At 42.2% G+C, this 72,089-nt stretch overlaps 1 protein-coding gene across 6 annotated transcripts; it reads right to left on the bottom strand.

Moving 5' to 3' along the window:
- Positions 1-12,307: 12,307 nt before the first annotated feature.
- On the bottom strand, positions 12,308-46,226 carry SLC38A4 (solute carrier family 38 member 4). 6 transcript variants are annotated; one of them, XM_083574553.1, is made up of 17 exons: positions 33,289-33,421; positions 32,556-32,763; positions 28,134-28,376; positions 27,469-27,559; positions 27,262-27,377; positions 25,319-25,392; positions 24,550-24,642; positions 22,666-22,747; positions 22,487-22,569; positions 22,306-22,364; positions 20,483-20,761; positions 19,502-19,581; positions 18,896-18,996; positions 18,318-18,442; positions 15,354-15,498; positions 14,286-14,383; positions 12,308-14,179 (listed from the first exon to the last, which is right to left on the bottom strand). In XM_083574553.1, exons 3-17 carry the CDS (start codon positions 28,250-28,252, stop codon positions 14,078-14,080), a joined length of 1,647 nt encoding a protein of 548 aa, XP_083430679.1. In that variant the 5' UTR covers positions 28,253-28,376; positions 32,556-32,763; positions 33,289-33,421; the 3' UTR covers positions 12,308-14,077. The 6 variants fall into 6 exon arrangements, with proteins under 6 accessions (XP_083430679.1, XP_083430678.1, XP_083430677.1 ...); XM_083574552.1 differs by lacking the exons at positions 32,556-32,763; positions 33,289-33,421 and adding an exon at positions 45,493-46,226; XM_083574551.1 differs by lacking the exons at positions 32,556-32,763; positions 33,289-33,421 and adding an exon at positions 36,876-36,948.
- Positions 46,227-72,089: the final 25,863 nt, after the last annotated feature.

Here is a 72,089-nt window from a genome sequence, read left to right on the forward strand (position 1 = left end):
CCAAGGCAGTTTTGCCCCCCCCCCAAGTATTTTTTCAGGGGGATGAGTTCCCTCAATATTCATGGGGCATTTGGCTCCACTCCCTGCCTCCTTGTGGTGTCGTGTGACATTGCACCCATGATGTCATGACATTGCGTGGTGTTGCATGCATGACATCATGGTGTCACATGGTGTCACGCATGGGCCCCCTCAATCCTCTTAAGATGACACCTCTGCTTGGGCGACACATCAGAACAGATGTGGGAGATGGGGGCTGTAAGGGGGAGGACAGGAAGGGGAAATCCAGTCGTGCCCATTGGCATGATTCTGGACGACGACGACAACAACAACAACATTATTTGTACCCCACCTATCTGGTGGGGTAAGGTGGCTTACAGCATATATTAAAGCATAATGAAACATTAAACATGACACCCTGTAAAGCACAATCTTTGATATTTTGTGAACCAGTGGCATATCAATATTCTTATTTGATATTCTTTCCATCATCTAGCCCTACAACACTTTTTATCTTTGGTAATAAGCATTGTGGAATGTAAAATTTATATGAATGAATACCATTGGTGGTAAGATTGTTTTCCCATGACCCAAAAGTTGCCACTGGTTACTCCACTCACCAGTTCATGTCTCTGCTTTAGATTTGTAGTGACTTCCTTAACACAAACAGGAAAACAGCCACTAACAAAGGAAAAGGTATTGCTGATACTACTTTCTTGCTATTTCAGCAGTGCTTCTTTGACATAATATGCTGAGCAAGGGAGGTTTGTGCAGAAAACCTTCTTTGGGGGTTTATTTGAAGAATTGCATGCCCTGCTGAAAAGTACATACACTTTTCAGCAAAGAGCATATGGCACAGTGGTGACCAAGCTGGTTCTCTCCAAATGTTGAACTACAACTCCTAGCATCCCTTACTATTGCTCATGCTGGCTGGGGCTGCTGGGAGCTGGAGTCTATCAACATCTGGAGAGCAGTATGTTGGCTCCCCTTGATACATGATTTTTAAAGCTTTATACAGCGCTTTAGACAAGTTTGTTCTGGATCCTGGTAGGAAGCAGTTAGATTCTCTAAAACCACTGTATCCTCTTCCTCTCTTACCCACTTTCCATTATATGACATATTCCATTGTATGGATTAGTTCCCCATTGGTTCAGGATGGGTCCACATAAAGATAGTGCTGAAGAGAAAATCCTTTTTGGAAAATTCATATAGAGGACACGAAGTCTGATAGGGGAGTTTCACAAGCTGTCTGCCATGTCACCACATAATGGAACTTACATGGGAACATCTGGGAAAGCTTCCCCTGATGATTCTTAACACATGGGCAGGCAGATACGAGAAATACTCATTCAAGGATTTAGGTCCCAAGTTGTGTAAGGCTTTATAAGTCATCACTGGGGCTGGCTGGGACTGACAGGAGTTTAAGTTCAAAGCATAGGGAGGGTACCAAGTCAGCAAAGGCTGATCTGGGAGATAGTAAGGCAGGAGGAAATTAAGGTAGCAGGGGGTGTAGGGAAAGAACATTTCATTACTTTGGAAAAGCTTGGCACCAGGAATGGGGTATCTCCTAAAACGTTCCAACTTTATGTTTTCATGCCTCCATCTGCCTCTCGCTTGATGTGATTTTAAACATTCATGAGATGAATCATCAAATGAAATAGCCACTGGTTGGACCAAAAGGAAAGGATGCCTTCATATATCTGGAGTCTAAACGTTAATTCGAAAGATGTTTAAACAAAGTTCTGTTGTTTTAAACTGGGCTGGCATAGAGCAAGCAGGCAGATTACTACAGGCCACAGTAAAGAAGTCCAGGAAGCTCTGGGGAAAATGATATTAAAGCTTCTCAACTCTCCCCACCCCCGCATCACCACATGCCCACGAAATCTGAATGGCATTTCTCTATCTCTCTTCTTTTCTCCCTCCCCCCTTTTGACGGCATGTGTCTTTTGTGGTAATGACGGGCAGAACTTGTGTCTTGTGATAGCGCCGTTTCAAAAAAGTCTTCAGTAACAACACCCCTTTAGGAAACAACGCAGTCACATGCTGAGAGGTGAAGTCTCAAGGTTATGAAACCGGATAAGAGTGAGACTTTACAGTACTTTCACATCCATGAAACAAGCGCCAGATCAGTGGATTTGCAAGATGACAGAGTCTGCCCGTGCTGTTTGGATTTATGCCAGGGTTACCATCAAAAGAGGCCCAGTGACAGGCGTAAGTAGGTGGGATATCTTGGTATGCGAATGCATCTCTAGATTTATAAACTAGGCAGGGCTAGACTGATAACTCTCTTTGATGTTGAGTAAAATGAACATTTATCTTTTATGAAAACCTTCAGCCTCGGTCTAATGAAACGGAAACATTCTTTTGCCGGCTCTTCTAAGGGAAGCATTCCTTCTAATAGCAAACTGTTTAACTGCCTTTCCGGTTGGAAAGGAGGCCACTAAAAACATGGCAGCAATCTCGACACACTTGAGGGACTCCTTAGTATGTAAGTTTGTTAAATATATCAATCCAAAACAACTTGACAGGGCCCAGTAAGCTTCCTGGCTAGCAGGATGTAGGTGATAATTCAGCTATGGGGATGCATAGAGGATGGCTAGATAGAAGGGGAAACAAGAGTCTAAGGTAGGGTTAACCAACATGGCACCTTCCAAATGTTGTGGACAAATCCCATTGTCTCTAAATGTGCTGGTTGGAGTTGATGGAAGCTGAAGCCCAGCAACATCTGGAGAACAATGCGTTGTCTATTCCTGGTCTAAGGAAACCATGAGTTTTCTATTTGTGTGTTCAGGAATTTTCCAGAGCATGTGAATGCTGAAAGTGTGGTACACATAAGTAGCACCCCAATGCATTTGCACTATTGTGCCCACACCTTTGGTCCGTGGCCTTCCATGTGCTGCACAGGGAAAGTGTGCAGGGTCTTCTACTTGCACTTGCTTGAATGCGAGTCACTGTGCGGTATTGGGGATCCTGATGAAGTGGGGGTTTCTGACTGCATCAGCAAGTGAATGCCAGTAGAAGCCCCCTGTAGTAGGCTTTATACAGTATGGCGGAAGTTGAGACGCTGAATGTTAGGATATCAGCTGAAGGGAAGGGAAGGAAAATGGAGGGCAGCGAGGGAGAGGGAAGAGGCCTGCTCAACCCCCTGACAGCTTGTAATATCATACGTTTCAACATCAGATGACAGCAAAAACTGCAAGGTTTTTAGCAGGGGCGATTAGACTAAGATCTATTATTTTATTATTGATGTAAACCTCCAAAATGTATTTTGTATAGTTAAGTTTTTACCTCAGTACATTTTATTTTATTTTATTGCTATGGCTAGTGGCTGATGCAAAGAAAGATTCTTCTTCTTCATAGCACCCAACATTCTGCAGATGATAACAGGGCCTTTTTTACTCCTCCCCAACTCCCCCTCCTTGAACCCCGAATTTTTTGTGTCTCCCCACCCTGCATTTCCTGTCAGAGGAAGGGAAGGGCCATCACCACCATTCCAATGGGACACAGAGCAAATGCCCTCCACTGCCCTGAGAAAACCTTTAATCCTGATTTTATTTTATTCCTTGACAGATGTACAAAAAGAGAAGCGCACACCAATAAATAAACTTTGGAAAGGAGCAAGGTTAGATGTGGATGCACAAAACATTGTTGTTGTTTGTTTAAACCAAGACTCCTTGCACTCCACTCCGCTCCGCTTCCCCTTTCTTCTCGCCCAGGGTGGCCCTGCCCTCTGCCTGCCCCTCAGAGCTGGCACATCACACATGGCTGGGCCTCAGTGGCCACAGCCATTCACCCTCTTTGCCTGCTCTCCAGCAGCTGCTGAAAGCCGCCTAAGGGAGGAGAGGCCACAGAGAGGTCACAGGATGCTCCCTTGCAGTTGTCACTTCCACTGCTGTCACAGCTCGGGACAAACGCTGGCTCTCTGAGCTCGGCAGCGACAGCACTGGTGGGGGAAACAGGGACATTCCAGGATGAAATCAGAAGCTTGGATGGCTTTCATAATTCTGGGACCGTCCTTGGAAAACTGGGACACTTAAAGAGTATGTAATACATATTCTGCGGGTGGGAGGGATCACATTATAAAGCGCAGCTTCAAAAGGAAAGGAGAAAGAACACCTTTTCTGCTGTCTAGAACTGCATCCCCTCCCACCATACAGCTATAAAACACTCAGGGTTAGGTCTGTCGTCCTTCTAGCAATATATAGCACAAGATGAGGTGGCTGGGGTTGAGGAGAGAGAAGGTGTTCTTTATCCGAGTCTCACTCCTATCCCCCACCTAGAGGACCAGACAGCACTACAAGACTCTTGTTCCAGACTGAACGGAGCCATGAACATACAGGAGCGTTCTTCCTAGGCCTGGAGAGACACAGTTTGGGACTTGGAACTTTTAACTGTGCTCAGATGGGCTATGAAATCTTTATAGCCAAGTAATTTGACAGTGTTTGGGTTGGGTCCAGCCTTGTCAGTGGATGTTCACACACAGTTCCCTACAAAAAAAAATATGGAGGCCTCTTTGGGCAGCCAAGTTGCTTCACTCTGGCCAAAGTCTCCAACCTCTCACTGTCCAAAAATAATTCTGCTCCTCATCAAAAGAGCCATTTGTAAGTTAATTGAGCACTAGAAGTTTTTAAGTTTGCAAAACCTGAATTTCCTTTAGCAACTCTTGTTAAACATGTTACAAATGGTGCACGCAATATTTAGTGGGTGTGATAGAAACTGGAAATCTACCTACATTTTCAACAGCATTTTGACAAAATGGTTGATTGCCTAAACTGGGATTTTGAGGAGTTGGACTTTTGATAAAAGACACTCTTGTTAATTTCCTGGCAGTGTTGTGCCCCAACTAATATGTGTCAGTATCTAATTAGACTCCTGCAGTGGGAAGGGATTTGTTGATCAAAAGACAGTATGTGTGAAATGTGCATTTTACAGGCAGATCTGCTTTCAAAGAGTTTGGGGAAAATGCACCGCAATGACCCAGTTACCTGAAGAAACCTTAGAGTTGAGATTATTATCTCATAGACACTGGCAAGAATATAACCTGCTATTATGAGTTCATCCGCTCAAAGATGCAAAACCCAGAATCAAGTGCAGGGAGGAAAGATAATTTTTTAGGCCTGAACACCTAACTATTCTCACAGTTATGCAGAACATGTGAAAAATGTGTTGGCAATTTCTGAGAGCCTTTTAAAAAGTAGGAAGGCTTTCTTACACAAATCTCTTTCAATATGAGTTGTGTTACAGTTCTTCTCTTGTTTCTAATTTAGCTTGTTGTTTACTCTGCTTCTCAACTTCTTGTCTGAAAACCCCATTTTCATTTCAGCAGTGGCTGACCTTCTGGGCAATAATGTTCCTGAACATCTTGAGAAAAGTTCAGCAAGGGAATTCTCACAAATGGTACAAGTTTTGTCAGTGAAGGAAAAGGTCAGTTTGTCTGGAAAATGCCTCACATGGGGTCTTGGAGTAGGAAGAGCTATATCCTCTTTTCAAGAAACTAGACTATATGGAAACAATGGGATGAAAGGACAAGGAAGCTAGGGAGGTCTTGTGGGGTGGGACTGAATTCACATATTGCTTTCACCTTATTAGGAAAACTAAAGTAGGTTTCTTTTCTAATTAGAATAACATGGGAGGGGAATTTCTCTGTCTTTAACCTAAGATACTCTATTAGACTCAAATCTTGTAGTAATTAGATGATTCAAAAGTCAATGCCAGAGAAGCACTTGTTAAATTAAACAAAACACTGTCTTGAATAATTTAGATTGCCCAGCTTTTCAATGCTGTTTTTCCATTGTTATTGAGATACTAAATCTTCTCCCTCACAGTGAATAAGGATATAGGCATCATTCTGACTGTACAGCTTTTATCAAGCTTTCTTGTGCCATTACAGTATCCAGCGAGCCCAGAGGACATGAAACCATTCCAGAAATCAGATTTTCCAATTAATGGAAAGTCTGATTAAATAGTTTCACATTGACACATGCAAATACACTATGGATCTGAAAAGTAAGACATATTGATAATTGAGAATTTGCCTGCTTTCAGTGGAATTTGATTTTATTGTTCTTCATGATAGTTTTAAACATTTATTAGCTGCTTCCCTTCTCATACTGGAAGGGTGGGGAGTTACTAGCATCCATAAAACTTCCATTGTCCTTGCCAGGAAGCTGATCTGCCATGTGACTGAATTTGAGGGTCTGTTCCTGATGTTGAGTCTGAAGGACAGAATAAAGAAGCTATGGGTACCGCCCACTCTGCTTCCCAATAGTGTTGGGGTACTTTTAACATCTATGCTGAGACCAACTCCACATTACCAGCTCCGGAATTCATTGCCCCCTGACATGGAGCTGTATCACATATACAAAAGGTCCAACCTGTGGTAGGACATGCTCTTGATCTGATCTTCTCATTAGGGTGTGAAATCTGTTGGTAGAGGGGTTATAGTAAGCTTGTTGTCGTGGTCTGACAGTGGCAGGAACCACAACAGTGATGGGAGTACATTAAGATGGTCCACCCTCAGCATCTCACAGAATCTAATGGATTCCTGAGTGCCCTGAGGTACTGATATGGTTGGTGCTCCTGTTGATGTTCTGGATGGGAGCTCTTGACGGGATTGTTCCTAGGTGCCCTCTCTGATGTGGAGCCCATAGAGTCCCTGGTATTCAGGAGACCTGCAGACCATGAAGCAAGGATGGCACCTATAGTGCAGGTGGCATAAGTCTCAGGATTAATTTGACAGAACACAGGTAAGAGTACATCTTCCTTCACAACATGGACCATATTTCCTGAGGCAAGACTAGGGGGAGCAATGGATGTTGTACAGTAGCTATAGTCAGGCCATGCAAAAGTCATAAGTTTCTGTATCCCCACATAACACACATTTCTCCATTCAGGTAAGCAAAAGTCAGTATTACAGTTCAAGGACACATTCCAGCCAGGCAAAAGCACCCAAGAAGGCAGAAGAATAGGGCAGGTCTTAAGAGCCAGATAGAAATGCCTCTGGAAGACTGAATTCCCCATCCCTGAACTAGCTAATACTCCAAGTAGACCCATTATTTAGTCAAGTCCATTGATTTCATTGCTTCATTGGTATAACTTAGTTGGGTGCCACCTAAAGACAATACCAATCAAATCTCTATCAGAAGGGAATGCTAGAGATGGGTGCCACCACTAAGAAGGCCTTGTCTCCAGTCACCACCAGCCTTATTTCATATAGTGGAGGAACACTGAGGAAAACTCCAGCAGATTATCTCAATGGCTGGGCAAGGTTTATCTGAAAGCAGGAACTTTGACTTGTGCCTAGAAACTTTAGTCAATAATAGTGCCATTGTGTTTAACTGCAGTTTCTGAAACCATCTTCACTTTGTGACACCCATGAGGGACTTTTGGACTAGGGGAACTAACTTGGGGGTGGGGAGGGCAGGGAGCAGGTTAATTGCTTTGCCCCATAGTTGCCAATCAGCCTTGCCTTCACTGCTGCCAGTTCCCTTTCCTGCTACTTTGGGCTCTGTCGGAAATGGATAGAAGTGACAGTACAAAACTTCCCCAGGGCTTGAAATACTGCTGGAAAGAAAAGTCTCCAGTCATGTGACCAGTGCTGGATTTATGTATAGGTTAAGTAGGCTGAAGCCTAGGGCCTCTAAATCTAGGGGGCCTCGCCAGCCCGCCCGTTCCCCAGTGGGCAGTCTCCCATCTCCCAAAATTGCGAACCCAAGACTTCATGCTCTCTATTGGAGTCTCCAGGTCCAGTACAAAGACCATAAGATGGGAGAGCAGGGACCTTGAAGTTCCCAACAACTGTTAATCAAGCAAGCAGGCAAGCACACAGGTCACCTTTGTCACAGTCGGGATGCCTATGTCCTGGCCAGGCCTGCGCCCAATCTTGTTTTTGTACAATCCTGTTTGTTCTCAGTAACCAAAAACATCAACATATACAAGCAGAAAGGTTGTTTTCCTTCATTTGCAAGGAATCATACAAAACAAAGTGGCACTAATAAAGAAAAGTTCCAGGGTGGCAGCAGAAAGCAAACTAAAAATGCTTTTGCAGTTCATCAAAACTATCCAGCAACATCAAGTTATAGGAAAACTGGTGCTATTAACAGCAATCCTTCTAGTTGGTTAATTGGTTCAGCAACTTCCATGCACATGACGTGTGATGCTAATTATTTCCCCCAAGAATTAAATGATAACTAATCAGAGGCAGCTACAGTTGCAAATGGCAACAAAATATCTGTGAAAGGAAGAGGAGGAGGTTTGCTCAAGTGTGTTGCAGGTAGAAATACTGTTTGTAATGAAGTGAGAGCAGTAGTTTACTTGCTCAAATTAACAAATAAGAAAGTTTTGAGAATTTAAATTCTGGATTAAAATTGATTACTTAACTGAGAAGGGGTTTGTAACAAAAACACTGGGGCCTAATTTGAATAGTAGAGTGCCTGGTATCTGGTGGGCAATCTCATCCTTTATTTCCACACTGTGGCTGCAGACCAAATCACCTGTCAGGAGAGTTATGAGATTCAGGTGAGGGTCAGATGCCTTGTCAATCCCAGCAGGTATATAAGAGGCCTTCGCCCTGGCCAGGCCACTTGGTGAGTGGGATTGCAGCTTGAAGGCTGCTGCTATCCATGGTCAGAAACTGGTTGATGTCTAGTGATGGAAACTAGCAGATTTTGGTGACTGGTAACCAGTGGACTTCACATTCAGAAGCTGGTGCATGCTGGAAGGTTGAAGCAAGCTGATGTTTGTGGGTGTGAGTTGGTTGCAGTACTCCTTCGGTAGCTGGTTGAAAGAAGCTGGTGGATATTTGTGAATTCAAGACAGAGCATGAATGTGTATGAATGGAGAGTGAATGATGAATGAATATGCCCTCTGGTGCTCTTCATGGATGTCAGCTGATATATATTTGTGTGAGTAAATTGGAGGCATTGAATGTGGTCAATGTGAAATGCTGTGTGAATGGGATGTGTGAAAAGTGAACATTTATGAATAGTTGAAACCTGTGGGGGAAGCCATGACCATTAAAGTGGTATATTAATGCTTTAAATGTATGGTGTGGAACTGTGGATGTAGTCAAAGATAGTTGTAAGCGTCTTCCTGACCTCTAGTCTGAATTTGTGAGGAGCTTGTAGAGATAAATAGTAAAATAAAAGTAAAATAAAAAGGAGTGTTTGTTAATACACTAATTAGCTAAAATACTTTTTTAATTAATAGTTTTTATAAGGGTGGGCTAATATGCTTAATAAAATAATTGCAAAGTTTGGAGCAGCATATATCAGTTCTTAAGTAGAATGGAAGACAAATGTTTTTAGACATTTCCTCAGAAATTATCAATGACTTCCAGAGGAGGGCAGCATTGCTACAGCTGAACTGATAATCTATAACTTTCAGCAGGTTACTACAGGAAACAGAAGGGGGACTGCTGAATATAGTAGCATTTTCATATATGGAAGACATTTCATAATACCCTGTTAGCTATGTGCAGATGAACACGTGAAATGGCTGCAGACATTTAAATTTAGCTGACCTCAGTTCTGAATTTCAAGAATATCTACACCATATTATTCGCATATCGAAATATAAGGTAAAGGGAGGTAAAGGGACCCCTGACCATTAGGTCCAGTTGTGGCCGACTCTGGGGTTGCAGCGCTTATCTTGCTTTATTGGCTGAGGGAGCCGGCTTACAGCTTCTGGGTCATGTGGCCAGCATGACTAAGCCGCTTCTGGCGAACCAGAGCAGCGCACGGAAATGCCGTTTACCTTCCCACTGAAGCAGTACCTATTTATCTACTTGTACTTTGACGTGCTTTCGAACTGCTAAGTTGGCAGGAGCAGGGACCGAGCAATGGGAGCTCACCTCATCACAGGGATTCGAACCGCCGACCTTCTGATCTGCAAGTCCTAGGCTCTGTGGTTTAACCCACAATGCCACCTTATATTTCCCATATTGAAATATACACAGGTGTAATTTTGTCCCTTGCGATATTGACCTGGATGCCCTTCACAATAAGGAGAAATAATACATTACATTCCAGGTGTACATTTTGGGATGTATACCCCCTGGGGAAATTTGTGTGTGTGTGCATGCATGCTGCTGCCTATTTTCTGTTGTGTTTTCTTGCCTATTTTATCCGTTTGTGGAAAGGCCATTGTCCATATAGTTAATATAACGAAGGTTTCGTTTATTAATGGCACACATCCACACCATGTTTTTAAATTGCTCTTATACCACCTTAACCCACACTTGGTCCTAAAATCAATCCCATCCACACATTGTCCCCCACAAATGTATTTCTAGGTGTTCAAATTCAGGGTTAAATATGTCTCTGGGGTGAGGGGAACAGTGTGCCTGCCAGAATAAAACTCCTTTCTGTCTGGCTTTTCCCCTCAGTGCTTGTCTGATGCGATCAGCCAAGAGAATGAGTGGACAGGATGGTTTTAAAAGGCCAATATCTGCGTACATTTCAAAACTTATTTCTACAGTGTGTTTCACAAGTTTCCACAATATTTCATCACCATGTAGTTATTGACTAACTGAACTGGTTTGTAGCAAGCTGTGTAGGACCCTGGTGTGTATATTGTTTGTGTAGGTACATATTGGGCTAGAATCCATTTCTGTGAATTGCCAATCGAGAATTATTCCATGGCTCACAGTAAGAAGTTGCAAGATGGTGAGGCTGATGTCTGACTGCAAATAATGAACTACGGAGGAGTGGAAATCTATGGGAACGAAGGAATAGGGCATGGAAAAAGCTGCACACTTCGATTCAAAAGCTAGTCATATGATCCAGTGGAACCTGTACTGTGAACAGTCCCTGTGACTCTCAGGGCTTTTTCGGCCGTGGCCCCGATCTGGTGGAACACTCCGTCACAAGAGACTAGGGCCCTGCGGGACTTGACATCTTTCCAAGATGGAGCTGTTCTGCCAGGCCTTTGGCCGAGGCACAGTCTGACCCTCTCTCTCCTTCTGTAATCCTCATAGAACTCTAGCCCAATGGTTGTCATTAATTTGATTCTGAATTGATTTTAGAATGTTTTTTTAATTAATTGACTTTGTGATTTTATGTACACTGTGCTATTTTTACCTGTTAGCTGCTCTGAGCCTGGCTTTGGCCGGGGAGGGCAGGATACAAATAAAAATGTATTATTATTATTATTATTATTATTATTAAGAACAATTTGAAGTTTCCAAAGACTTGAACCAGGAGTAGCCAACATGTTTCTCCTGCAGATGTTGTTGGACTCTCAGCTCCCATCAGCCACAGGCACCATAGCCAATGGAGAAGGTTGATGGCAGTTGTAGTCCCAACATCTGTCTTGAACTTAGGAAAACTAACAAGTAGTGCCCATAATTTAGAAAGCCAGCAAGCAGAGTGACGGCACTCCTCCCCACTTGTGATTTGCAGGAAGTAGTATTTAAGGGCACTTATTGTGTGTCTCTCCCTCCACTGACTGGTGTAGGGTTTCCCCCCCTCTCTTTTGGGGATGGGAAGGGGTTGGGAGAATAAGTGGCCTTCTTTGGATCCTGCAGGTCCAAGGACTCTTTCATCTACCCCACTATGTCCCATTTCCAGCTCTACTACCCACAGAGCACCATTAATAGAAAAGCAATTCTGCTGCACTAGGAAGGTTTTGCCCTGCCAACCTAGGAAGGTTTTGACCTGCCAACCTCCCATCCTGCTCATGGAGAGGAAATTCCACAGCATCTGTTGGTTTCTCAGCCATATCCATGACAGTATTCGACTAAGTTTTACCCATTGAATGGAGACCCATTGAAATTAAATGAACCTCACTTCATTGATTCAGTGGGTCTACTCTGAGTAAAACTTCATTGTCTACCATCCAAATACAGTCATAACTCGGGTTACAGACACTTTAGGTTGTGTGTTTTCGGGTTGTACAGCGCGCCGAACCCGAAAGTACTGGAACGGGTTACTTCCGGGTTTCAGCACCTGCACATGTGCAGAAACACTAAATTGCACTTTGCACATGCGCAGAAGTGCTGAATTGCAACCCACACGTGCACAGACGTGGCGCTGCGGGTTGCGAACGCTGCGGGTTGTGAATGTGCCTCCTGCATGGATCACGTTTGCAACCCGAGCGTCCACTGTACACCTAATAATGTGCTTTTGCACTAGCAAAGCAGTTCAAGATGGGGCTTTTATGTTTCTCTTTAGTGCAAAGCTACAATCTGCAACACTGTATACCTGGGAAACAAATCCCATTCCCAGCAAGTAGTGTTGAATCCTAAACTGCAAGCGTGGTCGGTTTGTTCTAAAAATAAAATGATGAACAACAGATTGACAAAAGCAGGTCATAACCCTGAATTCTTGAAGTTTATTGTAATAATCCATTTTGGTAACATTTGACTGCCTTATTCTACTTGGGTAATCTTTTGGACTTCCATAGATAAATTCCAAACACTGAGATGTAAAGTGAGCCCCTCTGGAAAATACCTCCCTCCCCTGCTGTCAAAATGGTATAAAGGTTGTGACTGTGAAAACAACTACACAAATAAGATATATAAAAATCAAAACATTGTATCGTACAGCGACATTCAATAGCGAATAAGATTATATACATAAATATTTATATAGTACATATATAGCAATGATCACTGTTTCCTGCACTGACCATTTATCAAACAAAAATGCATTTAACAATACTGGTAAGTGTGCTTTTCACGTTCCTTGCGATCTCCTTACACCCATCTGAGTTATAGTGGAAGACTTAAGAACTTCAGAGGAGCTCTGGTAGATCAGACCAAAAACCCATCTAGTCTAGGATTCTGTTTATACAGAGGCCAACTAGATGCCTCCGGGAAGCCACAAACAGGACCTGAGTGTGGTAGTCCTCTCCTGTTCATGTCTCCCAGACAAAATGCAAACAGAGATCCAGCTTGTCTTAGAAGGTCTTCAAAACAGAATTATAATTGCAGGATCAGGTTTCCGTCTGGCATAGGCATAATATTTTGCTCACAACAGGGATCCTACCAGAACCAGCCTCTCTCTAACAAGTAAGTGAGCCACAGTGACAAAGATAAGATGCGCTTGCTATGAGATTGTTGTCATCTTGCTAAGGGTTCCACTCATCCTCTAGTGGCCACCAGGAATACCTGACAAGAGCATTGAGACTTCATATAATGCTCACAATGGCGGCATCACTGCCAATTGGAGAAGCTTTGAAGGTCCCCTAGGGCAAGACACAATCTTATTGGTGTGGCTAGTTGTTGTTGATTGTAATTGACAGTAGCTGCAACTTGGTGAGAGAGATGGGACAGTTACGCCCCACCAAAAGCAATGGCAGCCAGTTTTTGTAACAGGAAAAAGAGATTGCTGAAAGTTATGATGGCCAAGAACTGACCATACTTGTGCACCTTCAACACAGAGCACTTCTGTGATCACCTGTCCATATAATTTATTGCTTGATAAGTAAAATACTTACAAAGGGTTGGTGCTCACAACTTGACCATACTTGTTAACTTTATGAATAATGTTAACTTTATGAATAACCATTCAACACAATTGTTGCTTTTATTTTCTCTTCCCTTCTGTGTCTATGTACATGCATACACACTATACATACATATATACACACACTCAGTTTTGAGATGTTGATGGTCTTAGCTTTTGAACAACTCCCAAATATTCCAGCCTCTGTCTTGAAATAGGGTGCAACATATTCCGTAATAAACCATACCCACAGACAATTTTACAAGGCACTAGGGTAACTTCTGAGCTACTACATTGTCTCCGTATTCTAGAAACTGTGGTTATCAAAACAACAATAGCAGTAACAGTCTGTTTCAAGGACTATATACACATTTTTTTATTCTATCCTGGTCCAGAAGAGTTTGGCACAGGCTTTAATGCATAAATAACAATCCCTTATTAAAGGGCACTTGAATATTCCATAGGATCCTCCTAGTGGCATTACTAGTAAAAGTCTTTGGAATTTTGCAGTTATTGACTAGAAGCAATGTCCCCTTCTATGTGTCAAAAGTCTTTTCCCCTCTTGTTTTGGATGATAGCATTCAACCATTTCCAACACGAAAGAAAAAGCAAATATTTTCTATTTTTCTTCCAGATTAATGCTGCTTGGAACCTGGAGAGTTGTAAATCCAGTCCAGGACAATTAGTGTCATGCTGCCAATCATAAAGATCACACCAACAATCAGGAAAACCAGAGCCTGTAATTGAGAAGGAAAAAGAAAAGAAAATCGCATATTAGTGGGGGAAAGGGTTTATGATTTGGCAATACTGAACTGCGGCGCTGATTGCTTCCAGTCTACTTACCCCGATCTTCTGAGGGGACCTGAAAGGTTCTTTCTTGACAATCCGGAGATAAAAAGCAGCAGGAAGAATAAAGATCAGCATTGTGGCAGCAGAGGCACCTGAAGCAGAAGACACAAATGGTTAATGTTTAGACAGCAGCCTTAGAGGACCACCTCTCTCCATATGAACTGAACCGGACCCTGTGATCATCATCTGAGGTCCTTCTTCATGGGCCACCTCTATGAGAGGCCCAGTGGATGGGAACACAAGAACGAGTCTTTTCTGTGGTAGCTCCCTGGAATGCTCTCTTCAGGGAAGCTCACCTGCCGCCTTCATTACATATCTTTAGATGCTGGCCAGAAAGGCAGAGGCCAACAACAACTGCTTTAGATGTATAGTGCAGATGGGGCCTGAGTTTACTGGGAACTACTCACTTACAAAACTGCAGCGTTAAACCATATATAATAGTTCAATCCTATGCCTCTCTATTAAGACGTAGGCATCATAAGTTCAATATGGTAGGTAAGGTAAACGACCCCTGGATGGTTAAGTCCAGTCAAAGGCGACTATGAGGTTGCAGCGCTCATCTTGCCTTTACCTTTAAGTTCAATATGACTCACCTCCAGGTAAGTGTGTATCGGAAGGCAAGCTTTAGTTCTAAAAGGCATGCCTGAACTGAAAGGTCTTATTTAAAAGGGCTGGTTTCCTGAAATCTGTCATATCAGACCTGGTAACTGATTTCAGAGCGTGGTGTTCACCCTCCAAAAAGGAGCGTTTTGTTGGTTGCCAACAGCCTGATTTTGGTGTGTGTGTTATGTAAAGAAGGCCACGTGGCGCACATAGCTCTGTCTTTCAACTGAGGGGGATGGCCTAAGCACTGAGAAGGAACAGCCTGGAGGTTGTCAGCATTTCCCCCACCCCCCAAATCCAGGGTCTGTGTAGCCTGAGGTAGCTGCCCTACTCTGCCCAATGGTATGGCCATCTTTGCTCCTACTGCACTGAATTCTACAGTACAGGTGTTTCGACAGACATGATTTGTTTCCCCTGGAGGCATAGTAAGATAAGTAAGGATTTTGTTCCAGAGCATACCTATGAATCCAAAGATGTCTCTAATGCTAGGGACAAAAATAACTAAGACGTTGTTGAAGGCGAGGATTGCTGCAGCAATCAAAAAGTGTCTTATCCAACTGAAAGGCCTTCCCGGAAACAGGAGTGTGGTAACCGAAGTACGAATCTGTTAAAGAAAAAAGAAAAGGAAATGTTAACCAGCATATTTTATCATCTTAAATTTAGAATTGATGCTGGGTAATTCTGAAGCAAAAAGGAAAAAGAAAAACGCATCCTGTCTTTCTCTTCATCTTTATATGCATTCCCTTTTAGTGATGAAAATGTTTCTATTCCACCAGGCTTACGCAGGCAGTTAAGAGTACATCTCCCACAAGGGTCTATCAATGTTTATTTTTAAGTTCTTTTTGCTTTTAACTGGTTTTTAACTTTTCACAATTTTATTGTTTGGTTTTATCTTTTCATATTGTGGTAAACCACTGTGATATTTATAATGCTGCAGCAGTATATAAATCTTTTTCATAAATAAAACAAACCAACAATGCTAATATAGTTTTATGACTAATGTGTGTACTTTGCAGCAGAATTCGAAATATTGATAAAAAGTATGTAAATGGGAGATAAATACTTTGAGGAAAAGATGTTTCTGCTACTAGAAGAAAATAGCACACGTTTACTTTCTTATTTATTTATTTTTTAGTAAAAAAGAAATGCAACACGCAAAAGTCCTTTGAACCTCCCAGCTCAGTAATGGTTAAGTACATGGGGGATTTTTTCCTCATTCTCAAAATTATTGTAGGTTATAAAAAAAGCAGACACCTTTGCTTTCAGTGGGGGAAAAAAGTGCATTGTACGTACTCGTACACTCGATCATTCAATCTATAAATGACAGAGATATGTCAGTTTTGTTTGGCCCTGACCTTGCAAACTACCCAAACCTGAACAGCTTTCCTGCAGTTTTTGTACTTGCAGAGATAATAACTAGGTAAAAGGTCAAGGCAGCCCCACTTGGCAACTGCGGATAGGGTTACACTCCAAGTCCTTCGCATAGCTGAAGAAGCAAAAATCTCTAAGTGCAACAGGACAGCAAAAACGGCTAGCAGATCAGGGTCAATTCAGAGCCATGCTGGATTACCCAATTACCAGGAAAGCATCCAAAAATGTTTTTGTTTTTTTTAAAAAAAGAATTAGACACTTGATATTTCAAAAGTAGTCATCATCGGAAAAATCAGAAGTTTGTTTTACTTCCTTGTCCCCTGCTACACATACTTCCCCCATTTTTCTGTCTCTTTATATTACTTATGCCACCTAAAAAAGGCCCTCGGAGAACAACAATGTGTCAGGACAAACTCGATTCACTTTCCCTGTTGTGTAGGGAAGCAGACTTGCTTCGCTGAGGAACTTCTCCAGAATTTTGCAATCAGAAAACATAGTGATAAGCTGCTATTTCAATTTCAGCATACATGTAAGCTTTGTGACATTTTGGAAGAACAAAACCGTATTTTATGGTTTAGGCTTGTTTTTTATTTTGAATGACATGGGGGAAGGCACCATAATCTTTTCTGTGTCTGGGGACTCTAGAGGTCTTAATCTGACCCTGTTCATAAACATTCCCTCTAGTACCAATGTTTGGGAGTAAGCAAACTTATATAGCCAAAAATGCACCACCCAAGCGCAGGAGGAAGGTAGTATTCTGCTCAGGGGAACTTCAAGGTTTGAAGGAGTTAAGAAACTTTTAGGGGGGATTCTAAAAAAAAAAAAGGGGGGGGGGAGAATCCCACATACACCCAAAGCAGAATAGCCCAGTGAGAATCAAATGTGCTCTGTAGTTACAGAAAATCAGAATATCTAGTGGAGAGGGGAAAACCAAAGAAGAGAATGGGATGGTCTTCTGGAAGAGGGATGAATGGGTGTCTGGAAGATTAAATCCCACACCACATCTTGTTACACCTCCCTCTTCTCCACACTATTTGGAGCTTTTTTTGGAGTGATTCTGGCACTTCAGAATGACCTTCACAATGTAAGGCTTACAGAGGCATTATGCCATTTGGATCCATGGGGAAATATATTATTACTCTCTGAATTTGGGGGGGAGGGTAGGGGGAGATTACATAGCTTATCTGGACCCTATGAGCATGAGACAAAACGAAGCCTTCAGCCTTGCAGTGCAATATTCCTTTAAGGACATTGTGTAACTGTAACTTGAGAAACTCAGGGGAGCTGATAGCTGTTGTAGTGTGCAAGCTGAGAGGCTCTAACACACGTTGTTGGGGATCTGTCAACAATTCAAGCTGACTTGAATGTGGCTCTGCTTTCATACTTAGTCACCTCCCTGGAGAAAGCACATGTGCGCTTATTACTTTGGGAACAGGAACAGCAACAAATACATAGCCCAAAGTCACCAACAGCTACAGCAAAAGTGGCACTGAGGCTTTTCCTTGCACCTCTGCCATTTCCCCTTAAATGCTTAAGAAGAGATAGGAATTGCTACTACCAGGCAGTTGAGGATGCCTCAAATTCTCTTATAAGCTCTTTCAAAAAGACGTTTGTGTGGGTAAGTGTAAAGTGGCTAAATCCACATAAAAAGGAAAAACAAACACCGGGTACATTTCTTCTTAATGTAATTGGGGTGGTTTTTTTGTGTATCTCTCTCCAGTTTGTGAATAATTATTAACACTTGATTTTAGTGGCTTTGACAGATGGGTATTGCTTTCATAACATGTTATGTTTATGGGGCAAAAGGGATAAATCACAAGTCCAGACTAGAAATAGGGTGGCCATACACCCTGAATTTCCTGGAAAATAGTGTCAACAACTTTGAGTTTCATTTCTCCCCGAAAAACTCAACCAGGGTCATGACTGGTCTGATCAAAAGATCCCCTATAACATGGAAAAGCAGCTACATGGCAACAGTTCAATATCCAGTCTGTAAAAGGTCCTCAGGTATGGGCTGCTCAAAGATCATTTAATAACAGTCTCTTGACTTACAGGGAAGAGGACTATGGGCACAGTCAGGGTCACAGCCACAAGTACAGCGAGACGAACCATCAAAAGCAGGGTGTCAAAAGTGTACACTTTGGTGTAGGTATGAAGAAGCTCATCCTCCACTTCGCCTGCAAAAAGGAAATGAAGAAAGTCAGCTTTCTCAGGCAATCTCATGTCCACTCAGGGCCATAGACATATATGGACACACGGACGCACATGACTGCAATTTGAGAAGTTATAATTAACAGACCAGACAATTATTTAGCTTTGGGAGACCCAGATCAGAAATAACACTTAACCATGTTAAACACTAGCAGTTGTTTTTGTTGCCTAACTTGCTCTAAAGCTGCAGGGCAAGCCAAGGGCCTATGTGTCGTACTGGAGGGGCAGGCTGACCCCGCTCCCTGGTGGCCCATGCCCACTCGTGATTCGCTGATTAGGCAAAAGTGGGTGGAGTCAGAGGCTTCCTTTGCTGCCTGGGAAACAGTCCCTGGGATTTCCAATGTCGGATCTCAGCGCGTGCGCAGGAACTCCGGCCCGCAATTGCGCCCATCTCAATTACTGAGAGAGTTTTGACTCACCATAGAAAGTCAGGTAGCCAAACAGAGCAGCAAGGAGGTACATGGCAAGCATCCCAGTGATGGAGACATTGGCAACACTTTGCATACGTTTTCGTGATCGACTGAATGGGAAAATGAAATAAATTAAAAATGCATGTAATGAATGAAGAAGCCATTACTTTCTTGAAAAGACTAAACAGCTCAAGTATTTGTGTATACCGCAATTCCCTTTATAGCAATTCCTCTTATTGAAGGAGTGGGGAACTGTGGGACTCCATCTCCCATCAGCTCCAGCCAGCATGGCCAAAGGTCAGGATGATGGGAGTTGTAGTCCACACACCAACCACCACCAACAAATGTCTTAGTGACATGACTGGGGGAAACTGAGCCCCTGGCAGAATTAATTTGGCCATTTGGCTGGGGGTTCTCCATCCCTGAACTAAAAGCTATAAAAATATAAAGATAATAGCAAAAGCAATAAATATACGAGGAAAATTAATAGGAGAAAAATAATTCATTAGTAGGAAATCAATTAATATATTTTTAACTAAAATTAGAAAAGGAGGGGGGAAGGTTTCAATAATGAGCCTATTTTAAGTAGAGTATATTGATGAGAAGCAATCTTACTTTTTCAGTTCACTGTATATGGGTAGCACTTCAGGATGGCACACGAACGCAAAGGCCAGGATCGGTATTGTATAGGCAGTCTAGAACAAAAAACAAGGATCCCAGTTGCTGGTTAGTTTTTTCCCCACATCTCACTGGGCCAGTTTACTGAGCAAAGTGACTGGCTTTATACTCCAGCTGTTCCAGGTAAAGGTCTAGACAAGATGTAAGCACTGAGTAGGGGGACTGAATGAAGGAACGCTATGCAATGACTTATCAAAAGGATATCTTGTGTATAAATTTGGGGAACCATAAACACAGCAAAGAGATGGCATAGCCACTGGCCATCGCCTTCCCCTGTGTACTGCTGACTCGAGAGTAGCCAATGTTGCACCTTCTAGATGTTGCTGGACATCCTATCAGCCTTAGCCAGCAGGTCCCAATCAGTATTTATTAAAAGGAGACAAATAATCTCAATCTAGATAGACACCCAGGGGGGTCTTTGGTCTTCAAGAGGAGCCCAGTAAATGCTTCAGACTGGCATAATGACTGGGGCAATCTGTAACTCCCAGAATGACTCTGTGCAATAAAATTCTGAGCTTCCTGTCAGTCAAGGGACAATGGCAGGCAGGCAGTTCTATGGGAAACAAAATCGTAATAGAGCCTTAGGTAAAGGGACCCCTGACCGTTAGGTCCAGTCGTGGACGACTCTAGAGTTGCAGTGCTCATCTCGCTTTACAGGCCGAGGGAGCCGGTGTACAGCTTTCAGCGTACAGACTAAACCGCTTCTGGCGAACCAGAGCAATGCCCGGAAATGCTGTTTACCTTCCCGCCAGAGAGGTACCTATTTATCTACTTGCACTTTGCTAGGTTGGCAGGAGCAGGGACCGAGCAACGGGGGCTCACCCTGTCATGGGGATTCGAACCACCGACCTTCTGATCATCAAGCCCAAGGCTCTGTGGTTTAGACCACAGTAACACCCGTGTCCCATAGAGCCTTACCCGTGAGTTAAACACAAAATATTTGGGAGTACACTTCTCATCATCCTCTCCATGGGCTTCATATTCTACTCCGCTCTGATGCATCTTATCTTTGGCTTCTTCAAAACTGGAATACTGCTTGTAGGTGCTGTCCAACATAAAGTTTACTTCGGAATTGGCAGAATCGTTGGGTAGCATCACGACATGCAATGGAGCTGTGGTGCTGTTGTAGGACCAATTGCCAGCACCACTGCCCAAGACTGGGAGAGGGCACGGTATTTGGGATTTCTTGTAAATGACCTAAAGTAAGATTACAAATATGCATACATATCAAGAGACTGAATATGGCAAATAATAAGTTGAAACGTTGAATGCCTTTACAAGACATTGCTGTTGTTCTCTAACAAAGTTCTATCTAATTGGGCGATGTTTCTGTTTTCCTGCTTGTGCTGTCTGTGATTGATTCCCTGCAGTCACTAAAGTGGGGATCAATTCATGGCACAACAGAAGTGTCAGGAGGGATTGGGAAAAGAAACCACAGAGCTTGGGTCCCAGAGAAGCATTCCAAAGGTCTGCTCTGCCCACTAAAAAGCATAGAGCATTCTGAAGGGCCACTCTAGTCCCCACACTCTGTGCCATGTGCACCAAAATCCCCAGGGGATATTTTTTTGTTCTCCAGCAGCAGCAACAAAAAATTATGGGGAGCTTTAAGGATTTCATTTGAAGGGTGGGCCTTGCAGGTCGACAGCCTCGATTCTGTAGCAAAGCTTATTCATCTTGTTCCTGGGCATTTTGCATATATTACAGTGCCCTGGTGTCCTTTTGGTTAGCAGATGGCTACAATACTTATCCTGCTTACGCCACAGAAACTCAACTGAGATTGAGATGAAAACATTCTGAAGCACGCAGCTGTCAAATTTTCACAAAAAAGGGGGTTTTTTTGGTTGCTGTTTCCTAAAGGGGTGTGCATCATAAAGATGTGTGTGTGTCTATGATGATGAAAGCAGACAGGTAAATGGAAGAGGAAATTGATTTGAATTTGAATGATTCCTATGCTTATTTGGTCTACTGCCTGGGATGTCTTAACAGGTCTGCTTTGTAGCTTGGAAGCATGGTTAATCCCAGGAGCTGGTTGCCCAGTGAGGCAGAGCTGCAGCGATAGCATTCCAGCATCATCATCACTGCCATTCACAAGGGGTGAGGTCATTGCAGTATGGCACACTGGCTGCAATCCAGTGCTGACACCAGTGTGCTATGCAGCGCTCAACTTGCTGTCACCTCAACCTTTACCCTCACCCCAAGTAAGCTACAACTAACTACACTGCTGAGGTGAGACTACTGTTGCAGCTCTGCCTCTCATGGTTGAGTTATCCTGCTCTGCTTCTTCTCAAAACTCATTCACAACACGGCCATGCCATGCCGTGATCTTGTCTCGTTTTTATCACTCTGGGCTACTCAGCACACTTCCTAAACCACAGGCTCAAACTTCTGTTGCAACAGTTATGGTGTAGACTTAGTCTTGTTTTTTTGTTCTGAGGTCCCAGATCTCCTGCCTCTTCCCCTTCTTTTAAACTTTTTGTGTGTGTGAAAAAACTTTGTTTACAGACCCCAGTTATCTTCAATTTGCTCAGAATCTTAAATTTGCATCTATACATTTCAATCAGCAGGCATAACAAATTTGCACCAATTTGCCCCTGTCCCCTGAATGTGATATGTCTCTAACAGCACCCCTGGCTGGAGCCACAGTCCACACTATATAAGCACACCGTTACCACTTACACATGTATTACACATACACACATTGTTCTGCAAATGTTGCTACACCATTTCCTATAATTACTTACCACACTTACGAAGAATACCATGCAGGTAAGTGAAAATCCACTTGTATAACCAAGATACCCTACAAAAACAACAAAGTGAATACACAGTTAAACCACAGGTGAAATTAGACGACCAACTCTAAGAGTTTGATAGAGGTAAGTCATTATAGATATATTTTAATAAGGTAGTTGATTGGTTTACCTAAATTCTTCAGAAGTGAAAGTGGAAGAATCACACCAATGCTCACAAATATCACAAGGTAGTTCCCATTTAGATACCATTCCCTAGAATGAGAAGACAGAATACCCATGTATCAATCAAATCTGTTGAGGGTTATACGGAGACTTTGCTGAATTAGAGAAATGTAACCAAGCCCATACCCAGAATTCTCTTCAAGCCCTAGAAATGCTCTGAGTACTTCTGGAAGTTCGTACTTAATAATGAAGAGGTAGCTTGACATTGCTGAAACGAGAAAGGATGAATAGAGTATGATGACAAGGTCTGAAAAAGGGTATCCAAAACATTCAGATCATTAAATTTTCAGTTAAACAGAAATGCTGTTCATGTCAGCTTACATGGGGAAATCATTCATTCAGAAAAATATGAGTTTTAAACTCTGCAACATCCTCCCTTGCTTCTGAAGTCTCTCATCGTCATTGTAATAGTGGTGCTGGGATTACCCGCCTGTTTCAATGGCCCTTACATTCCTATATGTGACAACCAGAAGCCCAAATGCTTTCTTACCCTTTGATCAGAACAGTTACAGCTCATTTTGAGGTTGTTCTTCTCTGTCATTAAGGATGCTTTCATATGGCTTGGTTCAGACCTAACAATCAATCACAGCCTGCATGGGTTGTCGCATTCCTCTCTTCCATGCTTGGGCAAAAAGAGGAGTCGGAAAACTTCTTCATTTGCTTTTGAATAAACCGAACCTTCCCACCGCACTCAAAAACAGGGCACTGTATTTCATTCTAATTGTTGCTTTGTTAGGATAAAACCACAGTGCCTTGTTTCTTACTGTAACATTGAAGCATCCACAACCACTCTGAACTCAGCTCATCCAAAGGATATTGTCGGTTGGCTCTGACAGCGGCAGAGTGGAGGCTAGCTCCACCCAGGGCAGACATATGGGGCACCCCCACAAGGGGACAGGCCACAAAAGGAGCCCGCAGCACCCCTGGGTCAAGCCTTACTTGGGAGTAGAGCTGCTGGTGGCAGCGTGCCACGGCACAGATGAGGAGAATGAGCAGCAGTGGTGGCAGCGGTGTGGCAACTCCCCTTTCTCTGCTGTGGCTGGTGGTGTTGGACCAATTCAGGCTCCGATGAGGGATCCTGTTGTGGGGGTGCCTGGTGCCGCCTCAAAAAATGTGCCTGCCCCCCCCAGCCTCCCCACTATGCCACCAGGCTTTGATTCCCTGAGAAACGTGAAGTACATTTTGTGCTGATACAGTGATACCTCGGGTTAAGAACTTAATTCGTCCTGGAGGTCTGTTCTTAACCTGAAACTGTTCTTAACCTGAGGTACCACTTTAGCTAATGGGGCCTCCTGCTGCCTCAGCACCGCCATTGTGCGATTTCTGTTCTCATCCTGAAGCAAAGTTCTTAACCTGTGGTACTATTTCTGGGTTAGTGGAGTCTGTAACCTGAAGCGTCTGTAACCCGAGGTACCACTGTACAATGATAAGCTAGCAACGCACAGCACATAAAGTACCTCCCATTTTATTCTGGGTTCCTGTAATTTCATTTCATTGCTCTGCTTGTGCTTTAAGTATTATACAGGATTAATGAGGTTAGAACCAGGCCAAAGGGAAGAGTCACACCGACTTTGGCCTTGGGCTCCATTGCCACTGGCGTTTGGAAAGTTCCCTGTGAAGAAATGAGGCCCTTTGGAGAAAAAGGGTTCCCCAGCCCGATGTAAGCTATGAAGGATCAAAATTAGGAAGCATACAACCTTGGCTGCCAAATATAACAGAGAAAAGGGTCCTACATTGTATATTGTATTTAGGCTTTTAAGTAGATCATGAATGCCATGCACTGGCCTCTCTCTATGGGGCATTAACATGAGTGTAAAAATAGCTTTCAGTATCAGAAATGTCACTGTATGGTAATTACTGTATTGGGCATCATAATTAAGAGTTTATTTCTGTGGTGCAGTATTCAGGGCTGCTGTGGCACCAACAGCAGACATCCCCCCCCCATTTCTTTATTATAAGAAAATTACTGTCATTTTAAACCCTCCCATTAAAAAGACATTTCCCACTCACCTCCAATGTTCTGCATCGTAAGAGAAACAAAAGCACTAATTTTTCCAGGCCATCCAAATGCCTTTTCACCTAATTTTTCGTATATTAGTGAACCTAGGAGCAACAGGAAAGAAAATATTTTACTTCAAATATCTTTTCATTGATTGACTTTTGCACAACCCTCTGAAGGAAGCAAATTCAGAGGGCAACCATACATTATAGTGGGGCTAAGGTGCTGTCACCGGAAAGCTATTTCCATGTCTATTATCTAAGTACGTGATTGTTTCTCTCCCCCCATGAAATCAATGGCAATTAAGACTGCTTAATTCTGGTTTTTGCCCATAATAGCCACTTATTCCTTTCTGGCTGGGCAGCAATTATGGCCCCTCACATTCAGCCAGTATTCCTGGCAGCCAGAGCTTACGAGTTTTGGCTGGCCATTTGGGAATCTTCCTGGCCGGCTGGGCCAAAGGGCGGGACTGCCCTCCAAAAAGTGAAAATCAAATGGGCCAATCAGAGGCCCCACTGGTGGGCTGTGCCCCACTGACTGATCGGGTATTGGCTGCTTCCATGTCCAGTCAGGCAGTGGGGCATAAAAGCTGGCCGGCATAATATGGGCTTGTGACAACACTGTCATTGTTCCTGAGAAGATCTGGGTCATTGTTCTTTGCTATTTCTGTCTTTAGTGTGCCAAACAGTGCACAAGTTAAACTTGATTTTTTTTGTCTGCCTGGCTGGGATGTGGTCTCCTCAAATGACTCACCCGCCACCTAGATAATAAATGGCATACCTCCTTCCTTGGATGTCTTCAGCAACAGGTGAACTGAATAGAGAGACATTATGGCTACACTGAGCAGCAGGATTCTGTGAGGAAGAACAGAAGTTATAAATCGATGAGCAAAGATAAAATGAACTACACAGATAAGTTATCCATTCCTTTGTAGAGACATCAATTCAGGTGTGCCATTTTAAGTTCAGTAAAGGGGAAAGAACTTTCATTTTGAAGGACATTGACTATAAGGTTCAAAGGCCTACAAAGACAACATTCCTCAGTGTATTCTAAGAGTTTTTAAAATATATCTTATCTAGTCTAAATCCAACACAGAATAAAACATGGCTAAAACTATGGCATATTAAATGCTAAAATATATTTAACTTAGCATGCAGTTTGACCCACAGATTGCTGAATAGAGCAAGTATATTTAAAAGCTTTATATTGTGTGTCTTTTACCAATGCAACAATGTGCTTCCCTCAGGTCTCTGCTTTTCTGAAGAACACCAAAAGTGTTCCTTCTTTTCTTTTTGAATAATGCAAGACAACGATCTAAACTTTTCATTCAGCCTTTCTCCAAATTGGAAAGTTCCACAACACAGGTTTTAAGGAATAAAATCATTTGCTGATCTGGAAAGCTTTGTAAGAAGATGTCTCCCCGACTGATAGGTCTAGCTATATAGTTTGAAAGTTGCTCAGGCGCATCTGCTGTTGCCTGTCAAAACATATGCTATATGGATAGTGTATGTCAGCTACATGCCATCACAGTTAGCATTTGGCACGATCAGATGTTAGGGGGCAGCGTGTCTATAGACATATTTCTATTCACAGAGTTTCAGATTTAGTGCCATATGGACAGAGAGCATTCTCTTCCAGTCTCCACAGTAGGGGTAGTATCACTTCGATTCCACAGACACAAATTAGGTGAGTTATTTATTCCTTTGGCATATTTGTCCCAGTTGGAATTGCAACGTTGCTGCTATGTCATGGAACACACAGGGAGAGATGGACCCGCCCCCCCCCGGCCTACACAAATATAAATTAATATAGCCAAGTTATAGGCAGGATAGTTGACCAATAATAAATGCATTAGATAGATTTTTGGATTAAGTATCTAAGTGTGATATGGGATCCTGTGTGAGGGAGACACAGTCTTGAATGTGATCACAGCATTGATAACAGTACTGGATTGTGCAACAGTGCGTGTGCCCTTCCAGACTCCCCCCCCCCCGTTTTTTGACAGCTGTATTCTGCAACGTGTCATTGAGCCATTAGTGCATTAGTGGTGGGTGTGATTTGTGGTTCTGCAATGCTTCCCCAATGTTCTTGCATTATTGCAACTAAAGTAGGTCTAAAAAAAGGTAAAGGTAAAGGACCCTTGGATGGTTAAGTCCAGTCAAAGGCGACTAAGGGGTTGTGGCGCTCATCTCGCTTTCAGGCCAAGGGAGCCGGCGTTTGTCCACAGACAGCTTTCCAGGTCATGTGGCCAGCATGACTAAACTGCTTCTGGTGCAACTGTGATGGAAACCAGAGCGTATGGAAATGCCATTTACCTTCCCACCACAAGGGTACCTATTTATCTACTTGCACTGGCATGCTTTCAAACTGCTAGGTTGGCAGAAGCTGGGACAGAGCAACGGGTGCTCACCCCATCGTGTGGATTCGAACCACCAACCTTCTGATCGGCAAGCCCAAGAGGCTCAGTGGTTTAGACCACAGCGCCACCCGCATCCCTGACCCACTAATAGTGCATTAGTGGTGGATGTATTTGTTATTCTGCAATGCTTCCCCAACGTCCTTGCATTATTGCAACAAAAGTAGGTCTACTCTGAACATGACTAAGTCTAGACCCAACCAATTACACACACACACAAATAATTTCTTATTTCAGGATATTATAGGTCCAACTAAGACTCTCCCATTCCACCCCCCCCCCCCAAAACTACATTGTGGATACCTACACAAAAAGTATGATTCCAGTGTTGGCCATGGCATAGGACAACCCCAAGATCCCACTGCCCATGATGGCATTGCTCAGGTTAAATGATGACATTCCAAATGAAATATCTCCTGGATTCTGTTGGAATAGAACAAGGAAAATGTGCCGTTAGTTATGTTGTGCATCTGCAAGGACACCACTGCAACTCAACTGTGACTAAGGGACTTACATATTCATCTGAATAATTTTCCAATTTCTTTTTGCCCAGAAAGCCGTTGGTAAGGAACTTCTGACTTTCGGCATCGTCACCAACAAAGTGACTAAAAACAAAACAAAGAAACGAACAAATAAGCAAGGAAAGAAGAAATAAATGTCTTTGCACTTTAAAATTCAGGCTGCGGTTTTACACCGGTATTGCTTTATTTAATAAATGTATACCCCACTTTTTGAGAAAGCTTCTCCGCAAAGCATCTTCCAATAAGATTTAGAAATCTCAACAATATTACAGTGACTGCAATGCAGAACTGGCACTGATACGAGTGCCACAAGATACTCATTTTTCCCTTGTATGAAATCATTCTTTTATTATGGCTGCGCCTACAACTTTGGAACTCCTTGCCAATTGACATCAGACAGGTGCCTTCAGCGCACTATTTCTGGCACCTGTTAGAAGCAGTTTTGTTTAGGAAAGCCTATCTAGACATGTAGAATTCCTACAAAAATGTAGACGGATGCCTTGCTTAACTCATTAAATGCAACTGTACTAAGCAGAACAGTGTACATTATCATTAAATTTTGTGATGTGTGACCCACTTAGAACTGTGTGTTCCTCAAGTAATGACCGAGTGGGTAAGCTTGCCTTTTTTACCTTCTCATTCTGGCAATTAATTGTACCTGCTAATCGTGGCCTTTTCTGGATCTCCCATATCGGTATAGGTGTCTTCAGTGCTGTCGCCACTGTTGCTCTCCTCGTCAAGGTCTGTGTTGACTTTTCGCAGTTCCATGCGATCCATTTGAGCTGTCAGCGATTTCGAGTACACACACACAACCCTGAGGCGTCTTCAGTGTCAACAGAACTGTACCTTCTGCTTTAAAGCTTCCGCCTTCGCAATATGTTGACTCTCAGAACACTCCGTTCTATAAACAGAAAAGCAAAGACTTCATTAAAAATTTCCTCAAATTAGGTAAAATGTGTGGGAGCATCACTCGGGTTTATGTTCATTTTGTTTTTTTAAGACTACATTCCCCCTCTGGGAAAATTCTGAGTAAATTAAAATTCTATCCAGAGTTTATTTTCAAAACGACGTAGGGAAGAATTATATCTCAATAATCAAGGTGCTTTCTTCAGCATTATTATTATCATTAATATGTCACGTTTGTTTATTTATTTAAGCCAGCCTTTCTTCTAAAAACTGGGTCAAGGAAGCTCACAAAAAATAAGAACTCATGTGAGCAAAAAAGAGGAAATAATATGAATGAAAAGTCACACAAGTCATCATCCATCTGAAAGAGATGCAGTATAGCTGCCCTGATGTAGCGACTGACGTAGGCAGACAAGATCAAACATTATTTCTGCCTGCACGGGTCAGCTCCTTTCATTGATGTGATTGGGGAACCCACATGCTCAGCAGCACCATGTGTATTTCAGAATTCATGTGAAGCCCTGTATTAAATAGGATTGTAGCACTTGACTGAAGGGCATTATTATCATCATTGACATTCCCACCTTTCCTCAAATGAGCTCAAGGTGGCACACCTGATTCCCTTCCTCCCCATTTTACCAACACCACAATTTCAGTAAAACTGCTATACCAAAACCACCCACAAATTCATCAACTCAAGATGTCTGCACAAAACTTTCCATCATCTATTTGACGAAATAATATATTCTTACCTGCATCTGTTTCTTTTTTAATATCTATGTCTTTATCTATCTATTACAGGCATGGTCATTTTGATTAGCATTTGTAATTAATTGACATTGATAGCAGTTTACATTCCTGATCCAAATGCACAGATACATGCTAAGCTCTAATTCCTATAGAATATTTGAACGGCACATTTTTCAATGGCTTAAGAAATATTCAATTACTTACAATCATGGTTATTGCTGAGAATAACCACAGGCAAGGAAACAGAATCACATAGTTGTTCGCCAAGAAACTATCAACACTTCAACTCTATATCTGCCAGTATAACACATTAATTGGATATAGTGTTCCAGCAAAATTAAGTCCCATAAACTTGAAAGCCCCCCATATATTTTAGCATTCAAAATGGCATTCAGAATGTTGCAGAACTGAAAGTTATGAGAAATCTCAGCAGCACAAGCAGTTGAAATTTATTTAGCCCCAAGTTTAATAAGAATTTCATATTTTTTCAACATGGAATATTAGTCACTCGACAACAAGAAAACTGTCACCATTTTGTTGAGTGTAAACATACCGTTCCCAACAAACGTCCGGTCATATATTTATTTATAGCATGAAAACATTGAAGAGTTGATGTGCAGAGAACATAAGCATATTTTCCAGTACCCACCCAGTGGCTTGAAGTTAAAGACTTCAGATTGAAAAGCAGATAGCAAAGCCTGTTATTTAAAATATGCAGTATCACTTTTAAAGAAATCAATAAGGAAAGAACACCATGCTGTTTGATATAGTTTCCTACCAGAGACAGGCAAACTGCATATGGCTTTCTGTCTGATCACTCCAGTCCCCGTGTGAGAGTGATCACCTAATCTGGCATTAGGTCAGAGAAAACTAGGCTAACATTTCAGAGGACTGATAGCTGAGATACAGGGAACTCCAGTTAGAGCAACACAAAATTATGTTGTCTTTGCCATGTTATTATGTCCTCTGGCAAGCTATTTTGTCCTCTGGCAAGCAGAATGACATTGCATTATGACCCAATGCATATTCAAAATCTGTATCTAAACTTAAAAGGACAGTAGCATATTTGAAAGTAAAATGCCAGCTGAAAGGAAGTTTAAAAGCACATAAAGAAAAACTAGCTAAAAAGTCCCCAAATCCAAGTAACCACAAAAATTATTAATCTCCCAGAGGAAAAATAGCTAAATTCTTTTTTACTGACATTATTCAAGAGAAAGATTTAGGGTAATATATAACAGACAATTAGTATTTATTCAACTTTCCCCCCTTTTTGCTATAGCTTTGGGCCTGCATCTACATAGCTATAAAAAAACACTCTAAAATGCTCTGGGGAAAAACCTGTTTTAAAGTTCACAATGGAACATTTCATGAAGTTTCAGTTTCAGCTCTACTGCACCATCTGGTGTCACAATGTTATAAGACATTTATAATGTCTTCTTTTTGTTTTTCCAGTTTAGCTGAAACCTGGTTTACAAAATGATCACTACAATCTAGCAAGGCAGATCCTTGCACAGTCTTCGTTGTGCACATCCGATTTACTTGCAAATCAATGCACGCTTGGATGTGGATCCATATCCCAATGCTCATCTGGGGCATACTGAATTTTCTGGTTACAGATAGGTAGCCGTGTTGGTCTGCCATAGTCAAAACAAAAAAATTTTTTCCTTCCAGTTGGTCTTTAAGGTGCTACTGGAAGGAAAAAAATTTTTTGTTTTGAATTTTCTGGGTGCATTCTGCAATGTGGATGCAAGTTGTGCATCCCATATGTGGTTGTCTCTGCAACTAGCTGAATAAAATTAAAGCTGGATTCAGGCCAATATTGTTTTAGTCCAACATTGAAACGGAGGACTTGTTTCCTATAGTGTGTTATTCTAACCTGAGAAACGCTTAAATTGCTTCTGTCTTGGATTGGCTTGCAGAATCAAACTAAACTGAGTTCAAATAAAGTAAAATGTCTCTTTAGAACACAGTCACTTGCCTATTCTCTCTCCATCACAGGAGAGGTGACCCTGACAGTGTAACCAAGACCATAAGACTGAGTTCAAAACTCATAGCAGGCACATGGTGACCTGAGATTGACCCAAGATGGTGAACAAAGAATGTGACTAAGGTTGTAATCCTATACTCATTGACGTGGGAGCAAGTCCTATTGAACTATATGGGCTTTCCTTCTGATTAGAGAATAGTGCACGGGTAGGCAAACTAAGGCCCGGGGGCTGGATCCAGACCAATCGCCTTATAAAACTTATATAAACCTTAACAACTCCACAATCCTTGCTGGTGCGTGCAAACTCTGAAGCTGTTCAAATGGGGTATAACATTATTTGTGTTTGTGTACCATCAATGCGAACTGTATATTTCACCCAGTACTGCAGATATTTCTGCCAATGGAGCACAGAGGCATCAACACGAAGCAATGATTTGCTTATGGGAGCTTCCTAGGTGTGTGGGCCCCATCTGGTTTCAAAGGAGGTGGAAGAATTATGTAGGCATATCCTGAAACTGCATAATCTAGGAGTTATCTGGAGCCATGGCAGCACTGGATTCAAGCAGTTCCCTATCAGGGATTGGACTCAAGAGGGCAAGATGGAGGAGGAGGAATGGTGGAAACCAACCCCCCTTTCTCCTGATGTTGCAGAAGAAGAGGGAGACAGCTTTGATATACAGCAGAGCTTTGAGGGGTTTGAGGAAAGTCACAGAGACTCCCAACAAAAAAGTTGGGAAGTGTTAGAAGGGGGGTGGGCACGGCAGGGCAGCCATATGACACGTTGTCACTGAAGAGTATTTCTGACCCCCCTTCTCCCAGAACGTGGTGTTTGTTAAGAGTACAGGAACAAAGGACTCAAAGACATTTGATCAAAAGTGGCCACCGTAAGGGAAGATGCTGTTGCTAGGGAGGACCCCCCACAAAATTTTAGCCTCGCTCAGGGTGCCATATTATCAAAGATTACCAAAATCTGCCCCTGGCCATGGGTTCTGGAAAGCTGTCAGTTGTATCCAGGCAAAACCGCAAAATGGTGCTCTCCCCACCAGTGAAGAGGCACATCAGGAGCAAGTGGGGAATAAAGATCTACATTGGAAACAAGGTTGGGAGGTGACCAGCAGTGCCTCCTATTTGCCAAGAGGACGCTGTACAGGTGGCATGAGGGGGCGCTGCAGAAGGGAAGGCAGACCCAGTCTCTAATGCTGGAACTGTCACTGCTACCATGGTGGCAGCAGCAGCAGCAGCAGCAGCAGCAGCAGCAGCAGTGGGTGATGCATTCCTTGCAGGCAAAATCTGCTGGCCCTATGGAACCTGCCACCCGAGTCGGATGCCTCACCTTGCCTTATGGGTGGGCCAGCCCTAGTGGAAATCACATCCACAGAAATATTACATTTCTTTAAACACAATGAAGAGTTGGGCCCCATTTTCTGAAGAGCATACCTAATTATCAAGCCACAGATTTGATAACATCAATGTTTGCAGGTTGTAAATCTTGCATGCTTCTACAGGTATAGACTTCCATGGAACTAGATTCCATTGGTTTGGGGTATTGCCTGAAGACAGCAATTTTGTAGAAACCACGCTGGTTCTGGCCTGATCAGCAACTGAATGGGAGACCACCCAGGAAACTCCTGTATACTGTCTTGTGCTCCATGAAGAAAACACAAGGAAACAGAGAAGCGAATGAATTGGACCTAATCATTTTCAATTTCTAGATTGATGGGAATTTAACTCGCTATTACTTGCATTAATTTGCCAATCGCACTGCAGACAAGATTTCAATGAGAGCCACAAAGGCACTCCCTTCTGGGAAATAAAGCATTAACGTTTTTGAAGATGAAAAGCTCTGTGATCTCCATGGTAAGATGAGCAAAATTAAAACTTCCCCTTTTCTTTTGTCAATTATGAATGTAATAATTAGCTACATAAATCGAAACTAGCCAAAGATAGCTAAATTATCTCAGAATTTAGAATCAAAGATTGTATGGAATTTCTACACACACACGCACACAAAGTCAATTCCAACTGTTGAACATTTGGCAGTAAAAAATAAGCATATGAAATCTGCTACTGAATATTTTTTAACCCTTTTGTATTTAAATATGAATTGTTAATTTCATATTGATTTTAAGATCCCCTTACTTAAAAGCATAATGAATCTTGCAAAAAATACCTTTCTTTCTTTCTTTCTTTCTTTCTTTCTTTCTTTCTTTCTTTCTTTCTTTCTTTCTTTCTCTTGTTTCCACACCAAGATATAACTTATTAATTTAAAAATGGCACCTGTCTTTCAGAGTTTTCTCATTTAAGACCTTCTAGAGCTAGACAACGATTTAAAAGCAAATGGGAGTGTATCAGATAAACCAATCATCAATGAAGAGAACCCAACACCTCCATTTGTCCTACTTGCGTCAGCTCTTTTTTTAAAAAAAGAGGAAAAAGATAAAAAAAATCCTGGTGCACGTTCAGGTCAAACATCACTGTTACTGGAGCTATTTGCTTTTTGGACTTGGAAGTTGTACAAAATGCACATCTGTAGAAGGTCTGACATAGATTTTTGCAACTGTAGGCTGCCTATTTCACTCATCTGTACTTTCAAAGAAGCGGCATAAGAATTATAAGGTATTTTTTCTGGATATTACAATTTCTGTAGACTAAAGCAAGACTACAAGAGGTCAACAGCTACTCTTGTTTTTATCTTGCTCCTTGCCTCAAATACAAAGATGCTCTGCTGAGGTTTTCAAAGAGGTTGAGAAGCAAAAGCAACAGAGTGAGGTACTTTTTCACACAATACAGAATCAGTGATGACATTCCTTGCTGCAAGAAGCCACTAATTAACACGTCACTGGAAAAAATATTACTGTAAGGGTGATAAGCCAATCATGGTAATATATGAGTTCCATGATCAGTGGCAGTATACCTGATTCCCAGAAGTTGGGCATTGGCATCTGGTATTGATATTGTTCTCATACATTGCATGTAAACCTCCTTGTGGATACTCAAACTCAGAAAATAGAATGCTGAATTGGATCATTTTATTGATCCAAGCACAACCACAGTTATTGTATTAATTCCATATTGCACAGGAAATATGAGTATTCGAGGTTTGGGTTTCTCTTATTTTTTAAAAAGTACCTCAAAAACAAACCTCTGTTATCTACTTTCAGATAGTCAATACAGAATAATACGTCAGGGCCAGAGAAGCACAAGCCACCTTGTTCTTGTGCAATGAAGCTGTCCTATTCCAGGGCTTCTCCCAGCTACCTCTGAAAGTCTGCTTTTGAGGTTTTAATGCTATACAGTGTAGAGTATCTACAATCACCTGGGAGTCAGTTCCACTGCAGTCAATGGGACTCACATCTGAGAAGTTGTACTCCGAGAACCAGGAGACTCTCTAGAACTATGAGGGATGGGTGGAAAGGGCTGCAGGGCAAGGGTGGAAATCAATGGGATTGGGGCGCAACTCTTGCACAACACCTTGCAACAAGCCAAGCACCTTTGAATCCAACCATAATATAACCAAAACCCAGGATATATCAATAGTTATGGCAGTCCTCTACCCGCATACCAGCATTCATTCTAATTTCTGTTCTTATTAATTCTAATTCTAATCTATCATCAGTGCCATCCTGGTTTCATGGAAAACCAGTGATGATTACAGATTTAGGAACAATCTATCAATTTAGAAATATCAGGTAAGGTAGCCATTTTGGGTCAGTCCAATTTCTGACTGCCCATTGGGAAATCATGTAGCTGGACACCGTGCAACATTAAAAACAAATTATAGGTAGAAATATATTCTCCAGCAGGAGAATAGTCTAAAACTGTTCTTTGTTATATGCTGGATTTCCACTGGCAAGACTGTGATTTTTATAGGGGTAAACATTCAAATGTTTTTGTCCCTCCATCCCTCAGAACCTGAAGTGGTCCACTCTCAGGAGGACTGTAACTTCTAATTCTGCCCCTACACCCCGAATGTGCATTTGATTCCAAAGAGTAAAATATGGATTAGGTGGGTCTGCATTAAAGCTGGTCACACATCGCACTCTAGTCTTGAAACTCTATTCCCTCAAGTGTATAGATCTACCTTAGACAAGCTCCTTCTGTGTACCAGCAACGAAGACACAACACTTCTTCAGCTGTGAAAAAGTGTCCTCGGGGAAATGTCTGCCTTGAGAGAAGGGAAAGGGCTCTGGGGAAGCCATGTAAGTATTCACAGAATGAGAAGGGAAGTGCAGTTTGGTCAACACCTAGCATTTGACAAGTTAAGGTTTCTGCCAGATACATTAGCCTGAGTAAATTCAGCTGGGTTCTCATTTGAAGGGAAACCTACTTAATTCATACTTCCAGAAACAATATGCAAACAGAAACACAGCTCTTCTTCAAAATTGACAATTCTCCTAATTTTGAAATGCAGTTCTCCAGCCAAGAAATGCATTTGCTAGGTGACCCAAAATGTATATATAGTGAAGCCAACATAAAAAATGCAATACATTAAGCTGCATTTCATGAAAATTTGACTATTAGAAGATATTCACACTAAAACGCTGGTGATGAATTTTCATGAGGGCTTCAGAAAAATAGCAATTTGTGAACTGTTGTGGAAATGTGGAACAAGACTGGAAAAATTAAAAACTGAGAGATGCCAGAATTGTTGTCCATTAGCCTTACAATGATTTGAAGATGAAAAACAAAACAGACCAACTTCCTATGGAATGTGGCACAACAGAAAGAAACCAAATTTTCACCCTGTCATTTTCACAAGTTTACCTATGATTTTACTGAAAAGCAAACTTCACAAAGTACACATACAAAAAAAAGTTCAAGGATATATCTAGTAATGCCACCAGGACAGAACATTGGGGTGGATATGTAGAACCCAACTCAGCAGAATGAGCAGGTGCAGCCCTCAAAATAACAAGACTCACTCTCCACACTGAAATAACACACATTACCATCTTTTTAAAAAGCACCTCCTATAACATTGTTAAGCCCAGAGTCTAAAATTACCTAAGTGCACCACTAGCAAAAGAATATTTTTTACACTCAACAAACGTGCTTCATTTTGTGACTTTCACTTAAAAAAACTGGCGTCAGCCATTATTCCACATAAGTTTAGAATAATGTTGGTTTCTGATTCTATCATCTCATTCTATCCAATACGCCGACCTTTTCTGTAGATTTGTTATTATATTTATACATTTATTTAGAATATCTCTAACCTGTCCTTCATTATAAACAAGCTCAATATGATTACATCTTGTTTAAATGAAACAATCACCGTAAGAAACACACTTAATTACAAAAGCAGATAAGACAAGTCTAATTAAAACCAAAATCTTCCAAATGCAGAAAATAACTAATTAAAACTGATATCCTCGGCAAATTCCTCTGCAAACAGATAAGTTTTCACTGGGCACTGAAGTGAGAAAAAGATTAGGCACCAAGTCCCTATTTTAAAGGGAAAGATATTCTAAAACTGGCATGCCATCAGTGAAAAGGGCATTTCTGACATCACATAGTGAACAGTGCCCAATGGCGGGACAGCTACCATCAGTATGGATGCTGCACAGGAGTCATTTGACTTTAGAAAAGCAGGCATAAAATGCCTGCCTTTATTCAGAAGTGACAAGCAGGCAAAGGGGGACCCTTTCCCGAGTTGCCTTTCCCTTTGGCAGTTGTGATGGCAGTGAAGAGAAGGGGCCCCCATCTTGTCCTAAGTGCCACCTCCACCCCTGAACCTACAATCGACACAACTCTTACCACTCCTCAACTCCTCAAGCAGATGGTTCATTTGTGGGATGGGGAGAAACTAATTCTAGAGCACAAAGTGTTTGAGCTGTTACTTCACGGCACCCGCCCCTCCACCCCACCCCATCTCCCAATCCCAGCCCCTACATGTGAAATACCGCAGCTTGATTCTTGAGCATATGACCCGGCATTTTGAAAGAAGATGAAGACCTAGACGGGGAAAAGTTAATGCTTAATTCCAGTGCTGACTAATGTGATCGAGCCAGTAAAAAGTTCCAGCCCGTTGCCAAGAGATCAGTTGCTGATAACAAGTCTGTGACTCATCCAAAGAGTTCATGGCTGGGCAGCAGCGACTTGAACCCATGTTCCTCCAGGCCGTACCCACCAAGGCCTGATCAATACTATGCAGAGGACAAACAGCACCCGCCCGACAATATGCTGGGCGAAGAGAACCGCAGTGAGAAATCCCTGGGGACAACCTTTTCGGCTGAGGTCAGCCCAGAGGTGTATGATAAACGATAAAGAACCAGAGGCTTTGCTTTTGGTCGTCAGCAGAGAGGGGAGAAAGCGACCAGTTCAAAAGTGATGTAAGCTCTGTGAAACAACACCCGCCTTGTGTTATGCAATGCACGGCAGATTAGAGAGCAGCCTGAATTTGGCAAGGTTGCACTCTTCTAAATGATGTTTGCCTTCAATCTACTAAGAAAACCTTTTGGCTAAAATAATTCTACTGGTTACGCTTAGCAGAATGTGCCAGGCATATAGGAACTTGTACAATAGCCCATTATTTTTTTTACAGAGAAAGTGGGGATTTAGAAAAAAAGGAAAAAAGGAGGAGGAAGAGGAGGGTTCTAATCCTGTCTCTCCTACTACCCTTCTCATGCCCCTCTCCACCCCATCCATTATTTCTGCCGCACGATATTTACTTCCCCTCCACCCACCACCACAGCTTTGGCAAACATTTGTAGGGTGGGGAAAGAGGATGGAGCTGGACTGTTAAGATGCAGGTGTGCTTCCTGTAGCTACCATCCAAGCCACAATAATGTTTGCAATGATCATGTGGGAGAAATGTCCATGAAAATGCACCCTTGCAACTATTGTTAAGCAAGTTTTCCGTATTTTGACAGGACAATGTTTGCTTGTTTTTTTTCCAAAGAAAAATTATAATAAAAAGAGGCCCAATGTCTTTGAATTGTATTTTTTTTTTTTGTAGTCATGTAGCAATGGGTCAGCATGAAATGGGTGCCCTGCTCAAACGACCTATGCAAAAAAATAAGTAGAAAAATGAGCAAGGATCTTTTGGTAGCAAATGCATTTTCCCATATCAGAAAGTCCTTGCACTGTGTTTATGACACAATGGTGTAATTTTGTGCTAATGCTGATTTGCAATTTTGTAAATCTCAAAAACACAATTCGCAAGGTTGTGTCCATGACCCCCTTGGGGAGGGGGGAAATCTAAGAAAACAAGCCCATTATGAGACTTTGCAACAGATGTTTGCTTAGCTTGAACTCCACAAGTACTGCTGCCCAGTGCTTTGGTACATATTTGTTCCTGAATCCTTTCTCAGAGGCACTATTTAAATATGATGATACACCAGTGTGTGTGTGTGTGTGTGTGTGTGTGTGTGTGTGTGTTTAGCCTGCCTATCAAAAAAAGTCTTCACAGATGTTTTTATCAATAGCAAGAAGTAATCCATGGTGAGTTACATTTCGCATTAAAACTAGTGTGTTGGATACGCTTTCCACTCATTATTTTATTTTTCAGGTGATTGTATTATTCCCTAGGATTCCTACTTTAAATTATTTCTAAAACGCTTGTGACAGAGGAGCCATGGGCTTGTGAGGAAAGGAAAAGATTTCTGTATAGAGAGACTGTGGATGGGCTGCATGTGCCTAATTTGAAATGTGATAGGAATATCACACATGGCATGCGTTTCTCATTCCAAGTGGCAGGAGATGAGATAGGAAAGCAAGAAAGTGACAATAGCAAGGAAGAGTTTCTGGACCAGGTAGCTCTTCCACATCACTGCCACAATATGGAAAAAAGAATGTATGTTGTGAGTGGCATTTGGTATGTTAATGTGGAGGTTAGACTCTTTAGGCTGGAACAGTTACGGTACATTTCATGGTCTTGGATATAGCCAGTTCTCATGGCTTCATATGAATGGGCCTCCTTCAAAATCTGTTCTCTGATATTTGCAGATAGTTTTATTTTGGTAGTAGACTCAGTGTACCCTTCTGTTGATGGGCAGGTTGGCAGTTGTGCTGGGAGCTTTCTCATTCCTGCTTTGCATCAGAACAGATTGCTAAAACTGAAAGGATAGGCAGGAGGGGATGAGTTGCTTTTCTTGTGGATTAAATAACCTCAGGACTAGCATTGTACAATCTTTAGCCACCAGAGGGTATAAGCTAATTTGCATGGTGACTTTTCTAAATGCTTTATTAAATGATCTATTGAAGGCAAGTGTCATTGTGTCTAAAATGCATTTATTAAAAGATTATTCCATTAAACTCATATTTGCTAACAAATATGGACAAATCATAGTGTGGTCTGACTCATTTATGTATTGTAATGCAACACAAATTATGTTCATACTCATCTATTATTTAAAATCAGCATCTTATTAAGAATGTGCTTGCAGTTACACAATAAAGCACAATTTGGACTGAAGACCTATATACGCTTGCTTGAGAGTAAGTCCCATTAAATTCAATGGGACTTACTTCTGAACAGACATGCACACTGTCAGTTGAACAAATGCATGACTGAGTCCCTGTGTAGTACATTATTTCGTCATATTCTGGGGTTCCCTGTGTTGGACTCAAGATTCTTCTCTCTTCTTCCATCAGTTTCACAATGAAATTCCCAGGACAGAGTATGCATTTATTTTATGAATCAACAAAGCTAATCATTAACGGGTGTATGTCACCCATTTATCCTAGACAATGCTTTTTGAAGATAAGTACCAAACAGTGACGTGTGGTGGGGTTTACTTGCTAAGCTTAAAAAACAAAAAGGGGGAAAACCTTAAATTTCACTAAGAAAATGGAAAACAAAATAGGCACTGCAATTTTTAAGAATACATTTTTAGAAGTTGCTTTTCCAAAAATCCTATCATAATACAAAAATTACTTTTGCTTGTGCCTGTATAAATGTAGCATGATTCCTTAGTGATAAAAGAACCCTAGTCGATACTGTATGTGGACATAGCCTCACGTCAGGTGCCTGTGAAGCAGTGAGTGTGGTTGAGTGAATATTATCTAGAATACTGGTAGATTCCTACCTAGGTAAATTAGACTAGGTTATAGAATCTGGATTTCTGCACGTTTCTGACTGTACAGGAGTACCAGAGACATGCCTAGCTGCCTGTCTTAGGAGTGATATGAGGTGTGACAAAAATCCACTATGGTAGTTTTCTGCAACTTTTCAAAAACTGCACTCACTGTGTACTGGGAACATTCATATGACCCAGTTCCACCATACAATGACTGTGTAAGTGACTTCATCAGGGAAACCTGAGTTACCTGAATATCTCTCTTCCTCTTACCCCCCCCCCCCTCTATTCCGCTCATCATTACTGACTGCTGAGAAAGAATGGCTTGCTCAGCAGTCTTCAACAGCTTTCCATATAGTCAGTTGGAACAAACAACATGTTCCATCCATTCGGATTTTCCAGAACAAAGCAGGGATAGATTTAGATATATCTCCATAGCCTATCCCATGTCAGCCCATTTGTATATACAATGTTTATTGGTAATATAGAAAAGAATACTTTGTTAAGACTTATGTAACATATGCAGCTCTTACTCTTGTTCACAGAAAAGAAAAACAAATCCTCAGAAATATCATTGGATTGGCTAAAAATGTCCCATCTCTCTCATATCCAAAATTAATAAAATAAATTTCTAATAAATAGCTCTCTTTCTAAAAATGTAATTTAATCTATGACTGTTCTCTAGAGCCTAGTTATTGAAAGTACACATTAACTGTATCAGTAATGCATAATAGCTCACAGCCGACTTCTCAGAGTGGCTCACTGTGCCAGAGCCTTTGAAACAAATGGAGCTCAGAGCACTTAAGATTCAAGTTTCTATATAGCTCGGGACTTTAAGTTTGTCATAAATGCACAGGAGACATTTCTACATATATGCACTAGGCAGCCAGTCCACAGGTACAAAACAAGCCCATCGCGGCCCAATATATCCAAATTTATAAGCAGTACTATGGATTAACAAGTATGTATCCATTAAAACGACTGCAGTTTATCTTCTTCTTCCAACCAGCTGCCGAAAATCACAGATGGGGAGAGTGCTGATGCACTTAACTCCTGCTTTCAGGCTTCCCATAGGCACACGGTTAGCCATGGTGGGAAAGAATATTGGACTATAACAGGCCATTGGCCTGACCATACAGTGCTCTTCATATATTTTTATGTCCCTCCCTATGGTTATTCTTGTGGGGACGACAGGGCGCGTGTTTCCTTTGCCCAGAAGTGAAAAGGCCATTGTGGCAGCTTGACTGGTGACTGGGAGTGGCTGCCGAGACCATATAACACCAGTCCTGAAATACCTACATTGGTTCCCAGTACGTTTCCAAGCATAATTCAAAGTGTTGGTGCTGACCTTTAAAGCCCTAAATGGCCTTGACCGTTCAGGTATACCTGAAGCACCATCTCCACCCCCAACGTTCAGTTCCTCCTGCTAATTAATGGGCAGAATATCTGGGAATATCCTCTCACAGGGGAGGGAAGTGTTCATCCACCACACATTATAGGGGAGAGGGACTTTTTAAAAATGTATATAACCAGATCAAATTATATTCCTAGCCTACTTTGTTTGAAGGGGCATGAGATATTGAGCAAGTCTCCTCGTGAACAACAGTGGGTGAAGTTGCATCTTTTAAGCTGAAGTATATCTAAAACACCTATAAAAATAATGGCTGTGTTAAAAAGTGTTGATTCTGTTTTCAACTACTGCTTTCTTCTTCTTCTTCTGCTTGGACCTCCCCAGAAGACAACTTCCAGATCAAAACAAGGGGTGGGAGGGAGGCAACCAGTGATGGTGGTGTGGACAGCCTTACTGAATAACAGCACTAACAGAGATGGCTGCGATGGCGTGGCTGTTTACTTTGGTACAGCATTAAATAAAGGCTGTGGATTCACCATAGCAACCTCCACATCACATAGCTGCCATGCTGCTTCTAAGAAACAGAGGACCTTTTGGAAGAAACATAGAGGACTGTTTGAAAGATTGCTATTATTTCCACATTTTATAGATCACCAGGGCCCATGCTCTCATTAGGCCAACTGGGCCATTGCCTAGGGTGCAAATCTCAGAGTGGTGCAGAAACTGATCTTTGAGGGACAATTTTATACCAATTAGTTATAAAGTTTCTGGTAATGTTTTGCTTTTCTTTTATATTTTGAAGAAGTTTATCATTTTTACAAGACATGTTTTTGAAAATTGAAGTTAGCATTAAAATAATAATTTTTTTTTTTTGAAGGGAGGCAAGCAGTTAGCCTTGCATAGGGTGCAAAAGAGCCCGGCACTGACACTGTATATAACACATACATATACACACATCATGCAACAAAATATAGCCTGCTGTCATTTTAGTTCCTCAGCTAAGACCTGTGCTTTTGTATAGCAATACCACACCTGAAAATGTTCCTTCAACTATGTCTATCAGACTAAATAGATAAAAATGACACAGAAAAATAGGCTCGGTTTCTTTTCAGTGATCCTGCGGCTCAAACTTGCCTTCTTATCTCTCTTCCTCTACTGGAACCAGTTATTTTCTCAATGGTTTCCTTTTTCTGTAAAGGTTTACTCCAAAGCAGAAAAATGCCCTTATATATGCATAGGGACAGGGAAGACATTCCATTTTATTTGCACTTTTAACAAGAAACTACCTAAGTCGCACTACTCTAACCAAAATGTGAACACAGCTATCCTTTGAAATTAGCCCTTCTCCAAATTATTCATTCTCCAACGAATGCATATAGTAGGGGCAAGTGTGAATAAAAAGGCATATATTCATGACAATTACATAAAAATGCATTATATTGGGGAAAACTGATTGCAAAAATGTGTATTAGTTGAAACTGCATAAAAAATATATTAGGAGAAGACTGGAAAAATGAGAAACTAAGAGAAACTAATAGACATATTTGTCCATCCCTATTTATCCATTTACTTAACATTTAATTTAGTACTGCAAATCAGGAAGAATTCCCTTCAGACAGGATGGACTGATACAATAAGTAGCAGTAAACTGGAAGAGCATTTGAGTATTTTGGGATGGATTTTTGAAGGCCTTCAATGCACATATGAGCTACTATTGTTTTAATAGTAGTGGTACAGCATCATTAGGACATGCATAGGATTATATTAGAAGTCTTCCTCAAGACTAGCTTCTCTTACTCTGGAACTATTTGCTCTGGGAATAGCAGGTGCAAAGTAGCCCCCCCCCCGGACTTGCAGTACATCAATTAATTTGCAAAAGTTAAAAACAAAACCGGGGTGGGATTGGAATGGGAGATGACTTCTTGGACCCCCCCCCAAAAAAAAAACAGCCCAGCGAGAACTGATCATGCAAAGTACAGTAGCCAGGAAATACTGAGAGTCCGTTGAGTGGTGGTGAAATGGGGTGTTGTGGGCGAAAAAACATGGCTTGGTGGCTAGAACATTTAAAAGGAGCAACATTTATTTGTTTTGTGAGAGCAATGCAACATTTTGTTTCCGCTTTTGCAGGAGCAGTGCAACATTTTGTTTCCGCTTTTGCAGGAGCAATGCAACATTTTGTTTCCGCTTTTGCAGGAGCAATGCAACATTTTGTTTCAGTTTCGCAGGAGCAGCGCTATTTTTGTTGCCATTTCCACTGGCCCTATCTAACAAGGCCACCTCACAGCGGTGGTTATAACTTGCAGGACAAGTTTATGACAGAACTGATGCAAAATCAGAGCCACAGACAGGGGTATATGTGGAAATTCCCAAACACACCTGCTTTCTAGACAAGCTCAAGGCCCTACTTCAAATCGCTGGTGGGGGATAATAGGACCTTTCACATGATCACCAGTTCCACTGCTTCTTCTCCTTCAGGTGCCCAGGGAAAAGACACCCAGGCTGTTAGCTGGGCAATTCTTACCCAGGAAAGATTAGCTGGTTTGCCAGCAATATTCCTTCCACTCAAATGAAAAATGGGGCTACCAGCTTGCGAAGCCACACATGTCAGAACATAAGAGGCTCATCTCCTGCAGAATTATGTTATCCCAATGGCCAGCCAGATCTCTCTAGCAAGCCTGACGCTTGTCCCCCTCGGGGCCTGAATGCAAAAGGGAGCTGATACGCAGCACATCCAACCCTCTGTCCATGCGTGTCCAAATGGCGCCTGTTGCTCTGCAGCGCCCCCTCGAGGGAGAAGCCTCCTAGCGCAACTCAGCTTGCCCCGGGCCGTTTGGAGGGAGCAAAGCGGCGCTCCCCTCTCGCTCTCGACCAAGAGGAGGCCTCGAGCGCCTGCAAAGCGGCGCCGCGCGCTCCACGCGCCCAGACGGAGCTCGGCCTCCGAGCGGCGAGCGTCTCTCGGGCGGAGACAAAGAAAGCGCGCGGCGAGGCGCAGGGGACTCCCCGCTTGCTGGGAGAGGAGCGCGTGCGCAAGAGACCTTCCCGTGCGAGGCTCCTCCTCTCCGCCGTCGGGGGCATCGTGCTCCGCGGTCAAGCCGCTTCGCGGGAGTCACGACCAGGGAGGGAGACGAGGGAAACGCATACAGTATATATAGCCTGGGCAGCTGCGGCTGCGTTTGGCTGCAGTAAACTGCTGCTGCTTTTGAGCGCCTTTCTTACTGAATAAAGGACAATCGGAGCTTTTTTTTGGGGGGGGGGTCATCCTGCAAGCGCAGGCTGCAGCAATCCTCGCCTTCCTGTACCCCAGTATTTAGTTAAATCGCACGGCAGCGTCTGGCCGAAACTAAACTTTGCCTTACGCTTCCGCATATACTTTGGATCACCAATATCCATTCCGTCTCCACCCACGGAGATGGGTCCCTGGCACCCCGTCTCTCCAGCACCCTGACCCTATTTCCTTGCCACACCGACTTTCCGCGCCTCTCTCCTTCCTCTCTACGCTCGCGCAATCGTCAGCTCAAGGGTTGACACGGAACCGATCACGTCTGAACGCCCGCTCCTCTCATGGCGGGGAGCGACGCGCGTGAGAAACATAGGCACCCACAAGGGTTCTGCCTGTCAGTTGGAAGCCCCTTCTTCTCACCCCCCTTCCCCCGCCGCCACCTTCTCTGATCGCGAGAGCCTCGATCAGACGTGGTTGGCAGTCCACACGCGCGCGCACACACACGCAGCTGCGGCCACCCCGCCAACGACGCGGGATGGTTTGAAATGGGAAAAGCCAACCCGGGATTCCGAGAGAGAGACACTCGTTTCCAAGCTGCAGCCGCCCAGCAGCCTCCCTGCGGGGGACACAGAAAGATACCTGTAGATCGGTAACGTCTATTATCTGGCTGTGCCGTCTCGTCTGTAATTCCTTGGAAATAAAAATAAAGCAGCTCATGGGGGGCTTTAAAGCCGCTTAGTATTTCATCGAGAAAGAGAGTTAAATCTCCAGTGAGTTACTCACCTTGAATGCTGGCGAATTCTTTTAGGTAGAGGCACTTGGGACATGAGGATGTTGTTGCTCAGAAGACGCGCAAAGAAAGTGTGGGCAGAGACCCTCTCCCTCTCCTTTCTTCCCTTTCCTCTCTTTCGGAAAGAGTGGAAATTTCCATCATGTGACAGGGGGCAGCATCCCCAGCCTCTGCTTGCAGGCGGACCCCTCCCTTCCAGGGGGGGGGGGGAAACCACCCACCAATGGCAGCGAGCGGGCAACCTGAGATGTCAACAAAAAAGCATCCTCTCCCAGGTGGAGACTTGTTTGGCAGCTCTGGAGGGCGAATGCGCAACACATCGCCTGAATGCATACAGACGGAGCAGTGGTCTCTGGCTGTTGTTTTGTTCCCGACTCGTCACTTGTCTCGGGATTGCGTGCTTCACCCCTCAAGCCATTAAAAAACAAGCAAGAAAAAGCCAGGCACCTAAAAAATATTCCATAGGCCTTTTGAATTTACCTCCTCTTCCCCATGAGCTGCTCATCCCCCCCCCCCTCTCCACAATTTGTCCAGGACCCCTAATCCTGCACCATACCAGCTGTATGGCCCAGGAACCACATGCATAGACACATAGAAAACTGAATTTTACTGAGTCAGCTCCACGTCTAGCAGTGGATCTCCAGGGTTTCAGATACTCCCTGAGATTGAACCTGCGACCATCTGCATGCAAAGATGTTCTACCAGTGAGCTACGGTCCTTCCAGAAATAAACATGCATATGACAGGAGAGGTATTAGACAATTTTGGCATGAGTGCTGATCAGTTTCCCTCACCCACTCATGCCCTTAGTTGGCATTGCTGGGACCTGCCTTGCATCAAGTCACAGGACAGTAACTGAATATTTTCTTTCTCCTGGTAATGCTTGCACAATTGCTAATTTTTTTTGGGGGGGGGCAAGGTGATGTTTCCCTTATTCACTACTTGTCTTCCAGCTACAGTGGATCAGTTCCATAACAGCAAGCCTTGCAACCAAACCCTTGCTGGTGTCTCACGAACCCATGCCAAGTCTACAGCCCGAGAGTAAGGTGTCCCAACCCACAGTCTGAGAACCAAGGCCTAGACCCCATTTATCTGGGAGGAGGGAGTGGGGAGGGAATTGGTGAAGACTGTAAAGACTGAGTGAACACAAAGTGCATGTATAGCTCATGACTTTTTTTTTCTTGTTGACATATGCTTGGTTTTGCTGTGCTTGCACTTGCTGGAAAGCTCCGATTGGCTGCAATTCCGCAGCATATGCACACCAGTTCTCAGTGCATTTCCACATTGGGAGGTTTGTTCTGATTCAAGGAAGCAGCAAAGTGCTTCTCTGTAAAGGCTTTGTTGTTTTCGCCCTAGTGCTTATAGCCATTCAGTTTTCCCGACACATGCTAGCCAAATTGTGCTTGTCGTGGTCGTGCTCTTTCACATGGTGGCAGCTCCTAGTAGGCCCCTGAGATAGCCTACCCCTGAGATATTCTCTTCCTGGAGCAGCGTCCTGTGTTTCTGGTTGTCTGCTACTGCCTGACTGCAGAGGAATCTCCAGCAGAGATAAAGTTGCTAAGGACAATCCCCTAGCTGCTCTGAAAAGGGACATCTCTGCAAACTGGTTAAAATCGAATTTTAAGCATATCAGTTTGAATTGTCTGGTTTATCTGTTCAATTTCACGATGTTCACTCCGAGATACCTTTCGAGGCATGTTCATTTTTAAAAAAATCTGCACTTATATAGTGAGTGAGTGTACTAGCTCTGATTTTTGAAGGAAAACTACTGGCTACTGAGTGAAAGCAGCACTTGTGAATGACAGAGCTTGCTTTGTGTAAACGAAAACATTAGGAGCAATTTGTGTAATCTGTTATGACAATTGTTCACACATTGCAGAGTTGATAGATGGAAGGGTCTGAGAGCTGTGCTGTGGGAATCTGGTTTGGGATCCGTCATATGCTTGTTGGAAAGATAGTGGGATATTTGAAGTTGCCTTATACTGAGATAGGGATGCGGGTGGCACTGTGGGTTAAACCACAGAGCCTAGGACTTGCCGATCAGAAGGTCGACGGTTCGAATCCCCACGACGGGGTGAGCTCCTGTTGCTCGGTCCCTACTCCTGCCAACGTAGCAGTTCAAAAGCACGTCAAAGTGCAAGTAGATAAATAGGTACCACTCCGGCGGGAAGGTAAGCAGTGTTTCCGTGCGCTGCTCTGGTTCGCCAGAAGCGGCTTAGTCTGCTGGCCACATGACCCGGAAGCTGTCTGCGGACAAACGCCGGCTCCCTTGGCCAATAAAGCGAGATGAGTGCCGCAACCCCAGAGTCGTCCATGACTGGACCTAATGGTCAGGGGTTCCTTTACCTTTACCTTTATACTGAGATATAATTGTTTCCTCTGGCTCAGTAATGGCTACATTGATTGGAAGCAGCTCTCCAGGCTTCGGGCAGGAGTTGTTTTCCAGCCCTGCTTGGAGACACTGGAGCTTGAACCTAGGATCTGTTGTGTGCTCAACCACTGTACCCCAGCCCTTGAAAAGAAGGAAGGGACCACGTGGAAGCAGAGGTCAAAACCACAACAATCAACCAGATACATGTGAGGATGCTACCTATTCAAGTTCTTTATCCTAAACGGTATTGTTTAGTCATCACAGTTGAAATGAACCCTCACCCATTTCTTAGATTGCAGGGAATTACTTCTTGTGCAAAACAGCATTTCATCTCCCTCCTTCTGGCACCAGCCACCCCCTGCCTAAAGTCAGGAGTCTTCCGAAGCTTAAGCTTTGAAGATCTAATGCCAGGAGGAAAAATTATGCCCCCTGCCTTGTGAATCATTCACCCCTCACCTCTCTGCAAGTGCTTTTTGCTTGCACAAGGAGGTAGTGGTAGGTATACAATTCTAAGGCTTGTTTTTTTCCATCTCACCCTGGAATCCCACCTGGTATTTGAGCAGGATGATTCACTGTACGGCCTCTGTGTCAGGAAGCTGGGATTGCACAACCGCGTATATCATTTCTTTTTGTGTTGTGCGAGAGGCCCTCAGATGATTAAAACTGAAAGGATTGTGGAAGCCTAAATTCCTTTGGAAGTTTTTCAGTGTTAATTTGCTTTATTATGCTGCTGTTTCTGTGTGTGTGTGGAAGTTCAGGTTTTTTCCTACTCAGTTTCAATACAATTGTCACAAGCTGTTCAAGAGAATTCAATATCAGACAATATTTGAAGGCTGCTGCTGTGTTTCTTTTTTTTAATAAAAAAGTATGCATTCTATCCTAACGTTTGTCAGAATGAATATCACAAAAATATCACTTAAATTTCTTAACCATGCTGTCTCTACTGCATATACTGGTACAGAAAATACATCAAACTTTATTGGTCTTTTATTTGTGTCCCCACTATCCCACAGCCAATACTCCTGGGTTTATGACAGCAATATTTTTCCTATTAGTTTTCTTATATTCCAGGGTGCGCAAAGAGAAAATGTTTTAAGACTGAAAATGCCCTAAACGCAATGAAAAAGCATTTTGTTGCTAACAACAACAACAACAACAACAACAACGTTTTATGCAAGTCAAACTGTAAATATCATTTACAGCACATGCTTGTACATTACTCAGAAGTAAGCCTCATTGAGTTCAATGGGATTTACTCCCCAGGAAGTGGGTGTGGACAGCAGCCCTTGTATTTATATTTGGCTTTTTTATGTAGGGCAAAGAGCTTCTGATGCATTTTCTCAGTAATTCTTACAAAGTCATGTGAGGTAGGTCAGTCAGTATCCCTCTGTTTACAGATGAAGGGGCTGAGGAAGAAGACCTTCCAGTGAGCTCATGGCAGAATGAAGATTTGTACCTGTAACTTCTTAGCCACAACTTACACTTCTTATTTACGAAAATTATTATTATAATACTTTATTATTATTATTAAAAGCGATGAATGTCTGGCGGCAGCTTGCAAAACATTAAACTACAGAGCAAGTTATCAAACATTTAAAAGCCATTGCACAGTATAAAACGCAAGAACGTTCTTCCATCAACAATAATGGAAAAAAACATATCCAGCCTACCCTTCTGAAAGGTGAATATCAGAACAGGGTAGACGCATACCACATTACAATCAAATTAAGTCAAAAGCCTGGACATTTTTGCCTCCTAGGACAGGGAAAGTGAGGAGGAATTAAAGAAACTTTTATTGAGGGTGAAAGAGGAGAGCGCAAAATATGGTCTGAAGCTCAACATCAAAAAAACTCAGATCATGGCCACTGGTCCCATCACCTCCTGGCAAATAGAAGGGGAAGAAATGGAGGCAGTGAGAGATTTTACTTTCTTGGGCTCCATGATCACTGCAGACGGTGACAGCAGCCACGAAATTAAGAGACGCCTGCTTCTTGGGAGAAAAGCAATGACAAACCTAGACAGCATCTTAAAAAGTAGAGACATCACCTTGCCAACAAAGGTCCGTATAGTAAAAGCTATGGTTTTCCCAGTAGTGATGTATGGAAGTGAGAGCTGGACCATAAAGAAAGCTGATGGTCGAAGAATTGATGCTTTTGAATTATGGTGCTGGAGGAGACTCTTGAGAGTCCCGTGGACTGCAAGAAGATCAAACCTATCCATTCTGAAAGAAATCAGCCCTGAGTGCTCACTGGAAGGGCAGATCCTGAAGCTGAGACTCCAGTACTTTGGCCACCTCATGAGAAGAGAAGACTCCCTGGAAAAGACCCTGATGTTGGGAAAGATGGAGGGCAGAAGGAGAAGGGGACGACAGAGGACGAGATGGTTGGACAGTGTCCTTGAAGCTACAAACATGAGTCTGACCAAACTGTGGGAGGCAGTGGAAGACAGGAGTGCCTGGCGTGCTCTGGTCCATGGGGTCACGAAGAGTCGGACACGACTAAACGACTAAACAACAACACCAGGACAGGGCTGACACCAGGCAAGTTTCTCTGGGGAGAATGTTCCATAGCTGGGGATTCCCATTCTCTCTTCAAGAATAGCCCCACACAGAGTACATTGTAGTAGTTAAAAAAATGCCAAACACAACAACTCATTTTACACATCAGAACAGGAAGAACCATATTGAAAAATTAAAAGCCAGCCAGCTACCATTATAAAGTAGGGACAATGCCAAACATGGTGCTAATATGTATTTAAAAGTTTGCTTAAAATTTATTAAAAGCAATGGACAACAGTGGTGCTGTGAATCAGCACTAGGTGGCCAGGAGCGGCCACTGAAATTTCTCACAATGTAGCAGCATCCCAAGGCTTTGTGGGAAATTACTACAGGCTGTCTGGAGTATCAGTTTTGGGAGGTTGTATCCCATGCTAGTCCAACTCAGAGTAGACCCATTGAAATTAATAGCTACGGCTCACTCCAGCTGATTAATTTCAATGGGTCTACTCTGAGCCAGTCTCAGTTGGCTATAACCCTTTATTATTATTATTATTATTATTATTATTATTATTATTATTTAAATAATATTTATTACTTTTGAAGGTTACAGAAAAAGAAGAAAAAAGAAGAATAAAAACAAGAAAGAAAGAGAAAAAAACAAAAAAGTGAAAAAACACCACAATACAATACAGTATACAAATATTATAAAACCCACCCCAAACCCATTAGATTAAACACATGACTTAAAACAAAAACAGTTTAAAATACATCTCTCCTTTTCCATATTCTATCCTTCATTTCCTTGTTTCCTCGACTTCCTCACACCTCCCTTTTTGTATTCCAGTTCTTCTAATTGTTTCAGCAAATCCTTTCCATCTTTCTCTGTTTTTTATCATCTTGTAAATAACATATTTTAACCTTATTTCCCTTTAAGACTAAATTACTTATCTATATACTTATCTATATACTTATCTTCTTCTAACATTTCACTAAATCCCTATAATATCATTCCACGGTTTTTCTAACAGTCATTAATTTTACAAAATTTCTAAATATGAACTTTAACTTCCCAGTCTTCTTCCACCCTCTCTTTTCCCTGGTTTCGGATTCTGCCAGTCCTTTCCGTCACATCCATGTAATCCATCAACCTGGGGATCTTATATCCGAGGCTCTTAATTCTTTTCCAAGTCCCTTCTGCGGATCTTCTTCGTATTCTTTAATGCTCAGGAGCAAATCTCGGGAAAACTCCAACCAAACAAAACTTTTCTTCCTTCTGAACAGCTCAGCCAAGTTTCCATAATTGAAACTAAAGTCCATAAGGTATTTCAGGACGTATTTCAGGATTCCTCCAAATCCATAGGCCCCCAAAGCTTCAAGTTCCTCCAGGCCCAAACCCATGTCCCAAAAGTCAGTTGGTCCCTGAATAAAGGGATCTTTTCAACTTTCATTCTTCAGTCCAAGCCAGGGTCCAATCCTCAAAATCTGGCTTTTGCTAGAATCAATCATGCAAGGCCTCAATTTATAATCCTCAATTTGCTTCTGTAGAACTGAGGATCCTGCTTGAACTACCTTAGGTTTCGCAATGGCATCCTTCTCCTTTTCCTCTGCCATTTGTCCTACCAAGGTATATTCCTGTTCCAAGTCCTGAATTATTTCTGTATTGTTGCTTGCTTTTTGATTCAAATTGGTCACTTTCTGTTCCCGGCTGTCAATTTTGGAAATCATGTCGTCTGCCTTTTTATGCAGCTGTTCAAGTGAATGGTTTATCTTATATAATACAGTCACAATACCTTCTCCTATCAGCATTTTGAATAGTCCAAGGTCAATCTCTGATTCTCAGAAACTTTATCTTGCAGTTGGAGCTTACCCTCTTACACTCCTGTAACAGTTTCACATGCTCCCTCTAGAGGGAAACAGTCTCAACTTGTATCAATTCTTTCAAGCACAGAAACAGTTTCGATTTTCAGTTATTTTTTTCCTCCCTTTGATAAACTCAGAAGAGATCAATGGAAACAGTATCTTTCCAATTTTAAGTAACTGTCAAATCCGTTCTGTCAATGAATCTTCCCCAAACGTCATCAGGCAGACCGTTCCCAGGTTCAGAGCAGTGGTAATTTGCTTTTCACTCTCTCCTGCAGGTTCTCCCTAGGTCCACGACTTCCCCCCTCTTCTCCTGCTTCCAAGGGGGTTTTGTATTTTTAACCGATGGAATTTTAATCCTTTATCAAAAACTTTCAGAGACTTTAGTTTGTAACGTCTTTGCTTCAGTCTGTTTACAAAAGCGGAAGGCGGACTTCCTGTTTAGAGCCTTCCCGCTTCGTTGCCAAATTAAAATATTTGAAGATCCAAATTTTCCAGTCTACTCACGGGTAGTTTAAGGTCCAAATGTCCACAGGAAAAAGTCAGCGCTCTCCGGCAGCAGCAATGCGGCTTCACTCCGTGAAAGAAGCGGTCGATTCAAAGCACCGCACCACTCACCCCACGTCGCTCCGGATCCCCGAAACTGGGTTTCCCCATGAGTAGGGGAGGCGCAAAAGGTGCCAGCTGAATCCCAAGTTCACAGGCTTCTCCCGCCTGTGATTTCTATGGGTCTCCGCCTTCGCCGTGGCGGTTAGACCCTGCTTTTCACGGAGCAAGTCCCTCCCGATCGGAGGAGCTCCGCCATTGCCGGAGGCGCCAACCCGGAAGTCCTAACCCTTTATTATTTTAAAAAGTGTCTAAGTTGAGCCATCCCACTGCACCAGAGAAACATGTCAAGCCATGAAATCAATGGGAAATAAACTCTGCCAACTCATTTTTGATACGACTCTTAGATGCTTACTTCACTTAGAATATATATTTTTTTAAAAAATTATTTCCAATGGCTGTTTGATATTGTAAGCCAGTATGATTTTGAACAACACCATGTCATCCCAAGTATAATAATAAACAGCACGTGCAAGTTACTTATATCTCTGACCTACACTCAAATGCAATAGTTTTCTAAGGTGAAGGTCTAATAACAGCATCTCAAAATAAATTTGTTGAAGATTGTTGCTTCTTTGTGAAGTGCTTTAAAAACCAGCCTGGTAGGAATCCATATTTATTTTCTTTCAAAGGTTTTGTATTCCAACCTTCTGCTGTTTAGCATGACTGTGAGCCTTATAAATACGCCCTGCATTCTGAAAGTCGGCTGTATTGTGTGCATGTGTGTGTTTTTAACTCATGCCAGAAAAAATATTTCACGGAGAACCATTCCCCTTTCCCCATAGCAGTCTCACAAAGATATAGAGTTGTGTTGTTCCTTCAGGATTTAGCATCTTTTATTTATTTGCAAGCACAACATGCAAGCATAGTTCTGAACAAACACTACATTCAGTAAGGAGGCCCTTGATTGTGCTGTGTCAGTTAGTTGGGCAAGTCCTGAGGCAAAAATTACCTAAAGGGAGTTTTGGCTTTTCAGAAGCAGAATCTGGACAAGGCAGAACGGGTCGAAGCAGGAACCCTGGAAGCACTTTGTTGTACCATGATGATTCAGACATCACAAAGTATTGCAGACAAGTGTCTGCTGAAAGCAAAAGTGACAGCTTAACAGAATGCCAGGATGAGATGATGGGAGAACAAACGCCAGCGTATGGAGAAGGAGAAGGCAGAGCTCTTTAGTGATTGACATGTCAAGGGAGAATGATTTTACCCCAGAAATGATTTCTCTTTAGTTGTGATTCCTCTTCAGTTCTTCCCACCTCAAAACCAACTTTAAAGGTGAATAGCACAGAAGCTCCTGGATTTGTTTGTCTGCAGGTTTCTTTCCCAGGGGCACCTCTGTAATTTTCAAACCAATTCCTCTTAAAATACAGGAACAGATTAAGGAACCCCCCCTTTTTTTACTAGACCTAAAACTATAATGGCAGCCTTTGCAGGGAAACCACTGAATTTGCATTCCTGGAGGAGCCTTCACTGCTTTTCCACACAAAATTGTTTTAAAAGGTATAGAGGTTCCACGTATGCACACACTTTGAAGGTGCATAGCACCCATTTGTGTGTAATGTGGCAGAGGGGCTAGTATACCTGCAAGCTTCATCAACACCTGTCAAAACAAAACAAAAAGTTGTAGTCATTTTTATTATTATTTCCCATTAGTGAATGGGAAAAACTGTATAGCGGCTATATTGGTCCAAAAACATTGCAATTATTTTTCTAAAATTTGGCAGGATTCATTCCATTAGAAGGGGCAACATTGCCTGCCACCAAATTTAAAGTTTATAGACATTTCCTCTTAAAAAAATAAGTAAGTCATTAACAGTTGTTCAGCACAAAAGGCCCTGGATCTATTTGCCTGACGTTTGGCAGGCTTTATCCATTCTATGCCATGCCTGCAAATTCCATTCACTTCTGTCAAAATGTAAACAAACTAAAAGCCATTTTAAATCTTCTTATAGCTGATTGGAAAGGGTTGGTGGGAACTGGATGGACAGCAAGTCAGATTATGCAGCATGTGAAGACAGAACTGTTTTCCAAAGCACTGAATCAGGGTTCAATCAGAATCTTGTGACCACTGCATACCCTAGTACATATATTAAAAGACAATACAGTATATGCTCAGAAGTCAAGATCTAATAAAAAATGAATATATATAATGCAATCCTATACATGTTTACTTAGAAGTAAACCTCACTGAATTCAATAAAAAGTGTGTTTACAGTTGCAGCCGTTGTCTGTCACTGAATATATTTGTGCAATTTTGTCTTTGGCATGTTGCCTTTCTTCTGTACGCAGTGGGTGTCTGAGCTACCTCCCCTATTCCCTTTTTAAAGGATAATGGAGAGTGATCTCATTTTATTGACTGATTAAAGAGAGCAGCATAATAGACATTGAGGTTAATCTTCAATGTCTCCAAAATTACAGATATACAACATGCAACTTTCAAAACTAATTTTCTGTAACAACCTTGTAGAGGCAGTGTATTGATATCTCAATACAGAAAAAGCTTAACACAGTGGACCTAGTTGCAGAACTACCAATAGTTCATGTTCTAGGCAGCCTGTGATACTTTTGAAAGGGATGGGAGTTTCCCACAGAAATCTGGGAAAGTTTATTCAGGTCAAGAAAAGGCCACAGTTAATGCAGGACTGGACAAATCTATCAATTTTGGTTTCTCTCAGTCTCCAATATTTGCAATCCTAAATTCCATTCTCTTTTTTTTAAAAAAAATATTTTTATTCGAGAATTTTTTCCATATAGACATAACATACATAAACATACAAAGACAAAAACAAAACAAAAAAAAACATGTACCATTTCATATCCTAATTTCTTGTACCTTTCTTCCCCGACTTCCTCATGCCTCCCTTTTCTGTATTCCAAATTCTTATCGATTACTCAGCAAATCTTCCCTTATTTTAATTTAGATTTAAACTGGTCTTCCTTATTCTCCTTGTCTTAACCATTGCTAATAGTAACCATTTACTTTCCAGTCCAACATCATTCTAACTTTCATTAACTTTGTAATATTTCTTTAAATAGTCCTTGAATTTTTTCCATTCTTCTTGCGCTGCTTCTCTTCCCTGGTTTCGGATTCTGCTCGTCATTTCTGCCAGGCCCATGTAGTCTATCACCTTCATCTGCCATTCTTCCAGTGTGGGTAGCTCTTGCGTCTTCCAGTACTTCGCAATGAGTATTCTAGCTGCTGTTGTAGCATACATAAAGAAAGTTATATCCGTCTTTAACACCCCTTGGCCGACAATACCCAAGAGAAAGGCCTCTGGTTTCTTGGAGAAAGTATATTTAAATACCTTTTTAAGTTCATTATAGATCATTTCCCAGAATGCCTTAATCTTCGGGCAAGTCCACCAAAGATGAAAAAATGTACCTTCAGTTTCTTTACATTTCCAACATTTATTGTCAGGCAAATGGTAAATCTTTGCAAGCTTGACTGGGGTTATGTACCACCTATATATCATTTTCATAATATTTTCTCTTAAGGCATTACATGCCGTAAATTTCATCCCGGTGGTCCACAACTTTTCCCAATCAGCAAACAAAATATTATGACCAATGTCCTGAGCCCATTTAATCATGGCTGATTTAACCGTTTCATCTTGTGTATTCCATTTCAGCAGCAAATTGTACATTTTTGACAAGTTCTTAGTACTGGGTTCTAACAGTTCTGTCTCCAGTTTTGATTTTTCCACCTGGAAGCCAATTTTACTGTCCAGTTTAAACGCTTCATTTATTTGATGATAGTGCAACCAATCTCTCACCTTCCCTTTTAATTTCTCAAAACTCTGCAATCTCAGTTTGTCCCCTTCCTTTTCCAAAATTTCCCAGTATCTTGGCCACTTGGACTCCATATCCTAAATTCCATTCTCATGTCCATGTCAATTTGCATTTTTGAAAACGTCTGCATGAAAATTTGTATGCATCTTTGTGAGCATTCACCTAATGCACTTGGGGATACAATTTTTGCAAGCATTTTTCTCTATTACTATGTATCTATGTTTATTTTCCTCACCAATACAAGTACTTTTGAGAACACTTCCCCTCAATTTAACTTTTTTATGTGCTTCTGTTGGCTAGAGAACTGCATTGCAAAATTCAGAGAAAATTCAGAGAAAGCATAAATTTCAGGTGTGTTTGGGTTTGTGTGCGGTTAAGTAGGAATTAAGTCAATCTGAATGAAAGAAATGAATTTCTCCCCCAGCCTGGAATCTTATACTGTACAGTCGTACCTTGGATCCCAAATGCCTTGAGAATTGAATGTTTTGGCTCCTGAATGCCGCAAACCTGGAAGTGAGTGTTCTGTTTTGTGAACGTTCTTTGGAACCCAAACGTCCAATGCGACTTCCGCAACTTCTGCTTGGCTGCATAAGCTTCCTGAAGCCAATCAGAAGTTGTGTCTTGGTTTCTGAACGTTTTGGAAGCCAAACAGACTTCTGGAATGAATTCCATTCGACTTCTGAGGTACCACTGTACTTTGAACTCAGTGGGACCTACTTCTGAGCAAACACGAATACGATTGCACTGCAGTATAGGAGTTCGAAAGCTTTGCAATCTACCAGAGCAAAGAATATGTGTAGTTACCATTTCTAGTTGTCTCACATCCTTAACTGCCAATTAAGAATAATGGTTGCTTGAGCATACCACAGGGCTAGACTTACTGGAAACTGAGAACAGAAGCTATTAGGATCAGCGCTATAGACAGCAATGTTTCTCACATTTCACATGAAGCATTCCTTCTGAGGCAGGTGCTTGGAGGCTTGCTGCATATATAGGGCACACCATACTATCCAGGATCCAGACTAGTTCACCACAGTGTACTGGAGTACTGCCATAAGACTGAGCAACATATGGCCTGGTTGCAGTCTCTCCCCCCGCACCCTCCATCCTGGTATCATTACAAAAATTACATTATATGCATCCCAAGAGCCAGTGGCCATGTCAGCTGGAATTACGCCTACTTTACAAATTGTGATGTCATCTGTAATGTGAGGTGCTTGAAGCCAGCAGTTGACAGTTAGTAGAAATAATGGGAAATAATATTTCCACTGAAATAGGAAATAAGCAGAAAAAAACCAGCTTTCATATTTGGAAGGAAAAAGAAGCTCTTGTCTTGTGCAATCAGAGAAGAACAACAATCGAGGGCATATTGTAGAATTTGCATCTATGCTTGAGCTTTAAAAATAATTTTCTGTTCCCACATGGCTCTGTGGAACAAAGCAGCAAAATAACAGTGTCCTGTGTTTCTGCAGAGGACATCCCATCAAGGAAGCTTAACATCAGGAAATGGTCTAATGCTGTGCACAGTGGACCTTTTGATCCTCTGTTCCTCCATTGTGCCAGGGAGTTTGGTCTTCCCTATTCATCTGACCTCTACGTTTGATTCTTACAGGTCCATAGACTGAAGAATGGAACCATGACATGCACTGGAAATAAACAAAAAAGAAACACAACTTCAAGCTGAGCACAGAGGTGTTTGTTTACTAATACTTTGTAAGAATGTCTCCTGAAAAGAACCGCAGTGACACATTTACAGGTGTTGTCTAGTAGGGGTGGAGAACCTGGGGGCCATCCAGATGTTGTTGGACTACAACTCCCTTCATTCTTGACCATTGGCCATGCTGCCTGGGGCTGATGGAAACTGTAGTCCATCAGCTACACGGTTGATGGCTGGCGTGATATTTACTAGGAAGCCTTTTCAGGGCTGCTGGAAAAGTTTCACAACATTCGCAAAGGTCACTAGAGTATGTGAGTGAGAAGGGACATTTTTGTTCCTGTCTTTTCCTCTTCTTGATCTGAAACATCAACAAAATCTTAAAAAGAGACATCTTGGGTATATTATTTCCATGTATTTGATACAGCTCATCTAACACAATGGTGAGAGTTGTGAAGTAGTTACATGATTGCTGTGCTTCAGTCCATGGATGATTTCATGATGTTGTTGGATTACAAAACCCAACAGCCCCAGCCAGCAAGGTCAATGATCAGGGATGATGAGAGTTGTAGTCCCAAAACTTCTAGAGGACAATGGGTTCCTGTTCCTCCCCTTTTGATAAATGTGCAATCCTATTGACGTCTACTTAAAGTTGGAAGTATATCCCAGTGGGGCTCACTCCCATGTAAGTGAATATTGGATTGTAACAGTACTGGGAATTAAACTGGAATCAGCAGGAAGTCATTGCGGAATAAATATATTTTGAAGCTGAAGGTAACAGTAAGCACAATATAAATCAGCAGCCAATAGGGAACAATCAAAGCTTATGCCATCAACATACCCAAACCAACAACATTACAACAGCAGGTATCCCTTACAAAATAATATCTCATCTAAAAGCCTGGGAGAACAAAACAGTTTTTAGTTGACATTCTTTTTGTAAAAAAATCTTCAATTACACACTGGGTTACTCTCCTTTACACAGCAGCAGATGGTGGAGTGGGGTGGCAGTGCCCACCTGACCTCCTGAGTGCTTCCTTGGAAGGAGAGATGAGGAGGTCAGCAAATGCACTGACAGGGGTGCCAGATTGGTTCTGCTTGTGTGTTTGCTCCATGCCCGCCTCTCTGCTGCCTCTGCTGCCTCTCTTCTCTCCTTCCCAATAAGTCATAGTGACTCAGCTGTGGGAGGTCAGGGGAGCACCACCAATAGGCAGTCTGCCAATGCCTTCACATATCATATGCACGAAGAGTCTCTGAAAGCAGAAGGAAAGCCAAATCCTCTTCCATTGTCTCCACTTTCCCATATTCTGCAAAGGAGCAGCCTAACATGGAACCCTGGAGAGCCATGGATAGTCATTGTAGACCAGAGGTAACCAATGTGGTGGTGTTGGGCTACAACTCTGATCAGCCCCAGCTGGCATGGCCAACGGTCAGGTTAGATGGCAGGTGTATTTCAACAGCATCTGTAGGGCACCATGTTTGCTGCCCCTAGTTTAGAAATTGCTAAGCTAAACAGACCAATGATTTGATGGGGTTTAAGGCTGCTTCTAATTTTATTGGGTTCCACTGAGCTCATCGCTAAGTAAAAATCTGAGCCTAGGTAGCCCACCTCCAAATTTCACCTTATTCCTTGGATCATTGCAGCTTATGATGTGTGAAACTATTGGCCTGTGAGTAGTCAAAGGTACTGGGATTTCTGAGAGAGGTTTCGGTGGGGATTGGATAGTTATTCTGAAAAATGGACCATACCCAGCAGGAATTTGGTCAGCGAAAATCATGACCTCTAAACAGGTAGATTTGATGAAACCCTACCAGCCATTCTCATAGCTAGTTGGTTCCAGCTTTTAAAGAACAGAATGTAACCCAGCTTTCACAAGGAGGGAACGTGCACTCGTTGAGAGGAACAGCTGTCATAACTTCAACTTGTATTTAATGCACAGCGCACGGCCAGCAGGGTTGCGAAGTATTTATTTTTAATGAGGGACTTCTTGAAAACAACAGACATGCATGTTTATATAATCTGAAATATGGACCTTGTGTTTGGACAATCAGGAGGCGATGACCTGCAAGCTGTCACTTCTCAGTGTTGAAGCATTAATGTGATGGGTGACGATTTGAAAGGTTGCGGCTCGCCGGATAACTACTTCCAATGTTGAAATGGAAGAGCAGAGGGAAATATTCTGAATTTGGGGCATACTTCATCGAACGGCTTATTTAAAGGGCTTATACACAACTCCTTCAAGCAAGATTGCCTTTCAAAGTGGGTTTACAATTGAATAAACACAGAACAAGAAAACACTTGAAACACTTACAATATCCAAATACAAAGTCAGCTTTAGGTGAAATAGTGCCATTAAAACTACAGTCTGACATCTGGCATCTTAAATTGACTCCCCAAACCTGAAACAACCATTTATATCAAGGGCAGTGGGATGGATAGTGCTCTGGGGTTGGACTTGTTGTTTTCCAGCTGATTTCAATTGAAGCATTGCAGTTCTAATTTGCCTTTCTGCTCCACTAGTGTCAGAAAATAGACATCATTGACAGGGCTCTCAGGATCTGATAGTCAGTATGGTTATGTATCTCAATGCTCATGTTATGCTCCCAGTTATCATGGCTCATGATGACTAACAGATTCATCTTCTATGTGTTTATGCTGTTCTTAAAATAATAATTGTAATGGAAGGGATAATCACACAATCATGAGGTTGATTGTGCATTGTAGGAAAAGCTTTGAGAGGTGAGACCAGAGTCCTAAAAAATATGTTGTGTTTAGATTCTACAAAGGCAATTATAATGCAGGTAAAGGTAAAAGTAAAGGGACCCCTGACCATTAGGTCTAGTCGTGAACGACTCTGGGGTTGCAGTGCTCATCTTGCTTTACTGGCCGAGGGAGCTGGCGTACAGCTTCCGGGTCACGTGGCCAGCATGACTAAGCCGCTTCTGGTGAACCAGAGCAGCGCACAAAAACGCCGTTTACCTTCCTGCCGGAGCAGTACCTATTTATCTACTTGCATTTTGACGTGCTTTCAAACTGCTAGGTGGGCAGGAGCAGGGACCGAGCAACGGGAACTCACCCCGTCGCGGGGATTCAAACCACCGACTTTCTGATCGGCAAGCCCTATAGGCTGTGTGGTTTAACCCACAGCGCCACCCGCGTCCCTTATATGCTGGTAGACATGTTCATAATATGTAATTTATAGAATTCTGTTGCCTGGATCTTATAAGCAAATTTATCGCTTGATTTTTCAATACTTGATGGATTGTGCTTAAGACGGCATGAAAGCTCAAACTGCGAGGACTCATTCACACATGCACTTCACCACCCAATGCAGCGACGATCAAGAGTTATCTGACATTTATGTGCCAGCCAGCAATATTATCATCCAAATGATAATGCGGTAGGCAGAGAGCTGGGCTGAGACCTGGGACCTAAACAACAGGAATCTCATTTGGTGACCATGGGCATGTCCTGGACTGTAGAGGTAAAATAACAGGACTTCATTCATGCCACCAGAAACTCCTCGGAGGATGAGCAGGATGCAAATGAATAAATCAATGAGTGAATGCTGCATTCCTTTTGCCAAAGAACATGTGACAATTAAAAGGTCCAGAACACAAACAGTTTCCTAAAACTGGTGCGGAGACTGGGCTGAGGACATAGTTCTTAGGAATGCACAGACTACTTTTATGTATGCTTACTTGGAAACAAATGCTCCCCAGTACTTTCTTACAGGTGATATAACACACAAGGCTACAGCCAAAGGCTTAGTCTGATCATGGGCCACGCACTTCATCAAGAAATCTGGATAAACTAGAACTGCCAATCTTGTACCTATCCTGCATACATTGTTTGGTCAGCTTCTTGAAAGATGGTTACTGATATTTAGGCTATGCTCTTTATTTCAAAGCTGATATGAAACTCCATTATGAATCCTTGAGGATGTGCTGGTAATGAAATACAGAGTAGTCACCCCCTCTTCCCCATTCCAGAAATGCTGTAAAGAGAGCCACCTTGTATCACCAGTTTTGCTTGTTCTGAAGGAGAGATATGGAAAACTAGGTTGAAATTGCTTTAAAAAGTGGAGGGGGGCATCTTTTAAATCGATGCAAATTGGTTAGTGAATAAGAGTCATCAAATCTGGTCCTTTCTACAAGGCATGACTAACATCAAGTTTCTAAGCAATACCACCTATGCCATGTCAAACCAGATGCATTGCTGTGTGTGAAAGTTATCAGACATGTGAAGTAGCAACTGATCAGGATCCAATGAATTTTGGGGAGTTTGGGCTCACATTAAAAAAACAGCAATGCCACCACATCCTGAATGGCCAATACATTTTGTATCATTGGTTCTCTCTCTCTCTCTCTCTCTCTCTCTCTCTCTCTCTCTCTCTCTCTCTCTCACACACACACACACACCCATCTGAGTTTTGCATTCACATCTGTTCTGTGTTGTCTTTGGGATGACTGGTTCTGAAAGTAAACCAGCAAGGCCATGTATTTATAGATGGGTGGCTCTGAAACTGATCTTACAGGCCCTGCCCAGTGCAAGTCAGGAATTGCTCAGTTTCAATGGACAAGTGTGAGGATGTCTAAGCCCCAGTATGTGACATGTCAACAACTTTGCAGTTTCGTTGCGGGCTGTAAATTTCTTATGCATCTGTATGATCTCGCTGCTACATCCAAACAATAAATGAAAGATCTGGGTTTGAGTATTAATGAACAATATTCAAAATAGAGGCTATCACTTACACAAGAGGACTGGCAGTGAATAAAAAATGTGTGAAAGTGTTAACTGTAAGATATGACTGTGTCAATTGAACAAGCTGAATGGAAATATATATAGTGCAGCCAGGATAGCTCAGTTGGTTAGAACATGGTGCTGGTGACACCAAGGTTGCAGGTTCAATCCCTGTATGGGGCAGCTGCATATTCCTATATTGCGGGGTCCAAATAGGTAGTGCTAACTGTTTAAAGTTATTGCATCCTACTGTTCCTCTGGCCCCAAGGAATTCCAAGCAGCCTTTGAGGTGCTAGCAACTTGTTTTGTGCAAATGCACATATTAGCACGCTAACTTTATTTTTTAAAACAAACAAACAAACAAACAAACAAACAAACAAAAGGAAACCAATTTTGGGAGTAGCTGAAGGCAGAGAACCTAGAGGAGATACTTTCCTCACTCAGAACTGCTGTCCTATTCAGCAGCTTTCCATCCTTGGGGTGTTAAGTAGATGTGGCACTGTGGTCTAAACCACTGAGCCTCTTGGGCTTGCTCATTGGAAGGTTGGTGGTTCGAATCCCCATGACAGGGTGAGCTCCCGTTGCTCGGTCCCTGCTCCTGCCAACCAAGCAGTTTGAAAGCACGCCAGTGCAAGTAGATAAATAGGCACTGCTACAGTGGGAAGGGGGACGCGGGTGGCGCTGTGGGTAAAACCTCAGCGCCTAGGACTTGCCGATCGCATGGTTGGCAGTTCGAATCCCCGCGGCGGGGTGAGCTCCCGTCGTTCGGTCCCAGCTCCTGCCCACCTAGCAGTTCGAAAGCACCCTTAAGTGCAAGTAGATAAATAGGTACCGCTTTATAGTGGGAAGGTAAACGGCATTTCCGTGTGCTGCTCTGGTGCCGGTTCGCCAGAGCAGCTTCGTCACACTGGCCACGTGACCCGGAAGTGTCTGCGGACAGCGCTGGCTCCCGGCCTCTAGAGTGAGATGAGTGCACAACCCTAGAGTCTGTCAAGACTGGCCCGTACGGGCAGGGGTACCTTTACCTTTACTTTTTACAGTGGGAAGGTAAACGGTGTTTCCATGCACTCTGGTTTCCATCATGGTGTTCTGTTGCACCAGAAGCGGTTTAGTCATGCTGGCCACATGGCCCGGAATGCTGTCTGTGGACAAACGCCGGCTTCCTCAGCCTGAAAGCGAGATGAGCGCTGCAACCCCATAGTCGTCTTTGACTGGACTTAATCATCCAGGGGTCCTTTACCTTTTACCTTACCTTGTATGTCTACTTCTCTGCTCTCAGTTAAAGGTAAAGGTAACGGTACCCATTACCATTAGGTCCAGTCGTGGACAACTCTGGGGTTGCGGTGCTCATCTCGCTCTATAGGCCGAGGGAGCCAGCGTTTGTCCGCAGACAGCTTCCAGGTTATCTGGCCAGCATGATTAAGCCACTTCTGGCGAACCAGAGCAGCACATGAAAACACTGTTTACCTTCCTGCCAGAGTGGGACCTATTTATCTACTTGCACTTAACGTGCTTTCGAACTGTTAGGTGGGCAGGAGCTGGGACCAAACGACAGGAGCTCACCCCTTCGCGGGGATTTGAACCGCCGACCTTCTGATCAGCAAGCCCTAGGCTCTGTGGTTTAGACCACAGTGCCACCCGTGTCCCCTGCTCTCAGTTATCCACTTCCAAATAAAATAATGACAACAAACAGGCATCAGGGCTCCAGTATATGCATACGTACATAATGTAGCAGGAAGTAACACATTTTGCCCAAGTCCTGCAGAAAGTTTCAATGTCTTTCTCGAATTCCAGATCATCTTGTTACTGTACACCACCATCTCAAACATTTACTCGCTAAATTGCATTGCTGAAAAAAACACCAAAAAACTAGTTTGGACATAACTTGCAATTTTCACATTTCTTTCTTCTTTTATCACCCTGACTTTGATCTTAGGGATAACACAGAGCTGAAACTAATTCTTGTTGGATGATCTTGTTTCCTAGGCAGGCAGAGGTTAAGTATTCAAACTGATTCTGTTAGTTCCATCAGCAACATCAAGATAGCCTTTGATCATCAGTTGTTTGTTAACACACCAGTGGACACTTTCTCGGGGAAGCAGGGTTGCTTTCATGAGGTACTGTGCCTTCTTCATAGGAAAAGATCCCAGGGGCAAGACTCAGTTCAAGCAAACACATTCTTTATCTGCAATTCAGCAGGGTTCTAGCCTGTCACCATTCCTGCACAGCACGGATCTAAGGTCACTAGGGGAGATGGGATGATTTGCCTTACAATGCTATATAGTGCACAGATGACACTTGATTCTGTTTCATTTTCATAAAAATCGCAGATGGCTGATGAAAGAGTGTATTTGCTTTCTCAGTGTCTGACTGAGAAAGTTGGCTGAACCCCCAGTCTCAGGAAATCAGAGATGATGCAGTTTGCAGAATTACAAAAATATGCAGAAGATAGGGGTCAGTAAAGTAAGTATTGTAATTGCTGATGAGTTTGAATGTGCCTTAAAAGCAGTAATGGGTGGTCTCTGCCCACCCCAGCATAATAAACTTGGTGTTTGCCAGTTTTCTCAAAGAACTCTTTGAAAAACCCCAAGACTTTCTAAGATTATTATTATTATTTTTTGCAATAGCTTAATACCAAGACTTGTCCCAGCTCTCCCTCGACAGTCCCTGTCTTTCCCCTCCAAATGAATCCATGGAAAAGGGGGCTTCTATATTAATCTTTGCATTCTTTTTCAAACTTTAAGAAAATCTATTCCAAAAAGAGGGGAAGGAAATTAAAGAAAAGGGGACTTCTGTAGGAAGGCTTGATGGAGACAAGAAAGACATTGTAGGTTTCATCCTAAAGGCTTACATGCTACTAAGGATGGTCAGTAATCTTCTTTGCTACTGGAGGCATGCAAATCATTCTGTCCAATGCCTTCTGATGCAATGACTTGGGTCAGGAAACATGGGGTGCTACAATTTCCACATATCCTGGATGCAAAAGACACTCCTGAGCATGCACAGAACAGGAAGATGCCAGCAAGCCCTGGTTGTTGGTTGGTATCCATCTGTCCTGGGAAATGGGAGGAGTGCGTTTTTGGGGATGAAGCCAATGGAAGTGTCCTTCCGCAATGTGTCTTCCTATATTGTACTGGTATACTGGCTCAGAAGTTAAAATAACACATGAAGACACTGAGCCAATCTTACATGCTTCTCTTCTTCAGTCAGTAAACTTTACAGTTCATCATGCATTGGGTAGGGGGAAGAACCGGAAACAGTGTACACAGCCATTGTGGGAACATATCAAGACTGAGAGTTTATAGAACTTACAGGTGCACCTATCATTTTACAAAACATCAAAATGAAAAGGGGACAGAACACATTAAAGGTGAAGCAGCAGTTTGATGGTAATTACTTAACAGACAATTGTTTTGGTCTGATCTTCATGGTAGCTATTGAATATATTCAAGATATTCAACATTTAGGGAATTTTCCACCAACCTCTAAATATTCAGATCATACACAGAGAGATTTCCAGCTGTGGCAGTATAGATAAAAGCATAGCAACCCTGTATCAATTGCAGAGAACTTTTCTTTTAAAGATAGATGGCTTTCTGCAGAGCACTCATATTAGCTACATTGCTTACGAATTCTAATTCATTACCCCCAATTGATAAAACACAGTGTGCTGCATCTTAAAACATAATCGTTTTAGAAGGAGTCAGCACACTAATGATGCCATCCATAAGCCAATTATGTCTCAGATTCTCATGAAACCATTTAGTTATCCATTTCTAAGTCTGATTCTGGCTTCCACATAAGTGCCCGGGATGGATATCACACTGAATTACAGGCTGATATACTGTTGTGAATATTTGGGATGAAAGTGTCCATTGACTTCAAACCACATTACTCAAACCACATGAAATGATATATTTGTGTTTAAGCGAAATTAGTACCTGATGCTCTGATCTAGTGATCTGCTGTCAATATGAAATCTCTGATGTGCACACACAAAATAATTCTCCAAGAAGCCATCCCTTTTGTTGAAATCAACAAGAATGCTTGATGGCCTAAGGACTGGAGATGTGCAGCATGCATGGGGTCTCTAGACTGGGGTAATGATTTTAGATTATTCTGAAACAGAATGTCCAGAAAGACTCACATTTTACAAGGATGCACATTTCAATCTGAGGAATGCCCTTTGGGAATGACTTGGAGAACCTTTGTCTTTGGGTGCTTTCTGTCACAGCATTTTTTTACATGACCAACACTGTGAATCAGAGGATCAGTTAATCCATAGTCTACATTTTCAGGTGATTCTGATTCTCAGGTGATTGCTGCTAATCCAGGTAGATAGGTGCTGGTAGAACCACATATGTGGATTGTATGTAGATAAGCATACTAACAAAATAGTTGAACAAACATCCAAGGTATTTGTACTGTAAGAACCTGACCACAGCCATAGATAACATCTTCAGTAGAAAGAACATATATACAGGAAAGTTTAGGAACTGAAAATAACCTAAGGGTGTTTTTAAAATAATTTCTAAGGTCATTATGCAGCGATAACATTCTAGAAGTACCATTTCACATTCTTTAACATTGCCTTTTTAAAAAGGAAGGACATAACTGAGTTTTTCACGAAAGCAATTCAAACTATTAGCTCCCAGGAAAATGAATATACACGAAATAAAATTGTTTCTTTTAATTGTAAGGGAGATTACTCAAGTCATCCATCTGGAGCTGTATGCTGGGAGTTTTGATCCTTGTGCTGATTAATGCTGGCCCACATGAGTAGACAGCAGAAGCACAATAATTCCAAAACAACCTACACTCTTGCAGAAAGAAGGATATTGTTTTGGAGAAACTTATGTGACACTTCCTAGTTCAGCACCACTACCACTGATTGGAGTGAAGCATGGATGTGCCCCAGCTTGTACATCAATTCAGTATAGAAGGTCCTGCAGTGGGCTTCAGTCCAAAGACTTCCTCATTTGGTTGGTGCTTTGGCCGTAAATATCAGAAGGTGCAATAAATGGAGCTCCGCTTCTACACAAGAACATCTGAACTGAATGGAATTTCTATAGAACAATGGTTGGCTTTTAGTGCACTGTAAACAGGCATAAACCCTCAGAAGATGGGAGTAGGGCTGCAGGGAGAAATTTGATTCAGTTGGCACTGATTGGCAAACGTCCATAATTTTCACTTTCTGAAAAAATATGCAAACAGACATGCAGCCATATTTCATAATTTGCACTTCTCAGAATTTTGCAGTCAGTTCTCCAGCCAAGCAGTGCATACAAAAATAGATATAGTCAGTGCTATTTTTCTAGAAAAAGAGGTGCCGGAACTCACCATGGACACCTTCCTTGTTCTCTCATAATGGCAATGGTGCCCACCTAAGAGGTGCTGGAACTGATTTCCAGTGTGGGTTCCAGCTGGAAAAAAGCCCTGCATATAGTAAGGTAAAGTAAGCACACACCACTGGAGTTAGATATGTGGATGACATATTGATAAGCATTCTCACAAAATAGTTGCAGGGGAAATCTACCAGCTTTTGTGGTAGATAAATTATTCAGTATAAATAACCATTTCATCTCCAGGAAACAATTATCCAAGAAACTAAGAATGTCACAAGGATATTTTAGAAGCCATTTTAAACCTTTCAGATTCTTTACAAAAACTTCAACATGAAGGTTATGGTTGAGTTTCCCAGGAAAGAAATCAGCTCTCAGGAAATGGCTACATGCAAAGAAATATACATATTGGAAACTGTTAAGTGGGATAATCAGAACAGTCTTGGATTGTAGTTTGTCGTTGATGAGGAGGAACAAGCTGGATCAGGAGGTCAAAGGTGCTGAACCCAGACTCAGCCTCCACACCATGCCAAAGCTGGAACTTACCAGCCAGGAGCATTTTGCAATGGAGAGCTTTCAGCTGCCCTTTCACTGGAGACAACACCCCATGAGCCAGAATATTTTGATACACAGCCCCCCTTTACACTGGGATCTTCATGCTCCCAAGTGCCTTTTGGCAGGAAGAGATAATACACCATGTGGGAACTGACTGAGAGATGACAAAGAGCTGGGCTCCAGGTCAGAAAACTGCTTATTACTCTATTGGGGCTGAACTTGGGGGTAGTAGTCTGGCCCAAGAGGATAAAAAGCTTTAATTGAAAATCAGAGTTCATTGGAGTAGCTTCATTGGAGCTGTCCAAGGTCCTGCACTAGAGTTATCCTAGGTCCTGAAACTTCAGTCTGATCCTAACCCTGATGGACTGACTGACTGACTGACTAACTAACTAACTAACTAACTAATGAAGCCACCCACAGCTGTCTATTGTGTTGAGTGCAGTGAGTCACTTTCACTAATTAAAGATATGCCCTCACATTTCTGATGTGGAGTAATTATATTGGTTTGTGCATTTGATCACCGCAATACACGTAATCCTCATTGAATTCAGTAGGACTTACTACTGGGTAGACATGGTTAGGACTGCAGTGTAAGTTTCACTTTTTTGGGGGGAGCTTTTTTTTTACCCACCCTTTCGCAAAAGGTGCAAGGGCAGGCTGCAACAATAAAATATACAATTATAAAACAGTTACAGTCATAAAATAAAGGAAGTATAAAAAACAATGAAAAAGAGTTTTACATATAAAAAATTTAAAATAATCCCACATATAAAAGTGACAACATTTAAAAGCAATTTCATATTTACATATATGTTCAATGGAACTTCCTATGTAAGGGTTCGCTTGGTAAGTTTTCTCTGGTAGCAGCACTGTATACTGGAACATGTTGAGCAACAACAAGGCATCTGTGTGAATGATCTAGATGGGCTCTAGATGGTGGTAGCAGAATGCTCTAATAAACCAAAGGAAAACCATCAGATTTGAAAAACAGGCCTTCGAATTTGTCTCAGACTTTTCTAGTGAGTCAGAATGACTGATGCAAGAAATTAGGTGTCAAAGCTGATATTTATACACGGATTTCCTCCCTTCTGTCTACATATTTAACTGATTTGATTTCATTTAGAAAAGGATGTGATGAAGAAATAATGCTTCATATGCCGGGTGGGGGCGTGTACACAGATTCCTTATTACAAAGCTCCTCCAGAAAATATTGCTTCTCTTTTCAACTTCTACTTCGTTTGGCCTAGCAGAATTATTAGGGAATATTTCTTTTCTGCAAGGCCTTCTCAAGGCTCTTATGTACAGATGGAGAAAACAAATGGAACCAAGGGACCTTGCATATAGCTATTGCATTTAGATTCTAAAAGGTTGGCTAGAACTGCCCGAGGATGCTAATATTTTGCATTAGGAAATAATTCACACTGGTGTTTTAGGAAAACCAGAAAGAAAGAAAGAAAGAAAGAAAGAAAGAAAGAAAGAAAGAAAGAAGACTTTCCAATTTACAAGTGGGGAACCTGTGGCCCTTCAGATATTGTTGCACTACCGTTGCCATCATCCCTGACCATTGACCATTCTGGCTGAAGATCATGCAAGTTGGAGTCCAGATATATGCAGAGGACAATATGTTTCCCACCCCATGTACTAATGTGCAGCTACCTTTGGAACAATGTATGTCATAGAAATATTAGAGAAACTGGATCACAGGATCCGTAGAGTTGGAAGGGACCACAAGGATCATCTCATCCAACTCCCCTTCAATGCAAGAATCCTGCCTACATCCATCCTTGGGTGGGCTTGAACCACCAACCTTTTGATTAAGAGTCATACACACTGACCCATTGAGCCACCTGAGCTGAGCTGAATGAATTGATAAATAGGACACTTTTGGGAGTGGTTCTAGTTCTCTCTAGTCAGTCACCGAAAGTGTGGCCACAATGTTTGAGTTTCATGCAATTGATTAGATAATCCTGATATCTTCCTCAAGAGATGGTTCATTTAGCACCAAGATGGCCATTGCAACCACATGTTTTGGTGCTGGTTAGCCCAAACAGCTCATGCTAAACATGCCCAAATGCAGAGCAGGGAAGATAGTGACACCTAAGGTTTTCGAAAGGGCACTGCAAAGAAACACATAAAGCTGAGTTATGTCCCATCAGACCATTGTTCCATCTGTTATATAATTATTTAAAACATGTATAATATGCTTTTTATTTGGAAAAAAATTCTTTTTACAACATACAAGAACATATAGACATTGAAAAAACAGGTGTGTAGCAGAGAAAAAGTAATACAGAGTTGTGGAATAAAATAATAACAGCTAACCAGTGTGCCAAATTGCATTCTTGCTTCACTGAACATCAGATGGTATTGAAACAGCCCTGCTGTAACAAAGACTGAGACGCTGGAGGGATATGGGAAGATTCCCTCCCTGTTGCTATAGTCAAAGAAGGATCTCCATTGAAATTATCAGATTTAGCCTCTCTCCAGAGCAAAGAAAAATGAAATGAAAAAGTGTACCTGTTACTAGGTGATGCTTTTTAAAGCAGTAATGAGATCATAAAGCACAGCACAGGAGAGTCCACCCCACCCCTAACTGAGCTATGCAGTTATATAACAGTATCTTTGCAACCCTTGCCAAATGGTTTGATCTCAGTTACCCTCTTTTAGATTCAGGGACAGTCTTCTACATAAATACACGGACAAATATCAGAAGGAACAGTTAATGATTACTGAATGATCTGAAATAGTGACATGTCGGTATGGGATGACGGTTTTATGACTGCATCTTCAAGTTGTCATTTGCAGAAATATTTATGTTCTATTATTTGCTAATTTTTCTGACAAACTTTTAAACCACCTTTCATCAAATGGAGATCCTGGTGCTGTTTACAATGCACTGCATAAAACAGAACACTAAAGCAGAGTTACAAAACCATGAAACCAAAAAAGGAACAACTGGATTTTTTTTTAAAAAAACCTTACACACTATAAATGCAACAGCACTTTATAATGACACCAAGACCTTGAACAATCCAATCATATTTCTCTAAAAAACCCCAAAAAACAACTAGACGAAGAAGCATACTTTTATTTTGCCACAAGAAGCCCAATAACGTAGAGACAATCCTTGCCTCCAGGGCAATGGAGATTATTCTTTGGGGCACGACTATGGA

Source organism: Podarcis filfolensis, assembly GCF_964270895.1.
Source record: "Podarcis filfolensis genome assembly, chromosome: 10".
Lineage (NCBI taxonomy): Eukaryota > Metazoa > Chordata > Lepidosauria > Squamata > Lacertidae > Podarcis > Podarcis filfolensis.

Bases quoted from the DNA above. Each gene is read 5' to 3' on its own strand.
- SLC38A4 (XM_083574552.1), bottom strand. From the start codon at position 28,252: ATGGATCGCATGGAACTGCGAAAAGTCAACACAGACCTTGACGAGGAG. The intron at 19,582-20,482 runs GTAAGGCTCTAT...TTTTTGTTCTAG, and splicing joins ATTTTGTGTTTAACTCACGG to ACTGCCTATACAATACCGAT. The intron at 14,180-14,285 runs GTAAGTAGACTG...TCTCAATTACAG, and splicing joins GGTCCCCTCAGAAGATCGGG to GCTCTGGTTTTCCTGATTGT.